The sequence below is a fragment of the Elaeis guineensis genome, chromosome 8 (assembly GCF_000442705.2).
Source record: "Elaeis guineensis isolate ETL-2024a chromosome 8, EG11, whole genome shotgun sequence".
NCBI lineage: Eukaryota > Viridiplantae > Streptophyta > Magnoliopsida > Arecales > Arecaceae > Elaeis > Elaeis guineensis.
In genome coordinates, this window is record NC_026000.2 from 136699877 (window position 1) to 136771965 (window position 72089).

General features: G+C 41.1%; 5 protein-coding genes across 6 annotated transcripts; 1 reads left to right on the forward strand and 4 right to left on the reverse strand.

Annotated features, from left to right (window-relative positions):
* Positions 1–418: 418 nt before the first annotated feature.
* On the reverse strand, positions 419–2552 carry LOC105049414 (protein CHLORORESPIRATORY REDUCTION 6, chloroplastic). The gene is given in 5 exon segments (XM_010929044.4): positions 419–1019; positions 1192–1412; positions 1481–1612; positions 2296–2397; positions 2400–2552. Coding segments are annotated over 5 exon segments (765 nt in total). The 5' UTR covers positions 2503–2552; the 3' UTR covers positions 419–812.
* Positions 2553–10991: 8439 nt separating this feature from the next.
* On the reverse strand, positions 10992–13506 carry LOC105049415 (uncharacterized). 2 transcript variants are annotated; one of them, XM_019852164.3, is made up of 3 exons: positions 12703–13506; positions 12187–12288; positions 10992–12080 (listed from the first exon to the last, which is right to left on the reverse strand). In XM_019852164.3, exon 1 carries the CDS (start codon positions 13394–13396, stop codon positions 12740–12742), a length of 657 nt encoding a protein of 218 aa, XP_019707723.1. In that variant the 5' UTR covers positions 13397–13506; the 3' UTR covers positions 10992–12080; positions 12187–12288; positions 12703–12739. The 2 variants fall into 2 exon arrangements, with proteins under 2 accessions (XP_019707723.1, XP_010927347.1); XM_010929045.4 differs by having other exon boundaries at positions 10992–12110.
* A 23616-nt stretch (positions 13507–37122) lies between these two features.
* LOC105049416 (protein NUCLEAR FUSION DEFECTIVE 4) lies at positions 37123–44391 on the forward strand. The gene is made up of 3 exons (XM_010929046.3): positions 37123–37663; positions 42587–43470; positions 43632–44391. Exons 1-3 carry the CDS (start codon positions 37337–37339, stop codon positions 44116–44118), a joined length of 1698 nt encoding a protein of 565 aa, XP_010927348.1. The 5' UTR covers positions 37123–37336; the 3' UTR covers positions 44119–44391.
* Positions 44392–47278: 2887 nt separating this feature from the next.
* Positions 47279–48231, reverse strand: LOC105049417 (uncharacterized). Its single transcript, XM_010929048.4, is given in 2 exon segments — positions 47279–47842; positions 47845–48231. Coding segments are annotated over 2 exon segments (570 nt in total). The 5' UTR covers positions 48014–48231; the 3' UTR covers positions 47279–47441.
* Positions 48232–50767: 2536 nt separating this feature from the next.
* On the reverse strand, positions 50768–58981 carry LOC105049418 (probable ATP synthase 24 kDa subunit, mitochondrial). The gene is made up of 7 exons (XM_010929049.4): positions 58824–58981; positions 57983–58085; positions 56195–56339; positions 54441–54551; positions 52104–52250; positions 51473–51595; positions 50768–51030 (listed from the first exon to the last, which is right to left on the reverse strand). The coding sequence occupies exons 1-7, from the start codon at positions 58860–58862 to the stop codon at positions 50967–50969; spliced, it is 732 nt and encodes a 243-aa protein (XP_010927351.2). The 5' UTR covers positions 58863–58981; the 3' UTR covers positions 50768–50966.
* Between the last annotated feature and the right edge of the window lie 13108 nt (positions 58982–72089).

The window sequence follows — 72089 nt, forward strand, 5'->3', positions numbered from 1 at the left end:
TTTGACTTTCTTTCTGCTGTTGATCTTCTGTACATATTAGAGACCTAGTCATTGCTGATCTTCCCAGGGTGTTGGCTTTCCTAGGTTCTGAGTCTTCTATTGTTTGGTTTCTATTTTTAGTTTGTTGTTTTTGGGGTCATGCAACCCCACAATGTACCCAAAAAAAAAGAAAAAAAGAAGCATGTCATGCATTCTGTATTTATTAACAACTTAGAATTTATTCATTTTCCTCTCCACTTGGCAAATTGCTCTCCTGGCTAAAGGCAAGTCAAATGATGGTCGGTGGTCAACAAAATTTATTCATGTCCTTTGTTTAGAAGAGAACTTGAGCATTTTTATAGACTGACAAAGAAGGGGAAAAAAAAAATGACAACATACTGTGCATGCTTGGCACATTAAAAACTAACAAAGGCAGGCATCAGTAAAATACTTTGTTCCCCAAGGCAAACTTGATCATTACATACTCTACAGTACCCTTGTTATTGAAAGAATTTCGAGAATTAACATATCTACTTCTGATGTGCATGACATACATCAGGTATTTTATGGAATGAAGTGTAACTCCAATCACCTTGCCAAAGCATTTGATCAGATTCTTCTACCTTTGGAACACCTCACTCTGAAGAATGTAGTGAATAATGTATTCTTCTAGTCTGCCCTGTCCTCAGTTACTTTTTGCTGATTCATTTAGACTTTGAATTGAAATCCATTCTTCATTCAGTGATGCACTTCACAAGAATGAAGATTGTTCATGTAGAACTCCAGTCGTTTCACATAACATTCCACGTTTCAGAGTTGTAAGATTTCAAAATTTAAGATGGACGAAGGGGATGTCGGTCAATCAAGTCGAATAATTCATCTCCTAAACCAAATCCAAGCATTCTGGCCATGTCACATGTCTTCAACTTAGGCTTCGGAATATTTTGCTGCTTCAACCAGGAGTACACAATAAAAGCCTTCTTCATTACAAACAATTCTAGAGCTTCAGGATTGAACACAATGCCAAGTTTCATACTTATCTGCAACATATTTCAATCCAAAGGAGCATATTTAGTTGCATATCCAAAACAAGGAAGAATATATTGAATGCCATGCACAAGCAAGGACTATATTTGTTGAGCCAAAATCATTTTTGGTGTTATAGGAAACATAGCTTTCTGATCACATCTCTTTACAAAACACTGTCATTACCTGATGAGGAACCAGCATTGCTGCATATCTTGCAAGTTCTCCAGCTCTCCAGTCCAGCACCACTGGGAACCATGGATAAGAAGCATCCAGTCTCACAAACCAGAGCCTTATATCAGGGATTTCTGATAGTTCTCGAGTGTCGTAAGGATCTTCTCTTTCATAATTGATGGTAAAGCCAACTGTGTGCTCCAAAAGCTCTCTTGGTTCTGGTGGAGAATCACCTGCAGACATGGCAACAACTTAAGAAATCTTTGTATCAGTAACTTGATACTCCACAAATGTTGCTCACCTGTTGTGTGAAAGTTATTTCCAGCTAATGCTTGAATCGGTAATAGGTCAAGACGTCGTATAACATCATTGTTGATGATGATTTCGAAGCGCCCTTCGGTTGGGGGCAGTGGAGGGGCAACCTGTGGGACTTCTATCAACACAAAAAGCCAACCGCTTGCTCAATGAGTTTGTACTACAGCAGGCTATATATGAACACTCAGTGGTTAGGGACTTCTATCATTAGTATACAAAGTTTAAAGGACAGCCAAATTCTAACATAGATAAGGAATACTGTTTTCGGTAAGGGATGTTCACAAAAATATTGAATATCTTCATGCTAAATTAATTGCATCAAACTCACAGGCAAAAGTGAGTCACTACGTTAAGAAACCACCACCAGTACCAAGACACAGGAAAATCGAACAAAGCACCCTCATACTAAAACAGAACAGAAACCACTTGGAGCTGTGGAACTTGATGGTTAAACTAATCAGAGCGTGATTTCTATCCCTTTTGTTTCAGTGTAAAAGAATTTCACGTCCAACGTGCATTTGCATGTGTGAGTTTTATGAGTAACTACAAAATCATCAATACTCTGGTGATCAAATTTTTAATATTTCAAGCAGTATCATACATCAATACCAAATATATCTTGTACTGATGCAGTACCAAAAAATTCTAATATCTTTCTCTAAATTTAAATACCAGGCTGCAGCTATTGATAGTGGCTAGATACCATTAAACCATACTGTGATTAACTTTTGATCATGATAAAAGAATATAGATAGAAATCATATCAGAAAAGACCAAAGGAGCAGCAGAAAGAGTTCTCACCATCATCTCCAGTAAGAGAAAGATCGAAACTGCCAGAAGGATTGAAGGAAACTGAGGGCGAGACATCTACCCTTGCTCGAATGTTTGGGCTGGGAGGAGAGTAATGGGTCTGAAAGAGAAGAATGGATGGATATTGGAGGATGGATTGCTCCTCAGAACAGGGAGGAGAGGATAACTGGAGGTGGTGGGAGAGGCGAGGGCCATCATAGCTTCTTATTTCCAGCAGGATCTTTAGTTACCACTGGAAGTATTTGAGGCCTCACGTTTCGTATCCATTTTTATCCTGTCCCTGGATGGGAATGAAAATGGGCGGCCTTTATGCTATGAATTTTTAGGCCTTATTCCAGCCTGGCCCAAATTTATCCGTGACAAACTACCAGATCAGAGCTGAGAACTCCATCTACTCGCAGCCTTTCCAACTCGAGTCCTGATGAGATCCTTTCAAAAAAAAAAAAGTGCTGATGAGAGAGATATCAACTAACCAGGATCCTTTGCGGTGCCGAGCATGGCACAGCCATAGATGGCCGTCGTTAGATGATGGATAGCTAACAAACAACGTGTCCTATATATGGCATTAGTAGACTCCTTATTTGATGGCCGTCCATCTACTGATGGTGGCTGTTCATGGCTGCATCACACTCTACCGTGCCGCACACCCTACAAAGAATCTGTGTCCGGTATCAGCTAGTAGAAGGATACTAGCTAGCTTGTATAAGCATGTTGTTGTCCTTTGTTCATGTCATTCAAATCAGCCACCTATGCCTCGTGTTGTCCTTTGTTCATGTCATTTAGGTCAGCCACCTATGCCTCGATAAGAGAAGGCAACATAGGATCATGATGATCTTATGGTAAGCTTAGTAGGTATGATACATTTAAGATGAACCATCTATTGTGACGCTAGTGACCCTATAATAGCTTGGCACATATCCTCAATGAAAGATGCTGAAGCGATGCTCAATCTCTGTTTTGATTCTTTTACGACCGTGCTGGAGTTATTCTAAATCTTCTACCCACTAGATGATAAAAGCTGGCCATCTCGCTAGAAAAAGTTTTTATAATCGGGTCGACCACGAAAAAAATTATAATTGGACCGTTATCGTCTGTTATATGCATATATTGGGACATCCATAAAAAAATAGATGGTCATGTGATGTTTATCTATATTGTTCAAATATCCCTAGGATTTATCCATTCTTCTTTTCTTAGTATTTTAATGCGTACGCGTAAGTACGTGCGGCCACACATCTTTTGATAGACGTTTTCAAAGAATGTCCGATTATAATTCCTTTCACGGTCGGTCCACTATAGAAGTTTTATCCCATCTTGCTGCTTCACTTCCTCCTCCACTCAATGAGATACGTAATCTCGACAAACTCTGAAACATAGGACCATTATTCCCTAACACCGAGGTATATCTCCATGACCTTTGCTTCTAGCAGCAACGTATATTCCCAAAGATGATAGGTACCCACTTTTATCCATAAAATCAACTCCTTGGGACACTTCAAATAACCTAGGTGAATACTTCACATGCCTTTTCTCTTGATTGGTTCCACACAAACTGAAATTTATCTCCTCCATAAAGCTCTGAGCAATTTTGACTTCATCTCTAAATCCCACCTTTGCATGGTATCCTCTGGCTTGACTCTTTATTTTATTACTTCAATCTACCTTACTTCATACTTAGCTCTATTATTTGATTATTTAAGAAAGCTCAAATCTCTTCTACTTGATTTTAACAGAGACAGACTTAAGCATCTAAGGATCCACCGTCAGAAAGCTCCCAACATGAGGACTTTTCTATCTTTAGTGGTCTTGCAGGATCCGACTTATGAGATCGGCAGACAGAAGATCATATGCTAGAATTCAATCCAAAGATCTCACATGGCTGTCCTATGACCGCTTTTGTCTCTCTCCTAGGCTCCAACGCAGCGGCCTGAGCCAGCTTAACTCTTCGACAGCAACAAGTTCCTCATCTAGTCCTTGTGAGTTGTGATGATGTGCGTAGTTAATGATTGACGTAATATTTGCTTAGTTTTCTTGATATAGCGGTCAAGGTTCTCCTGCCCGAGCTGGATAGGGAGCTTATATATCTTGCTACCTTTGGTGAATACTGGAGGGACGAACTTCTCTAATCCGTGGTTTCGATGATTGAAATAAGTGAGAACTAGCCCACAGAATACCTTGGGATCTTCAATTAGTGATCGTGGAGTAATTCTAGTAGCTGACGTTAGGAAAGAATTAGCGAATATCTGACAGGATAAGGTGCTAGTTTAAGTTATGCAACCAAAATACTTTTTTTTTTATTTTTTTTTATTTTTTTGTGGGGGGAGTGCGTGAGCTTAGGAAATTAATTTGGTGATGTTGTGGCGAGAAACGATTCCAGGCCAAAATGCTTAAAATCTGAGCAGCACATGAAGGAAATGCAACGGATGTTTTCTGAGCTTCGTTTTTAAGAGGGAAACTTTAGCCTTTACATTTCACCACTGTAGTAATAGTCTGGGGTACGGTAGGATGGTCAAGTAGGTGTTAGGGAAGAATCAACGACATAGGGGGAAAAAATGAAGAGAAAAAAAGAGAACATTATATTTCATTGTTATCTATTAAGAAATATTTTTTTGATTTGAGCATTGAAGAATTCGATCAAAGCCGATCCAACAAGCTCTCTGACCCTTGGTTGGTATCTTGTAGATCCATGAAGACAGCCGATGTCGGCGTCCCGAGACCGGCAGCAACATAAACACCGGTCAAACTTTCTCATTTCATAATGTTGAGTAAATGCACATGAATATCGAAAATTGAGGTCAGTCTCCACAGTTGACTATTTACACTTGTTAGTTCATACCTGCTATCAGCAAATTGGACACAAAATTGCATCTAAGGTTGAAGGATGTAATATTTGGTATTTTCTGGTGCAGTAGTGATACTTGTATTGGTGAGCGGAATCCATATACTTTTTTCTCTAGTTGACCCAATTCAAGCACAACCCAGTTCTAGCATTTCTGCATAACTCATCTTGAGGAATACTTTGTGCACCTCATGCGGTTCAACAAAATTGAGGAGGAGTGGACCGCACCATCTCATTAGATCACATCGCCCTTGCTTTTCAATGCTCAATAAATGTCTGTAATTTTTTTTTTGATTTAAAATTTTAAATAATAAAAATATCTCTTTATTCTAAAAAAATTATGACATCCCGTGATCTATTATAACTTGAAGATATATTATGATTTTCTAAAAACAGAAAGTCATAAGAGGGGAAGAGCATTTTCATAATTTTCAATGATGAAAATAACCTTCTCTTCTTATAATTTTTTTATTTTCAAAAAATCATAATATATTTTCAGGATGTCATAATAGGCCATGGGATATCATAACGGATCATAAGATACCATAATTTTTTCAGAACAGAAACATTTTCGTCATTCAAAATTTTAAATAGAAAATAAAATTGATGTATTTAATTTATATAATTGATATATTTAATTTACGTTGGAAAGTGTGGCTACATGGTCCAATGAAAAAGAGTAGTATTGCATCGTGCACTGTTGCACAAAAAATTACTCAACTCATCTTTAATCTCAGGGAGAAATGGGACATCTTTTCTACTGCTGGTGATCTCCACTAACCCTATCTTTCATGGGACCTTGCTTGGGGCATTTGCTACATGCAAGCAGCAGTCCAACAAAATATCTAATCCAAACTTGACCCTGACCAAGATATTTTGTAGGAGATACTAGCTAACTACGTATTAAATACCCTCAAAATATCTTGTAGAAGACTCTCATAGGGTGGGAAAGTCCGGCCTTTGATTTGGTGCTTAGCTGCTGCTCCATAGGCTCCAGTTGATGTGGATTTATGAAGCTTTACAGTAGCTAGGCAATGCACCTTTCATGTATTACATCTAATTAAATAGAAATATATATCATGAAAATTTACAAAATCTTCAGTTGTAGTTGTAGACCTCCTGCCAGCCAAATAGATGACAATTTCTTTTTCCATACATGGTGCTTTCAAAGTCCAGGTGTGGAAACAAAAAAAAAAAAAGGGAACAACTTGCGGCAAAAGCCTTTTAAAACCACTCGGTACGCCCACTTCTGCAGCATAGCGTCCATAGGGGATGTTCATGTCTCTCTCCGAGCAAACTCTATTAAAAACTTTTGTTTTACTTCACAGGTGTCTCGCTGCTCATATAATAAATAGCAATTATAACAAAGTGATAGCCTCGACTACTTGCTGCCCCATGCCATCTCTCATTGGATACCTACGAGTCTCCTTACGTGGGTAAAAATATGGTTAGAGAACAAATATACAACTCGGCCCTTGGCCCCACAACATTTAACTGATGGTCCGAGGGGGATGCCAAAAATTCCAAGGTTTTTTTTTTTTTTGGTAAGTAAAAGTTCCAAGGTTTCAGTAATTCTGTGAATACTATATTTTAGTCGATAAATTTGTTAAGAGCCTTGTTCAATCTTAGTCATGCAAGTTGGGTGAGGAAGGCACCCTTCCCTCCGTGACATCCAGCGAAAAATAATATCTTGTTTGCAAATGTTAGAGGTCGTTTGGTTCGCAAAAAAATATAATTATTATCAAAATATATTTTTTAAAAATTGATGCATAGATATATAAAATTTAAAAAAAAATTATATATTTGATTGATTATAAAAAAAATAATATATTTAAATATATATATAATATAAAATAGAGCAATCGCATTTGTGCTTCTTCATTTGACACATGGATAAAGATTGAGTCCTGTTTTAATGCGTGAACTTTTAAGACGAAGGAGAAGAAGCCGGTCGGCCAAAAAAAAAAATCACCCTTCTCCGTTCGGAGAGAAAGAGGAGGAAGAGCGAAGTCGGGTGAGTTGCCTCCTCTCGAGTCCCGATCGCTATCCTAGAGATCGGAACGATGGCATCGCGCACCTCAAGGCTCTTGGTGCGGAGCGGGGCAGCGATCTCGAGGATAGAGGCACTGCTGGTGATGAGATCCTCGACGATGAAGCAATCCTGTCCGAGGGTGAAGATGCCGCACGGCTGGTGCTAACGGTGGGGCATAGCGGTAGAAGAGAACTGGATGTAGGGGCGGCGGAGATAAGGACGGCGGCATGAGGATAATGGGGAAAGGGGAGGAGGCGGAGGGAATGTGTAGGAGGGCGGGGGAGTACAAAGAGAGATGAGGGCTTTAAAAAAAGTTGGAGGGAGCCGCGAGTGAGTGGATCGCGCAGCTCGGTTTGGGGAGAGTGAGTCGGACCCCACTCCGTCTATGAGTGGATTTTTTTTATAAAAAACTAAATGAGGGGATATGCAAGGAGATGATTGAAGAAGAAGAGATGAAAAGATTTTAAAATAATTAAAAAAATAAAAAATAATAAATTTATAAAATGGTTTCATAAAATTGGGATCGTCCATGTTCACAAAGCACAAATCCTATTAAGAGAAATCTGGGTACATGGGATGGGGAGTCTTTTGTTGCATATTCTCTATTTCTCCTCCTCCCTTCTCTATTATTTTTTCTTGCTTTTTTTTTCTTTACTTTTTTTCTTACTTTTGCTTTATCATGGAGTGGGGCAGAAGAGACAGTGGTAGTGTTTTTAAACTTATTTATTGAGAATTTTGATTGAATATATTTATAAATTATTTATTAAAATTTTGATTAAAATTTGATAATAATACTGTACTAATTTCAAACATGCGGTTCATATTGTAGTGTAAATATTTGATAATATATATGATTGATTCAGTTATTATTGTAGTGCAAGTATTATTTATTAAGAAAAATTTATATTTATATTGTTGCAATGTTTGATAATATATGCGATTGATTCAATTGATGAAGTGCTAACTTCGGTCAATGAAAAGAAGTTGATTTTAAAATCCCATGCATTACATGGGGTTCTAAGCAAGTTCTTCTATAGCCACAATACCGTTATATTATTTTGCTATAATACTTTGTTATTATTTTTAATTTTAAAAAAATAATGAACATTAAATCAAAGACATAATACAAGATGATAGCTCGTATCATTAAAGAAAAAAAGATATCCTATCTATTTTAATACTTTGTTTAGTGGTTGTAATGTCCATCCATGACCATGGACTGTCCTGCTATACAGAATCTACATTGAAATAATTTATATTTGATTAAATATTTATTTTTTAAAAAAATTATATAAAATATTTATTATATCGTTAACGAAGAAGAAAAAAAATTTACCTCATTATATATAAAAGCTTAAAAGTATTTTTAATATATATGTATATATCTTAATTTTCAACTAAAAATTAGACTTCGTCATATGTTTTTTTTTCCCAAAAAATGTACAAATCTTATTATCTTGGAAAAGTTATTCTTTCATTTCTCTTTTTTAAAAATTCCAATCAGATATTTCTTCATTTTTTTTTCATTGACCATATTTTTTGCTTCCTCTTTCTGGGAACCAAGTGAGTCCTAAAACTATCGTTGTTGATTGGTGCTTGACTTTTGAAATTTCCTCTCCCCATAGAAGAGGAAAGCGGCCAGAGTGGTGGCCCCTCTAATTTATGAATGTTTCTTCTCCCATTTGAGAAGGAAAAATTTAAATACTAACGGTGCCCAGAAGTTGGATGGAGAAAACTAGTGGGGAGTAATTTGTTCTCGATATGAACAGACCAGGAAAAGGGATTTTAGTACTTAATTTTAGAATTGGGATTAGGGATTTTAGTACTTAATTTTAGAATTGGGATTACCCTCATATTTTATCCCACGGACGGTTACAAAATGTCCAAAATAACTCTCTTTTGTTTGAAAAAAAAGTAAATACAAAGAGAAATGCAATTTCTATTTAACCAGTCAATTAAAATTGTGATGTGGGCTGTGATATATACATGATAAATAGTTTATCTAAGGAAGGACAATTTATGAGTTGACCCTTCAACCCAGACCCCCAACCCGTCTATTTTAGGTGGTTTTTGATTGTAAATGAATTTGGTTCATAAATAGGTGGATGCGATGCATTTATTAGTGGTATTTGAATTCAAATTTGAAGTTCTGACCCATTCAATCCATTTTGGAACATTTAATAGTTGTATGGGATCATAATCTACAATTACGACTCTTTTAATGCTCTTTTAATCTATTTTATCCTTGTAAATTGATTCAACCCATTCATTAAATCAATTATGCAGCTCATTTACGTTTTTTTTCTGGAACAATTAGATAACCATCCTCTCTAGTTTTTAGACCATGCATTTTTTAGATTTAATTACTTGAGTTAGTTTAAATATCATTCACACCTATGCTGCCGTGAATAGGCATGGTGTCGTGTACCCACCCCACTCCATCCCCCTTCGCGCCCATCACCTCCCTCTGTTTTCTTATGTTTTATGACTCTTATGCATCATTTCAAATTCTCGACGAATTCATGGTGATTTTGGAACCATATTTCTCGATAAAATAAAATAAATAAATGGTAGGACAATTTAGGAATGGCAGGAACTTTCTTTTTTATCCAATTCCTCGGGTGCTATTAATGGATTTTTTTTGAAATATTATTTTTTTAATACTTATTTTCTAATTTATCCATCTTTCCAATTTATTTCTTAAAATATGATAATTTGGATAAAATGACGCGGACATGATGAAACCGTATGTTGAACATACCATTTTTGCTTGAAATCTCGTCTTCAACGTGCGGCTTCAAATGAGATAGATAAAAAATTTTAATTTTAATTTTAATTTCAAAATTAAAATCATACATTGAACATACGATTTTGATATTTAAGTTGAAATTACATCTTCAAAATATAATTTTTTATTATTATTATTTTGAAACACCATTTTTTTTTTTTTTTTTGACTTTATACCGGACTGGAGAGCTTCACCAAGATCGGAGAGGGGGGATGGGGGCCCTCGATTGGCTGGGGCAATGGCCAAGCGGCGGGGGCGGTGGTGTGCGGCATTGGAGGGGCACATGGGGTGCAGATGCAACGACCGTGGGAGGGTGGAGGGGGTTCCAAGGGTTGGGGGCAGTTTTTGTGATCGTGGACGGACGCCGGAGCCTGGAAGAAGGAGAGGGGTAGTGGTCACACGGAGTCAGAGGTGAATGGCAATAGGATGGGGCCGCGGCGGATGGTGCAGAGGACGACAGTGGAGTGAATTTACGAGTGGCATGCCAGAGGACTTTCTCTTTTTCTTTTTATCTTTTTCTTTTATTTTTTTTCCTCATTCCTTCTTTCCTTCTTCCCACCCATTGATCGACCTTTTTCTGTTGGTGACTGACCCGCACCCACCCCCCTCCGACATGCCACCTGTGGCCCCACCCCACTGTCGTCCTCAGTGTCGTCTGCCACGAGCCCCATGCCCGTTTTGCCCCTCTACCATGGTCGTCCATGCCGCACTAGCCACGACCCCACCCCACTGCCATCCATCCCGCACTGCCACCTGCCCCTAACTCTATGCGACCACCACCCCCCTCCCCTCCTCTCGAGCCCCGACATCCGTTCGTACGAATACAAATGCTGCCCCCCACCCCTTGGAACCCCCTCTGCCCTCACCCCACCTCCCCTTCCCTCGGTTGCGCCGCATGCCACCGCTCGCACCATCTGACCACTGCCCCAAACAATTGGCAACCTCCCCTCCCTCTTCGGTCCCGATGAAGTCTACGGTCTCATACAAAGTCAAAAATAAAAAAAATAATAATATTTTAAAATAATAAAAAAAATTATATTTTGAAAGTACTATTTTAGCTTGAGAATCAAAATGACATGTTCAATATAAAATTTTAATTTTAAATTTTAAATTTAAATTTTTTATTTATTTTATTTAAAATCAGATGTGGTTTCAATAGAAAATCATACTTCCGATTTTATCATACTTATGTGCTATCGTATTTAAATTAGTATATTTTAAAAAATATATTGAGAAAATGGTTGGGTTGGAAAATAAATATTAAAAAATAATATTTTAAGAATAAGCTCGCTATTAATGGTGATTCAAATCTTTTTAGATTTGGTCAAAAACGGATCGAGACTCCAGTTTGACTCGGGAAGGGAGGGGGCGCGGGAAATTGAGTAACCAGATCCAGAGTTCTCAATCGACCGCCGAATCCAATAAAGCGAGGCATCATAGCTTGCAGTGTCAAGTTCCGCCCGGTCTCTGCTTTCCACTCCCCTCCCTCCAATGGCATCAAACCACCACCTCCACGTCTCAAGCTTTAAGTCATGCGCCCATCTTTGTGATGCACGGGACGTGACACGTGACGTGGACGTCCCAACAACTGCATTCACTAATTTCTTCTTTAAATTATATATATATATATATATATATATATATATATTTTTTTTTTTTTTTTCCTTTTCAATTAAATGGATTCACTACTTTTCTAATTTCTTTTCATTATATACCTTCAAATAATTGGTCGGTGTCCGTACCAACTTTTTTTAATGGTTCGGTAAAACAGTTTCGAGGCCGATGGCGTACAGCTGTCCGCGTTTTGGTCGAGCTGGAGCGCAGCCCGTCCCGATTCGCCAGAATATTCTTCTTTCAAATATCTTCTTCTTCTTTTCCGCTTGTTCAAATAATAATTATTTAATTAAGTAAATATTATAATTTTTAATTATTGAATTAATTAAATATTATAATTTTTATTATTTAATTAATTAAATATTATAATTTTTAATTTCGTATTTTTATGCCCCGGTAAACGTGTCTTGTCCGCCAAGAAAAAGTCTTATCTGACTGGGTCTCCATTTCTTGCCTTCGAAGCACATCCCCCCACCGAGACCGCCGATTCCACCGAACCATTTCTGCTCCCAAACAGGCAATAACCAAATAACCTAAAATCAAATCAACCAAATCTTTAAAAAAAAATAAAATAAAAATAATAAAAATAACAATAATAACAACACGTACCATACGGACTTCGACGACGACGGAGTCCATGCCTACGGCGGTGACGGCAACCGACACGGCGACGGAAAATTACGACGGAAGGGGACGAACGTATTCTCGCAGCTGCACAGGACGACGAATAACGATACATCACTCACAGCGGATTCTGAAATTAATACCATACCGAGTTCAAATTAATATATTAATTAAAGAGTGAGTGAGTTGTTTTAGTGTTAATCGTTGCAGTCCAGTTCAGTTCTGATGCATCATCTCATGTCTCAGAGAAATACTGCTTCAATAGCCATCAATGGCTGTCAAAATTTCTATGTACACATCTCTCTCCGTCCTCTTTATACAAAAGAAGAAAAAAAAAAGGGAAAATTTAAAATAAAATCCCTCTTTTTCCGGTACGAGTTTCCCGAGATCTGGAAACCTTCGATCGGAATCCGATGCCGCCAGCGAAGCTGAGATCGAGAGAAAAAGAGAACATTATAAAATATGATTCTTTTTTTTTTTTTCATTTTCTAATTAACAAACCTGCTTCGAGATCCAGATCTAAAAGAAGGGGTTTAGATCATGGATCATCGGCCTTGGACATGACGGAGAGGCGGCTCCGCCGCGGCTGGAACGCCGCCCGCCGACGCTGCTGGTGGGAGGAGGGGCGGATGAGAGCGGTCAGGGCCCGCTTGACCCACTCCCCCTCCACGGTCCCGATCCGGACGAGCGAGTTGGTCATCGCCGACCGCCGCGCGTTGAGCCGGTTCGACGGCGAGAAGGAGGCGTGGTTCTGGTGGTGGGGGTGGAGGTGAAGACCCTTGTGGAGGCTACACCGGAAGGAGCCCGGGTGGTTGGTGGGAGAGCACATGCACGTCCGGCGCTGGGGGGCGGGAGATGCGATGGGGCGCGGGGAGAGGTGGTGGTCGGCGACGGCGAGGGAGCGGCCGGGGGAGGTGGGGCGGCGGTGCTGGTCGAGGGAGAAGCGAACGGAGGGGACAGGTGCCGGGGAGGCGCCGACGAGGTTGACGCGAGTGGGGGAGGAGGGCCGGTTGTGGTGGAAGAAGGTGGAGGAGCGGGAGGAGAAGCTGGAGGACGAGGAGGCGAAGGCGGAGGAGGAGGCACCGGTGCAAACGGCGTAGGAGGAGGAGAAGCGCCCCGACGGCGAGATCGACCGCCGGAAGGCGCTTGAGATGGGGAGGACCGGTCCACTCGATTTTCTTGAAGAGGTCTCCATTAGATTCCAAGAGAGAAAAAAAAAATTTCCAAAAAAAGGGAACTGGGAGAGGAGAGAGAATGAGAAGGGAGATGGGGGGCTTGGGAGGCTAATTTGGCAAAACCTAGCTCGCCTCGGCCGTGGTATTTATACAGAATTTTCACTCGGCGAAGGGAGGGCGAGGGAGTAAATAAGGGGAAGTGTGGAGGTGATGATTGGTGGGGCCGTGTAAGGTTAGCGTAACTAGACTGGCGGGGCCTGGGTTAGTTAACTAGGGTTAGGGCTAGGGGTTTGGGTCGGGTCGGGTAACCAATATCTGGGGGCTCCACCGGCTGCCGCGTAGTGCCGCACCAGTGCAATGGCCCTTGACCTTGTGTTTAATTACAGGAATGTGCCATCATCTTGACGGAATTACCCTTGCCCTTTATGCTAATGCTATCTACGTCCGGACCTTAGGCATGGTCGCAATGATCTAAGCCAGGATCCATCTCTCAATTAATTACTATCAAAAAAAATTTATGAAAGTTAAAGATTGCTAATTTATGCATTCTATGCTCATATATATATATATATATATATATATATATATATATATATATATATATGCTATTTGTGTTAGTCTATTCATTTTTTTGCCACTAGTTACATAAACTATGTACAACAGGGATCAACTTTTAACAATAAATAATTTAGAGAAAATAGATTATATCTAATGCACAGATTAATAATACCATGGCTCTAATTATTTGTTAGTTCGGTTACTATATGGATGTTTACATACTAATTCTATTTATGCACATATATATTTATCATATGCAATGGACATATGGTTTTAATTTTTAAAAAATAAATGCTAGAATAAGAATTAGAAACTTCCACCTCATAATTAATAGTTAAATACTCTAACAAATATTGCTATAAACTAACAATCATATAATTTAATCAACTTGGGTTGAGAAATATATGAATGGGAAATATGTGGGACCGAGAACTATGAACGGTCAAACCCTCAATCAAGCAGAGGACTTGAGGTCATATGGTAAAATAGATATGGGTAATCCTTACCAAAAAAAAATAGATATAGGTAATGAAAATATAAAAACTAGGTTATCTGACAATTATTTTAGTACCAATTTGACAATTTTGCTATTTAAATAATTGGCATGATTTTTATTAAAAAAACTAGCACCTCTATGTTAAGTAAAAAAATTACAGTGGTAAACAATTGCTCGTTCGTAATTATTGTTATTTGGTGAATGGCGACGTCATTGCGTTACATTTTGGGCCCGGGTGACTGAATCTTTCTAGGTTTAGCTTTATCTAGAAGGGGTTATTTGGGAAGTATCGAGGTATATATAATTCTTGTTTGTGTCCTGATGCAACAAATCCCTTTCTTTGGGCCGGCAAGAAGACGTTGCGTGGAAAGTAAGCAACTGCGATCTCGAGTCTCAACTGCGAGTTTTGGAGCTTTATCATGGCGTTTTCTACCTCGCTCCGCGAGAGGAGGCATAACATGCCAAGGCAACCATGTCACACAGTTGGAAATGCACCAGGATTTGATCAGGATTACTTTTAAAAAAATATTTTTTATGAGATTAAAGATGAAAATAGATCGGATAATATCCAACTAGATCCAACGAGATATGAATAGAAATTTGAATATTCTATTAATATCCATATTTTTATCTATATTCATTAAAAATAAGTACATATGGATATAGATAGATAATTATCCGATCTATATCCAATTCTATTTATAATCTTAGTTAATTCTATATAGTATTTTTGAACTTCTAAGAAAAAATCACTATATTAATATGCTATCAAGTTGATTTATTATTTATTTAATAATATTTTTGATTCTATGATCATAAAATTTAATTATCTAGTTTAAATCTATATTTTGATATTTGATTTATTTTTGTATTCATTAAAAACAAATATAGATATGAATTGTTGCACATGACTAACATCTATATTTATATTTATATTTATCAAATAAAATAAATATGGATATAAATAATGCTAATATCTAATCCAATTTCAGCTCTATATGGACAGCTGGAGGCATATTTGTATACTGCTTTTGTAGGGTGATTAGCTATCAAATCTTAAGCATGAGGCACATTTTGTGGCCAAGTTGCTCTAGTTATTTCTAACCTAAGATCTCAGATGAAACTTGGATTCATGCTGTTGGACTCGGTGCATGTTGGGGAATCTTTTGTTCCATCTTACAAGAGGCTTCCAAATGTATGAGAATTTTAATTTCACTTTTTAAATGGTTCAAAAATCCAAATATTGTTATTAAATAGGTTATCTAATTTGAGGTGCATAACCCGTTTAATAAATTGGTCCAATCAAGTTAAATTGGTAAAATAGATTAAAAGAGCATTAAAAGCGTCTTAAATGGGTCAGATCATGATCCTAATAACTATTAAATGTGTCAAAATGGATTGGATAAGTCAGGACTTTGAATTTGAATTCAACCTGCTAATAAATGCGTTAGGCTGGGTCTACCTTTTCATGATCCAGATTCATTTGCAATCTGAAATCGCGTTTGGGGTCCGAGTTGAAGGGTCAAGTCATAAATTGCTATTCCTAGTTTCAAGACCTAATCTTTAGCTGATGAGTGTCGTGAATGCAAGGGTAACTGGGATAAGATGGGATCTTGTTTTTCTTTCTTTAATAAAGTATTTATCATAATTATATTATCAAAATTTAACATCTCGAGATTTGATCCATACTAAGTCCACAGCGAGGTCCGTGATAATGAACGGAGTCCAACGAGCCCAAGATCAGTTCAAACGGAGATTGGATGAAGGAGATACGCTCGATAGAAGATGGCATAAAATCGAAGCGACAGAGACCGACAGAGGCCGTGGTGGTGTGCGGATCGGTCGCGATCGTGCGGTCCAGTGCTCGGACGTGCGGACGCATGTGGTGCACGGACGCACGCACCGGTGCGGCCCAGGCCCAGGCAGGCACGCACTGTGTGGCCCGCATGATAATCCTCATGTGGTCCACGTGCAGTGCATGGACCGACGGTCCATGGAGACCTACGTAGATCGAGCGAGCATTTCCCTTTGGTTTCATGCAGTCCACAGTAGACTGACGGACATTTCGGGCTGGTTTCTCACGGTCTATAGGGTTTTTCGTGGATCGAGGACTCCTGTTGCATGATCGGATGGTTAGGACGAGAGCTGGTCTTGATCTGGTGACTGGAGAGACAGTTTGACTCAAACAGGAGATAATTTTCGATCCTGTTTGGGTTCAGAGGCCTATAAAATCACCCTATGGCAACAGAGCAATGTACGGTGGCTTTGGTTGTTCGACAGAGGACCGCAACAATAGATTGAGAGGCGCCGACAGAGAGCAGAAGCAGGGTGCTTCAGATAGACTGTCAGGTAGCAGACAATAGTTGCTTCAGAGGTTTAGAGGGGTCTTCTTAGAGAGAGTTTTTGTGAGAGAGAGAGCTTCTTGTGAGGGAGAGATTGAGTGTACCAGAGTTGAGGGTGTAATATCCTCTTGTAATTTTCTCTTTTTCATAGTGAAGCTTGCATGCCCCATGGAGACGAGCCTTTTGACTGATCCACATATTTGATTATGTTTCTATTTTATTTCTTTTTTCTTTCTGCTACGACGCGTGGTATCGAAAAGGTCCTATGGAAGTGATGTCCTGGTCAGACATCTCCAACAAGTGGTATTAGAGTGAGGCGATACTAGGACGCAGATTGCGACAGTGGTGAACAATATTGAAGATGGAGAAGACATGATCAATCAAGATGAAGATCAACAGATTTGATGGAAAGAGCAATTTTTCTTTGTGACAGGCAAGGATGAAGGACATGCTCATCTAGCAAGGATTGATCGATACTCTCTCATGCGAGGAGAAATCGACTATCATGGAGGTATAGGATTGGAGGTGGCTCCAGATACAGGTAGTAAGTATGATCTGCTTGTACCTAGTGGATGAGGTGGTGATTCATGTACTTGGCGAAACTTTTCCGATGGTGCTGTGGTCGAAGCTCGAGGAGTTGTACATGACGAAGTCTCTCACCAACACCTTCTTCCTCTGAAGACAGTTCTACTAGCTGCGGATGATTGAGGGATAGAGCATGCAGGAGCATCTCAGTCACTGTCAGAAGATCTTTACTGACCTTCTCAGTGTTGGCGAGAAAGTTGAAGAGAAGACCAGGGTGCTAGTCTTGCTAGTGTCACTTCTCTCTTTGTATGAGTTCTTGGTGACTGCTCTTCTAGTGAGGAAGAGTACCATCAAAATAGACGAGATCACCACGATGATTATTTAGAATGAGGTTCTCAGAAGGGAGAACCCAGTTTCGAGCTCAGATGACAGCTTAGCTTTGGTGGTTTCTGGAGGAGTAGGAGACAGTAGATGGAGCAACAGAAAATCGCAACTAGGGCAATCCAAGTCCAAGACAAGGGACTTGAGCAAGATCAGATATTATCGGTATGACAAGTTGGGACATTTACTTCTTTTCAGTAGTGAATTTTAGATTCTGCATGCACCTATCATATATGTTGTACAGAGGAGTAGTTTAACTCCCTAGAAAGTAGTGAGGGCACTGTTTATCCGCCGGATGGATCGAGCAATACGATCAGAGGCATCGGGACGGTCAGCTGGAGGATATATAATGGTGCAATGAAGAAATTGGAGAAGATCCGATACATATTTAATTTCAGATAGAATCTTATCTCACTGAGCAGACCGGATTTGAGAGGCTACAGGACGGTAGCTAGTGGAGGAATCCTGAAGGTGTTGCACGACGATAGGATTATTCTGGAGGGAAAGAAGAGGACAAGATGATATTACTATCTGACGAGGAGTCCAGTGCAAGGTGGAGCTTCAAGAGCTAGGAGGAGCCCAGAATGAGGTGGAGCTCCAGGTGGAGGTGGATCGGGCACAAGATGTGAGACTCGGGAGGATGAGAGGCGATATCGTAGAATGAGATTCCTATTACCACAGGATGATACCCCAAGCAGATCTTAGGTCAAGAGGAACACAGCATACGATGGAGATGAAATCAAGCGGCCTAGTTCGACTCCCATGTCTGTCCATCCATGATCAGCAAACGAATACCCTAGGCATGGGGGCGAGGAGATTTAGAAGCTCTCAAAGTTAGGAGGAGACTGAATGTCGAGTCGAAATAGAGATTGTTAGGATTTGATGCCTCAAGATTCGCTCCACACTAAACCTACAACGAGGTCTGCGATGATGAACGGAGTCCAATGAGCCCAAGATTAACCCAAATGAAGATCGGATGAAAAACATACGCTCGATAGAAGATGGCACAAAAATCAAAGTGGTGGAGACCGATGGAGGCCATGGCAGCGCATGGCCCAATATGCGGACGCATGGGCGCGCGCGGTGCGCGGCCCAGGCCTAGGTGGGCACACACTGCGCGGCCCGCATGATATTCCTCACGCGGTCCACGTGCAGTGCATGGATCGGCAGTCCATGGGGACCCGCATGGATTGAGCGGGCATTTTCCCTTGATTTCATATGGTCTACGATGGATCAGCGGGCGTTTCGGACTGGTTTTTCATGGTCTATAAGGGTTTTTGGTGGACCAAGGACTCCTGTTGCATGATCGGACGGTTAGGACGGGAGCCGGTGTTGATCTGGTGGTTGGAGAGACAGTTTGACTCAAACAGGAGTCAGTTTCCAATCCTATTTGAGTTCGGAGGTCTATAAAATTACCTTGTGGCAATAGAGCAACATACGGTGGCTTTGGTTGTTCGGTAGAGGATTGTAGCAGCAGACCGAGAGGCTCCGACAGAAAGTAAGAGCAAGGTGCTTCAGATAGACTGTCAGGCAGCGAACAATGGTCACTTCAGGAGTTTAGAGGAGTCTTCTTAGAGAAAAAATTTTTGTGAGGGAGAGCTTCTTGTGAGAGAGAGATTGAGTGTACGAGAGTTGAGGATATAATCTCTTCTTGTAATTTTTTCTTTTTCATAGTAAAGCTTGCATGTCTTGTGGAGGTGAGTCTTTTAGTTGATTCATGTATTTGACTGTATTTTTGTTTTATTTTTTTTTCTGTGATGATATGTGGTATCAAAAAGATCCTATAAAAATGATGTCCTGGCCAGACATCCTCAATATATACTAGCATATATACCACAGCCCATGACACGATTTTAATTAACTGATTAAATATAACTTGCATTTCTCTTTGCATTAACTTTTTTCAAACAAAAGAATCATCTTACTCATTTTATAACCTTTAACCGTTTAAAAAATAAGGGTAGTCCTTTTTCTTGGTCTTCTCTGCCCATTTTGTTAATGTGCAAATCATCCTGTGTTACCCCCAAGACAAAACCCAATCAAAATTTAGTCTTTGACATAATATCAAGATTGATCATTTTGAAGAGTTAAGAAATGCTAGTTGCATGTCCGATCTATAGGTTGGAGGATGGGACGACAAAGTATGCTCTGCTTTGTTGTCCGCAAGCATGCTTAATCTGAGGTATGGCTGGAGGCTAACCCTGAGGAGCTATGAGTGGCTCCTGGCTCAACTCATTCTTGGATACGCTCCGTCGGAGCATGATAGAGGGCCAAGCCTCCAGTGATACGATGGCATACATCGCATATCAGATCTGGTTATTTAGGAACATCTTAATTTTTGACGTCAAGATTGTACCTACACGTCGGATGTTAAAGAGATCTTATTGTCTTGCGGAGGAGTATTACCATTTCGATGCCGTTGGTCCCTTGTCGCTCCGAGTCTCTGGAGCTTCCCTTCTGTGCATGTAGCGACTCGAAAGGTTCTTTTGATCTCTTGGGAGCCTCCTTTTTTGAGGTTTGTCGAGGTCAACTTAGATGGGAGTATTAAAGATGGTAGAAGTGGTGTAAATACATCATCCAGATTTCGGATGGTAGGCTACTAGGGGCTCACCCTTTTTTGAGCCATCAGTTTCCAAAACTCCGCTCGAGGCCGCTTGGGTAGGCATCATTTGTGCATGATAGGAGCTGCGAGTAAATAGCATTTTCATGGAGGATGACTCTGTCACTGTTATTGGTTGGATCCAGGATGAGACGACGTGGTTGGGAGCTCATCCGCTACTCCATGATATTTGAGAGTCTCTCTGTCATTTTGCTGCGATGGCTGTTCAATATCTATCGGAAGGCGAATGGTGCCACGGACTAAGTTGCTTGGTTTGTAGCCGGCCACATCGAAGATTGATCCTAGTGTCAAGGAGATGCTTGTCCAGGGGCACTGCATGATATTTTGTATTCTAATTTTTTGAGCTGCACTCGTATCATATTGGTGTGACCATTTGTTTGTATCAAAAAAAAAAAAAAAAAAAAAAGCTTCATAGATGACCTTAAAGGAGATAAATTGTGAGTTAGATATTTTTGAAATGTTTGATATTATAATTGGAGTTTTTAAGGAACGCAAGACAACGTACAAGAAATTATGTACCCGAGACTGTTTTTATTTTGTAGATGATAGCAACTTTTTCATTTCCAACAGCTTATGGTGAATGCTTGTGTAACTACTACAAAAGAATACATCAGATATGTAAATACAAGAACGTATAAAATGATCATGACGGGACCACAAGAGTAAGAAAAGCTTCAATGTCCGGTGACTGATGATAAAAACATAATACTTCGTGAATAATAGATTTAGTTTAGCAGTTATATAAACACATAAAAGATATTGCTTAATTATCCAGGAATAATTTAAATAATTACAAGCCAATTACTTGATGCAAGGGTTTTTTTAGCAATTCCAAGTGAAAAATCTACCTGCAAATCTTTGGCATAAACTACTTGTAGTAACGGTTCCCAACAAATCTTCTGTTGACATATGGTTTCACCTACAACCTAACCATTTGAAAAATCATTACATATAGTTTTTAAAACCAAGTCCAACATGCATGCGAGGTTGAATGTCTCCAGCCTTACTTTATGTCCTAGTAGGGCCCTCTCAAGCACTTAATCAGACTAATAATGAAGCACAACAAACTACTAGCTGTCAATTAATATTATTGAGCTTTGTGCAAAACCATGGTTTACAAAAGTAATCTAATTCTCCAATTATATATTTATGGAATCAAAATATGCCATCCACCACCTTGTCTAATTGCAGTGTCTCATTGGCAGGTGGTCCCATCACATGATATTTCTAAATTTTATGGGTCTCACAGCCCATTGGAAATAGAGATGCCTTGGATTCTACTCACCAGGCTCTCATTATAGAGTGCTTAAGAGTTGGGAAGAAAATACTAATCTAATCTACCACCAGAATAGATGAGGTTGATGGTTCCATCAGTTGAGGGCTTGGTGTGAAGAGGATGGCCAATCACATTAAATCTGTGAGGGCTGTGACCAAGAAGATATTGCATCTTTTCCTAAGGGCAGGCCAACAGCTCAGTGAGCTCATATTGCTGACACTAGGGGCCAATGGGATGGAAGGTTGGAGAAGTGGGTTGCAAGCCTAAAACTCCATATCAGTGAGAGAAGATAATTTATAAGTGGGCAAATGGGATGTACTTATGCTTGTTTGGTTTAATTTATCCAGAGAAAAAAAGAAAAAAAAAAAAAGCAATCAATTTTTTTTTGTCAAAATAACCTTATTTTAGGTCATGTTTTTTATTTTTTATTTTTTCTAGAAAAAGGATATCCACATGTTTCTTTATCTGAAAGGGAATGAATCCTCTAAGCCCAATTTATAAGAACTAAAATTGATAATTTTTAATTGGTTGAAAGGTGATAGATAGATCCTCAAGCTACTATTATATTCTACTAAATCTCGGCCGATTCATCCGGCAACCTTAAGCTCAAGAATCACAAATCATAAACCTCCATATAATTAATTATTTAATTAACCTCGGTTTCATTGTCACGGAGTTATTGAGGAGCTGACCCATGTGGTAGATTCGGGTAGAGGAGGCCAAGGGTTGGTAATGGGTGAGGTGGTTGGCCTCCATACTTGTAATTTTCTTATGTCCTAGCTTTCATCACTATTTATTTATTTATTTATTCATTCTAATCTTTTTTTTTTCCTCATACATTGGCCTCATAGTCTTGGCCCATGCCAAGTGTCAATACGACCTTCCATGGTACAAAGAGGCAAAGGAAGAGTCTTCTTGTTGAGAAATTATTGCCCATGCTACATGCATCATATGATTATGCATATAACCAATCATAATTGTTTGTTTCTGCGAATCTCATTTATCAAATGCTCATTTTAGTATATGTTTATAGAAATAAATAGTCGTCATTGGCTGCATGCATGATCATACTGGTGCATATAATGTAGACAATAATCTTTCCTTCTTGGATGGGTCTCCTCGTGGCGAGGAATATAAAATTTTTTTTTAGCCTCTTTGGTCGGCAATATCGAAGGGTCACAAGGCCAGCTGAGCTTCTAGGATTTCTTTCATTTCCACAGCGTGTGCCGCTCGTTAAGAAGGTTGGTTCGCCGCAAGTGGGTGGCCTGCTTGAGGCCATGCACAGTAGAAAGGAGAGTCTCCACCACCCAATTTAAATGTATGGGAGCCATTACCAAGTCCCTTTGGGTGCAGTCTTTGTTCTTTCTTTGACATTTGGTGCCGACTTGTTCATATTTTCCATGACCTCTTTCAAGCCATCACTGGTCCATTTCCTCACTGTCCCTGACCAATGGAAGAGAAATATAGCCCAAATTCCTGGTAAGGCAGCAAGTGGACTGTTCTCCATTTTCTTTCTAGATTTTACTCAATTAAGGAACATTGACAATTCCATAGGGACCTTCCACAATTTTGGATGAGTGCAGGATAAATTAATCTAATGATTGGACTATTTGGTTATCCAATTTAATATCAGCTGTCCATGATGCATTATATGCGCAAGCTGCACAATGAACCACATGGTTTTCAATCATGGAAATTACGGGCTTGTCAATTTTCACATTCCTGCAAGCTGCAATTATTTTGATACTATTGTCATAAGGCTCCGATGGAGTGCTAATATGGCTAGAGCTGGACGTCAGTCAAAATCTGCGATGTCGGAGAGTATCTATAAAGAAAGTTTATAGTACTCATCGGAGATGTTCTGGTGGATGATCTTCCGATACTGAAGTTAGCCGAAGCTTTGAAAATAATGGAGAGAAAAGATAGTCAGAGCGGAGTAAGCTTGCTTCCTTGGGGGTCTTTTTTCTATCTTTTTTATTTGGAAGTTAAGCCTGCAGGCTGCTAGCCGGCATCTATGTTTGTTAGGCCTAGCTTTGCAGGCCGATAGGCTATGTTCTGATCTTCATTGTGGAAGAAAATTTTTACACTTTTTAATATCAAGGTTGTTAGTTATGATTGTCAGGCACCATCTGTGCGATTGGCTACATAGATGGTGTCTGGGTTCACAATTGATATGATCTCATCATATCATCTTGAACGTATCTCTATGGAGAATGAGTCTCGATCGGTGAATCTCTCCTATAATAGATATCATGTTCGATATTCTAAATTTGAAAAAAATAATTTAATGGGATTTCCAGTGAAATGAGTAGAATGGCAGCCTAAAATAATTAATTTTTTAATTATAAAAAATAAAATTAAAACTAGAGTGATAAAATTGTAATGAAAAATTTACAATTTAAAAAAATATATAGATAAAAATTAAATAGGCGATGACTTATCACCGTGACTTTTGCTGAAAAGATATCCAATTGCATACAGGAAATTTAAGATGTGGATTTCTATAAAAGCATCGGTTTTCCACTTGGTAATTTGATTGAAGTTATCATCAAATTATCTATTTAATTTTTGAAATTTTCCGATTGGATTACACTTAAATAGGAGGTTGGAAAGTGCGGCACCAATTCAATGTCATAAGGCATCCTTTTAACATACCTTACGTCTTCAAAATAGCATATCTAGATGATTAGAAAGATACTACACCTTTGGCTTTTATCATTTCTCCTATTAGATTAGAACCTCTTTATGGCAAATTGAACAATTTAGTTCTTATCATATTACATAACAATAATTCGAATAATCCCATGCTACTGAATAAGAACTAAGGTTATGTTTGGTGCATCGTCAGACAATTTTAGTAAGTAATATAGATTGCCTTTGGAATAGATTGCCACCATTAGATTGTTAATAATATTGATTACTGTATTTAATACATACGGATAATATTGCAGTAAAATTATTACAAATTTTGATTGACGTATTTGATGTGACAATCATATTACTGATAATATAAAATTAAAATTTTAAAATAACTTCAATAATTTTGTTCTAATGCTCTTCTTTTTCTTGGTGAGAAATAACGGGAGTGACATGAATGTAGTAGTGATGTGAAGAAGTGGTGGGCTGAGGCATATGGAGAATCGTAGATACTGAGGGGTGGAAAGGGGGTGGGCTCGTATGGAGCCATAGGGGTGGTGGGGATGGGTATGGAGGAGCCATAAGGGGTGGGGGGGGATAAGGATGGAGGAGCCGCAGACAGGCAAAAGAAAATAGAGGAACCGCGAGCAGGAGGTGCACACGGAGGGGGATTGGGGAGAGGGGGAGGATTAGATAATAAATTGTATGATTTTTTTGAGGGATAATTTTATCTAAACTTTTTATTGTAATATTGTCAAAGAAATGATAATTTGAATTACCATCCCTCCTCAAGACAATCTGGATTGCCAAAATAATCTGGATTACCATCCAAAAAAGATAGCAAACGCAGTAAATCAAATTATCATATTAAATTGCTATCAATCTGGACAGATTGTCAGCTACCAAATGCAACCTAAAGATGAACAAGATAATTTCATGACGATAATTCTAGTGATAATTTATTATATTACGATTAAAGGAGTCAAAATTTTGAGTTCCCCCACCACTTGTGTACACGATATCATACAATATACAATGATAAGTTTGTGCACATCTTAGTCGTTAGGGACAGTGATACTTTCGTATACGTGCATTTTAAATGTTCAAGTGGACCCCCGTGTGCTACCTGCTCCGCTCCAGCACATCCATATCCTTATCATCTGCTTACATAACATTTCTTGATAGAAAAAACTATATATGATAAGAGCACAAATATATGAGAGCATGGAAACTTCTATGCATGCATTAAGATTATTTCTATGTTTTCTTTTAAGAACATTATCTCCAAACTCTATTCTTATTCTTATCTCTCTATTTGATCTCTTTTATATTCCGTCTTCCAATTGCCATGTTTGTCCAAAAGCCTCGGCCTGCTCATTGTCAACTTTTGCAGCCCCTAAAGCATTATCCTTTCTTTCCGAAGATCATAACCTTCAATAAGTTTCAAAACATTATCTCTCCAATTGATCCAAGTGATAAGGTTCCCGAGCACCGGTATTTGCGGCAGCAGCGACGGGGATAGCGTGAGGAGCGGATGCCGGGTCCCACGTTGGCGGGGTCAAGGATAAGGCCATGGACAACGATATCCAGGACAACGTCCACTGAATAGTGGGCCCCATCTACGGCAGCTGATGTTGTTCCGCTCGTGATCACATCGCGAGCTACACCGGTGAATAACATATCCAGTAAAATCCAACCAAACCATGACACGTGTGTTGTGATCCCCTCTGGAGCCATCCATCAGAGAATAGGTACGTGTGAGGTGGTGATTCCTCCTGCACTCGTGTTGGTGGAACGCAGAACACAAGTGCACTGTTTTCACTTTGGCTGGATGTCTCTCGGGTGATGTGGAGAGTGCATGTTCTGTTCCTGTGTGTTAGATAGTTAACTTGCTTAATTGCGCGGCTAAACCATGCCTGCTAGATTCGGGATACGTAGGCCACAATTTCACTGTGCTGTTTTGAACTGTACATCCATGTCCGATATCATTTATCTTTGGGTAACAAGATTTGGATTTGTGGTTGGCTTCTATTTCCTCAGCCGATATGTTGAACTAGGGCTTTGGGTCCGAAATTAGGAAGGTGTCATTCTACTAAATTTTTTAGGTAGTATTTGATTGTCCTTATTCTTGATGGAATAATGACTTATTCCTATTTTGTGATAACCCAGCCCATTAAACCAAAAGCCCACTAAGCCCCCCCCCCCCAAAAAAAAAAAAAAAAAACAAGGAGGAAGACTCCCGATCGGAGTCTTCGTCTTCCCCGTTTCCGATCAAAAATCGGAGTCCTAGGGCCATTAAAAGACCCTAGGACGAGCTCTATAAGAACTCCCCTCTTCTCCTCTAAGTGTAGATCCAACAGTCACTGACGATCGCCGGAGTTTTTCTTCGATTTTTCCGATTGAAGCCGCGGCCCCTCGACCTGTGCTCGCCGCGATTTCACGCCGGTGGGGGTCACCGGAGGCTGTGGTAAGGTCTCCTTCCTCTCCCTCTCTTCTCTCCCTTCTTTCCCGTGCCTGTGGGCACGATGGCCGGCGACGGGTGTCGTCGGATTTTGTTGAAAAAGAAAACCCCCTGTTCACGTCGCTTCTTTTCTCTGATTTTCCGACACCGACGGTCACGCCGACCGCCGGCTCTGGCCTCTCCGAACCCGAGAGAGTGGCCCGTTGCCGCTGGCCACCGTCGGGCATGATATGGCCGTGATCGGCCGGTCAAGGCACGGGGACCTCTAGGTCCCCTGTTTCGGCCCAATGAAAGCCCGGGAAGAAGAAGAAGAAAAGAAAAGAAAAAAGAAAAAGAAAAAGAAAAGAAAAAAGAAAAAGAAAAAGAAAAGAAAAGAAAATGTAAAATAGAAAAATAAAAAAAAATAAGAAAAGAGAAAAATTTCTTCTTTCCCCTCTTTCTCTCTCTTTCTCTCTCTATTTTCTCTCTCTAAAAAGAAAAGAAAAAAAAAGAAAAAGAAAAAGAAAATATATATATATATAAGAATAATAATAATAAAAAAAATACATGTGAGAAAAAGTTTCTCTCATTTCTCTCTTAAGTCTTTCTCTCTCTAGAATTGAACTTTCTCTCTCTACCTTCTCTCTCCATTTTCTCTCTCTAGATTTTCTCTCTATTTTCTCTCTCTAGACCTTTTATCTCTTTTTATGGATTTCATCTTTTTAGGGTCATTCTCTCTCTGATTTCATCACAGACCCTAGGATAAACTTGAGATGAAAATATGATAATCTGAGATTGCTCCGAAATTCGTGCAGTAGATTAGATCCTGATCCGATCCTTCTTCGAAATTGATAACATCGATCATGGTTAATCCATATTAAGTCATCCTGATATAATCTCTGATGATCTCAATCATGATTGTCACTTTTGAAGGATACGAAGATTCTCTCTCCACTTTCTCTCTCTACTTTCTCTCTCATGACCGACTTTCTCTCTCTAAAAAAGATCTATGGATCCTGTATCGAGTCATGCCTTCATCTTTTGGGGGTTTATATTGACTCTAACAAGATGATTTGAAATTGCTTTGATATCCGTGTTGCATGTCAACTTCATCTGATCGTATCAAAGATCTTTCAAATTTATTATTAAAGAACCCTATTGATTGATCTTGACTTTAATTCGATCTGTGCTTCATGATTTCTTGATCAAGTCACTTGAATCTGACCCTCAGATCAGAAATCCTGAATTGCTCTGGTATCTGGATGGTCCGACACATCCGGTCAACAGTCCTCTTTCCTTATGATTTAATCTTATTATATGCATGGAATAAAAATTGACGATGATTTGATATTTTAAATAGGATTAGCTGATTCTTCTAACGAAGTCTGAATATCTAAGATGAACGAGGTAAGTGAATTTTATGCTCCTTATTTATTTTTTAAATGATCATACTTTTATATAAAGAATTACTATTGGTGAAATCATAATTTTTCATAAAATAAGGATCGGCATATATGATATGAAAAAGCATGTTTTATTATGAGCATTGATTTCATGAATATGTCTTATAAAAATAGCATGATTATGAAGCATGAATTTTATTATTTTTCTATTTATGTATATGTATGTTTTAAGAAAAAGATAAAATGATTTCAAAGGCTCTCAGATAGCTATGAATGAATTCCTTCGGGAAGGTCGACATCCGGAGCTAGCATCCACATGAAACATGGCCCTGCCAGCGGGTATAAAGTTGGCACATGAATTAAGAACTCTGTCGATTAAGAAACATGGCCCTGTCACGGGTATAATAGTGACCTTAGCACGAATGTCTGTGAGCAATGTTTTGAAACATGACATGAATACATGATGAAAATGATTTATGATTCATAATTGTGAAATATATATGATTTATGCATGCATGATGAACTTATAACTTGATTTATTATATGCTCTATAAAATATTTATTTTTTACAATAATTGTTATTTGCTAAATGATGCATTATCATAGAAAACTTATGCTTGATCCGGTAAGGAAGTGGAAGTCTACTTACTGAGCTAGTGTAGCTCATATTCTTTTTGTTTTCTTTTTATTTGAACAGAGAAATAAGGTTAGGATCGGCAAAAGGAATCCAAGTTTGAAGATCGGCATAGCAAGCTTGAAAATTTTGACAGCAAAAGTTTAATTTATTTTATAATCATGAATTTGTAGTTATTTATGATGATTCGGGTTAGTACTTGCTTTTGGATTTAGATGCTCTAAACCAATATTGGTTCGATTATTTGATGAATAATAGAATTGAATCTTTTTATTTGACGGATTTTAGATGATTATGATGGATTGGCTTCGTGTTATCGTGGGCTCCATCCCTCGGTAGCATGGCCGTGTTATGTTCCGGATTTGGGGCGTGACATATTTATTCTTCAAATACTATATATTTCTGATGGGTCCATAAATTTAACTATTTCGATCAACAAGCATTAATTGCATCTTTTTCTCATCTATCTTGAATAAGCTATTTCATATTGGACTATAGAATAACTTATTCTAGGTTCTTAATGAGAAATAATTGTAGCTTATTTCTGATTAGGGAATAACACTGCCTTATTTTCAGTGGATCCTGCGGATTTCTAACCAAATGCTAATACGAGAAATAGCTATTCCAGAAGAATTTGTATTCCTATTCTAGAATTACCAAAAGGACTGTCAACCATTAACTTAAAGAATATCATTGGTGTTTTATAGGATGTCAAACCAAAAAGAAGTATCTAATCCCATCTAATCTAATTATATAAACAAATCGATATAGGTTCTGCAGTTAGAGTCAATACAATAAGGTAATGGAAGTGACATGGTTTGTCATTTGTGGTTAAGAATGGTATTTATAAGCACTAGCAGAATCCTTACGAACTATTACAATAATTACAAATGTTGTCCTCCCTGCAAAGCTTACATGAAATGGTGTCAGACAACATTAACTGCACCATTTTTTCGTCGGTAGATTGTAATCAGTAACAACAATGAAATTAACAAAGGTGCTTGCAAGTGGATCTTAGCACGTCCTTCACTTTCATATATTTTTCATGTTTATGATGCTTTGATCTCAACCATCATTTGGATTGATTGGTGGTACCAAAGATATGCCAAATGTAAGTTGGATAGCCTTGCATTAATATATATATATAACAAACACCTCCAATTCCTTTTATTTGTCTCAATGATGCAGCTACTCAATCTGCAAAATCTACTGAAGCATTTCTTTGCAGAAAGGCTTTTGCTAATAATAATAAAACTAAGGATATGCGCCCATTTTCCACATATATAAATATGAATTGTTAATTAAGTGAAGCTTAAATGTTAACACTAAGTCGCAATGTTATAAAATCTTGCAAAGTCATCATAAGTTAAAACGGGATCCGATCTTTTTGGCGTGCATGATGTTTTTTTTTTTCTATATAACTTTTTTTCTTGAAGTCCTCCTGGGAGAGGAGGAGCCCATCACCGTACACCCAAAGAAACAGAGAGGAGCCCGTGATCCAATGGAAGATCGCTCGAAGTAGAAAGGGTGCTGTGACCGAAAAGTTTTCCTCTGAAAAATATGAACCTGTCCACCGCAAGTGAAATTCTTTGCGCACCGTGGATGGTATAAAAAATTTGATATAAAATATATTATTTTATATAATTAATTTATATAATCATCATTTTTCAACGTATGTTTAATATTTATGATTTTATTTTTTTATTTAAAAATTTTAAATAATTAAAATATTTTTATTTTTTGAAAAAAATTATGACACCTATCATATATGCAAGAAGTCAAAATTTTGATGCAGAATATCTTAATATGTCATAAGATGTCATAATTTTTTTAAAATGATAGAGATATTTTCGTTATTCAAAATTTTCAAACGAAAAAATGAAATCGTAAACATTAAATACGTATTGAAAAATAATTGAATAAAAATACTCTTTTGTATTATGAAATTTATGACTATATTATGAGATTCTGGATAGTATGATGATATTCTACACGTAAAAAATTATAATTTGATACAGAATATCATAATATAATTTGAGATATTATAATTTTTTTAAATAAAAATAAAATATTAAATATTAAATATATATTAAAAATTAATAATTATATGAATCAACCATATAAAATAGCGCGTCGGATTTTCCACGACGTCCGCGGCGCACAAAGAATTTCTCCCACCACAATTCAACCAGGCGTATGTTGGCCCACTGCTTTCGAATTGACAAGGCTGGATAAGATCAGCTAACCGACCATGTTTTTGTATAGAAATCACTCCCATGACAAGACAAACTGGTGACGTGAAGTGAAAGCTCCCTGTCTCATGGAGGACTTGAGTGCAAGTTTGGTATAGCTTGAGAGTTTCACGAGCTTTCCCACCTTCTCCTCTCCAGGTGGACTGGGGGTTGGAGGTCCCATCGGTCGGGAAAATCAAAAAGATACGGTTTCAGCCAGAGTTCCCAAAGTAAATGCTATTAACTTCCAGCATGAAGAAAAACTATAGTTTTGACTTTAGTAGCCAACCTCAAGTAGTGAAAAAGATCTGTATAAAAGTATCAAGTGAAAACAAGAATATGATCAACACCATTTCTATGGTCTTATAGCAAATCCACAGATGCTTTGATGACATCTTAGCAATGTCGTCACGGTTCTGAATGGCTCATACCCTCTGGGAGCCAAGTGTTGCATCGGCATTAATTTGGGAAGGGAGAAATATTTTGTACACCATGGACGGTGCCGCTCTGCATTTATTATCCATGATGGTTGACTTCCACACGAGATTGATTAAAAAAATAAAATTTTTTCATGCTGCATCCGATCTCATGTATGAACCAATTATTGCAGATGATATACATGAGTTATACCATCTACGGTTGTTCATACGAATTGCACCACCGATGATGCACAAAATATTTTCTTTAGGAGGGTAACTTTATATTGACAACTACAAAGAAAGCCCAAAGGAAATTAGCCGGTAATCATTCCAAAAAAACAAAATGGGGACTTTTAGTGCACATCAAGTTTCTCTTTAAAAATGGAAGGAAGAAGAAATATTTAGGAACTGAACGATATTGCTTCTATTTTTTATTATTATTTTTAAAAATTCAAAAAAATGTGTATCATGAAACTTTTTTAATTTCTAAATTACTTGTAAGCCTTTTTTTTTTTTTTTACAACAAAAGTTATTATTTAAAAAAAATGAAATTAAAAGTAATGCATGGTACAGATTTCGTGCAGATGTTGACTCCAATATCAATGTTCATACGGTATTTTATTAATTTACAGGGAAATGAAAACACCAAATCAACCGCAATACCAAATAGGAAATTAGTTGTTGGGCTGCAGTATCAACAACATACAGTTTGTCTATAGGATATTGACTTGGTAACAATTAGAACTAAAGGTAAAGTTTTCTTTTTATTTGAGTTACTTCTAAAGAAGATGAGAGATCTGGCATCGACTGCTTTCTGTTTATTGTTATTAAAATCCAAGACTTGTGAAAAGGAAAATGGAATTTTCTTCTCCCTTACTTGATCAGTGCTTGTTAAGAACAACAAATTTGTGGGGTCTTCATGTCACATCTTTTACATGAATGGTATGCTTGTATAATTAAAAGAAAAGATGGCTTAGTCTTTCTGCACTACGAGAAGACTAGCACAAACCATCGATATGGACCAAGTCAAACCCAGCCTAGATTCAAACATACCAAATCTTAGGCTGGGTTGGGTCAATATTGGACCCACTGCCCCCTTCACAGCTCTTCTGAGAGCCCATCTGGTGCTCTCCACCTTTAATGTCCTATGAACTTCTATATCTAAAAACATGCAACTCATGAAAGAGAGTTGTTGGTTTTAAATTGGAAGAACAGTTGCCCCAAGTAATTGTAATCCTGGTGAAAAACGGGATGAGTTGATGATGAAGGAACCACATCATGATCGATGAACTGCACATTTATATATATTTTCTTAGCATAAACGCAGTGATAAAGTGGGATGGATGCGAGAAGGATGGATGGTTGTGAACCAACAAACTTATATTTTCTTAGTATCAATACATCTTCCATATTACTTATGCAAGAAGGTATGCTTATAATTAGAATTGGACTGCTTTAAGAACAGAGCCTACAAAAGCTAGGAACGTCTTGCTTAAAGACAAACGCTTAAAACCCATTACTCTGAAACAAACAGTAGAAAGCTGCCTTTAAACGTCACCTCATGGAGCCAACCCTTCACCATCTCAACACCTACCAACTTCCAATCGAGAAGCAGCTAAAAATTTTTTGACCTATTCTCTCCCTTGCCACCACCATTTGTACGTACGCACGTACTGCATGCTCATGTTGGCCACTGCAAACGGTACTGTTAGGAACCACAGCAACAACAAAATGGAATCGGGTTCACTAACATCAGTTATTTGAGATGCATGCAGACACTTGTGTAGGACAGTTGTGAATCAGTTTGTGCATCAAACTTCAGAAGTTGTTTCATGAATGAATACAGAGTCATTCACTGCATGCAAACTGTTGTGTGCATGTATTTGAAAACCTAACTGAAATCTTAAACGTGCCGCCATGTGAGGAGAAGAGAGATGGAGAATGCGTTACATGTGACAAAGCAAAGATCATTGCGATCCATTGATCAAAACAATGGTTATGGCATCTAAGAGGGGGAAGCAAATTCGTTAATTTAATCCTGGCCTAAACATGTCATTGTATTTTCTGAGTGGTTTGGAGAATAAGAAGTGAGGATTTGGGAGGTAATTGTAGCAACCATTAAAGCCTTAATGTTGGGAAACTAAGACTAGAACAAAAAACATATGGGTTGGGAGAATGTTTCTTCTAATACCCATCTTAGAGGAGAAATTAATCTAAATAACACAAAATTTCTTCTACTAATAAAATCATCGGTACATGATTAAAAAATATCATATTTTCTTTCTTTCTCATTTTTAGAATGTACTTTTTACTAGTATATATACATAGCCAGGTGATGTAGACCAAATAAATTAACCATCAAGTAAATCAATGCATACTTTTCAATAAATCGATACATAATTTTCAGAATATAGAATTCACTAATGCACAATATATAATTACATAATACATACTTAGCAAATTAGTCATCTAATAATTAAATACATCTTCAATCAAATTGATATATAGTTTTGAGATAATATATTTACTAATATACACTATATAGTCAGATGATACATATTTATTAACTTTTCGATATATTTCATAAGCTTTTTTTTGAAACATATCCAGCAATGATCTAATACATACCTCCATTAAAAAAGCATGTTTTGAAAATTGTATATCGATTTACTTAGATGTGCTTATTAGATTGTTGCTGGATGTGTATTAGAAAACTTGCGATATATATTAGAAAGTCGATAAATATATATATATTATCTAGTCACGTAATGTGTACTAATAAACATTATGTTCTAAAAACTATGTGTTAATTTATTTAAAATTATATATTGAATTATTAGATAACTAATTTGTTAAGTATATATGAATATGTTTAGAAGCTAAATAAAGAAGAATAAAGTTATTTAACCCACTTATTATACATCTTTTTAACCAACTAGTTATTTGAACATGTGGAATAAATCTCTATTTGAAAAGGGCTTACATTATAAATGCTTTACCTTTTCTCCTCCTGACTTGTTTACCCTATTTAACCTAAGAATAATTTACGCCTATGAAATGGTACAGGAATAATTTCACTTTCTTTCCTCTTAAAATTACTTAATTTAACCTAGCTACTCCGGATTTTTTTTATTCTTCTGCTAAACGCAAGAAAGTGATTTATGTCATGTTTTCTTTCTCATATTTTGAATTATATATCCAGCCAGCCTTGGAATCTCAAGGAATATATTTCCTAGAATTTATATTCCTAATATGCATTTGCTTACCCTATCTTTTCAATATGGATACTTTCCATCTCATGTGGTTTTATGTAAAACGCTCGACTGTTCATCCAAGGGATCACAATGGAGGACAACTCTCATCATATATTACCAGAAGATTGGCCGTCACTACAAAAAAATTATCGGAAGATAAGATTTAAAATGGTGATCAAAATTATTTACTGGGTTAGAACTTAGAAGTTGAATCCATAGTCATCAAAAGCCACCACCCAACAATATTAGTTCTAGCTACTACAGTTTACGTTACACTTTGCAGTACATCCGTGTCATGAGTTATCAATGCTCCACCGGCCAAATGATTGCAAGCACATGAGTTATGTATGCAGCACATGCTAATTACTAGCTAGTTTATTATGGATTATTAATGTATTGTTTTGAAGATATTTGTATTACAAATGTTGTTTATCAAACTTATATATCACACCATGTTACTAAAAGATTTTATAAAAAAATATTTTATTATATATGAAATATGATAAGAAACTTTTGAGGCTAACTGGAATATAGGTAATCTGGCAATTCGATAGCCTAGCAAGGAACCATTAGCATGTTATGGTTTTGAGAGAGCTACTGCTCACAATTTGACCATCCAAAGCCCCACCAGTGAAGCTCCTGGCTTCGCCCTGCCCTTTATCATCTCTACCAAGGACACTGAAGATGGTGCTTTTGCCTCCGCTTGTTAAGAAAAGTAAAACAAAAAGGGAAGAACATTTCTCTTTTTTGATAAAAAAAAAGTGTCCCAAGCTAGGCAAAGGGCCTGACATGTTTGAAGACCACTGAGGTCAGACTCCACCCAATTTTGCACCATAATCATTGCAAAGTGGCTCCTTGTCTACACCTTTCCAGACCTCACTTGCACCAGGTGCGACACACTCATTAACAATATTACTCTAACCCCACCCCATGAACTCTAAATACGGAACCGTTACTTTAGTCCTTGTGGTGCATGCCTCCACGCTTGTCATGTATTGCTGTGTCTATTGCTGACCCAAGGGACCCATACCCCCCCCCCCCCCCCCCCCCCCTTTTTTTTTTTGCCCCAAAGCAGTGCAAAGAATCGTAGATTGAGGGACCTTTGAGGGAGGTTTTCTCTAGCGTTTGGTCGTTTTTTGTGCCGACCAACATAGATGGATCTCCTATTCTGTAGGCTACTTGTATGACTTCACTGAAAGAATCAAGAAGCATGAGACTGTCTCTGAATGCCATAATGTCTCCATGGGGTGAGGATATACTGCGGCATCAGTATATTCTTTTATGTGTCTTGTGGACCACTTATGGCATCCTCATGCATGTTAACATAAACAATTTGATTCCAACATGCATACATTAGCGTAGATCATGTTATCCAAGGAAGAGGGAAACCCATTTATACTATCAAGTATATGAATTCAAGAATTGAAGCCGGAATCTCTAACTGCTAAGTAGAGGGATATGATTTCAGTGCACTTTGCATTAATTAGAATAAGTAACTCTCATTAGTTAGGACTCCGTCTCATAGTTTAATGAGCTAACTAGTGATATATACTCTTCTATGAACATCTTGGATTCCCCTTGGATCTAATCAAAATTCAGCTTTACCAAAAAACGGGACACATGTTAGCTCGAAATCTTTATCAAAATCTTTCGAATCTTCTTTTTTAAATGGGTGTTAAATAACGACAACATGTTTCCTTGAAATCAGGAAAAAGCAACCCCAAATCTAGTCATCTCACTTCCTCTTCCTCGAACGCCTGCTTATCTATTTTTGTCAAAAAATGATTCAGGAATTCTCATCTTCATCTTCAAGTAAAGTTGATAGGACGTTAAACAAACGCACATATATTTCTACCAAAAAAAAAATAAAAAAAACGCACATATATAATTTTACTTTCCATACACTAGTTTCACATACTATCTAATGGTTGGTACTTGTATATGTGTGTGTGTGTGTGTGTGTGTTTCATCTCAGATCTGTGTTTACAATACAAGATATGCTGGTGCTTGACCAATCTCTCAAACCATCAAAGTAAAATTGATAAAAGATTTTTAAAAAAAGTACATTTATATAATTAGTTTATACATAATAGTTGGCACCATATTTCTAGAGTATCAGCAGCAAATCTGTACATGGAATACAAGATATGCTAGTACTCTACCAAACTCTTTAATTCAAACCATCAAAGTGAAGTCATACTTTTAAAATTATATACTTGTTACCAAAATGCTTGTAATGGCATTTGCTTTTCTAAAACATTTAAAGTAAATTAAAAAGTTGATGGATACCATTACTAACCAGTCCTACTCTACTTCATTCCTCAGGTGTGATAAATAAGAATTGGTACAACCTTCAGGGTTAAATGGTTGGTCGGGCCACTGTACAATAATTATCTCAGCATCTACAAACCAAGCCATGTGGGCTGCAGAGTATGGATGTATGATTTGGTGGGGGAAGAAAACACCAAACAGAACAAGATAACCAACATACTGTGCTCTTAGATCCCATCAAAATCTTCTAAACTCCTCACAACTTTGTCGGAGAGAGAGAAGAGAAATATAATAAAATCCCGTTACCTTTCTTGCCGGAGGAACATGGCAACTCCTGTACTGGTTATCAATTCACTCACCTTCGCTCATTCCAGATATATATATGCATAGAGAGGGAAGAAAAAAGCGCAGGAACGCCAGAGAAAGAAGTGAGAGTTGAGGAGAGGAGGTCGGAGAGAAGAGGAAACGAAGAGATGCCGGCGGCGGTGAAGGCCGGGAGCCGGCCGCCGTGGGTGGGGCTGGCGGCGGCGGTGTGGGTGCAGGTGGCGGCGGGCAGCGGCTACAACTTCCCTCTGTATTCCCCCTCGCTGAAGTCGGTGATGGGATACACCCAGCAGCAGCTCACCATGCTCGGCGTCGCCAACGACATCGGCGAGAACTTCGGCATGATCGCCGGCGTCGCCTGCAACCGCTTCCCGCCCTGGCTCGTCCTCCTCATCGGCGCCGCCTCCTGCTTCCTCGGCTTCGGCGTCCTCTGGCTCGCCGTCACCCAGACCGTCTCCGGCTTGTCCTACTGGGTGGTGCGTCGCCTCCCTTCCTTACTCGTGATCTCTTATTGTATTCCCGGACATGGATGCGTGCATGCTTTTTGATGAAATCTCGTTTCAAGATTTGATTTTTGGGGGGTTTACTGTTTTGGTGGTTTCGTTTTTGAGGAATTGCCCTTTTTCTCCTTCTGCGGCTGCTTGATTTGATTTATCCTATTTTTCTTTCAAAAATTTGCTTCTTTGTGCATGGAGAAAGATATGAATGATGTACGCATCTTATTTATTGTAGGCTCCTTCTTGGGTGGTGGGAACTTTCAGTGTAACACACCCTTTAATTTGTATTGTTGAAGCCCACACAAGTAATTGCTTGTTAAATCTGAAAATACTTGCTATAGATTATACTTGGATGCTATACTTTGCATTGTCATCGTAGAGGAGGAAGATGGATAATTGCTTTCTGATTGGAGGGTGTAAGTGACCCTTACATTTATGACAAGCTGGAGATGCATGAGGGCAAAGTTCGATTTCGAGTACTCCATTAAATGCAAGACAAAATGTTGTGATGATTGAACATCCAATATTCTTATTTTTTGGAGTTAACTTTTATGGTGATTTTGAAGGAGTTTTAGAAGTGTTTTATGACTAAGACCATGAGGTAATGGACCAAGGCCTAGTTTTATAAAAATGTCTGTGAAAAAGCAGTGGAGTTTTCTGTTGTTTGGGAGTGGTTTTTTGGTTCAAAGTATATTTCAAAGCCTGGGAAATATGTCAAGTTGAATTTAAGTTAATAAGTCCATGTAGCTGACGAATTTATACTGATTAATGAAGAAGTTATGAGAAATTATTATCTAAACTGTGGTAAATTTTGCTACTGCCTTATGTTTTTAGTGCCAGTCTTTTCCTTTTATTCTGTTGGTCTTCTCGTCATGAATTTTTCTCCATGGAAGACAGGCCAAACTTCTTACAAAAGCTACCTTAAGAGCAAGGTTTTCCATGAGTTTGTATAATTGTATGGAAAAAGGTAACCATCCAAGTCTGCTTATGTTATTGTCGTATCTAGATTCCGAGGGAGGAGACAAATAAATGCATCAGGCCAAACTACAACTTACGAACGAATCGCGCACATGTTTAGTTCCTTCAAAAGCTATATTCAAACTTCAATGGTCTATATTTTCTCTTGTAGGAAAAATTGCCACCAAGCATTTCATTTTTTTTTTTAATCCAGCACTATAGTGCATATATAGCTATCACAGGTAATGAAACATTTATGTGGTAAAACCTAGAAGGCTGATGAAACTGAAATTGTTTGAATAATGCTAAAACTTTCTAATTGGAACAATTTTTTGATCATATTGATTCTTTTCCCTCACAGTTTTGTTCTTTTTGACCTCCATATTCTAATATATGTGGATGTTTATTCATTCTTGTGAGGATCCGTGTGAGCATATATTTAGTCTTATGTCGATTATTCACTGAAAAAATCTTGGATATTTATATAGGGTCAAGGATTCAAATAATATCTTTTGATTAGCCTTTTTGGATGAGATGTTGGGCTGTTATAAATAATATCAGAGCTGATCAACCCATAACTTATGTGGACTAGGGACACTGCACATGGGTTCATTGGGGCTAACCACGGACTGATCGTGATGTTTATGAATGAATTTGCATAGATTTGGACCCTTAGCCTGATGAGAATGTCAAGACTCAAATAAGAAGAGTATATGAGAATTCATATAGACATGTATTTAGTCCCACATCGTTGTTTGCTGGAAGATCTTGGATACTCATACAAGACTAAGAAACCTAGATAATACCTTTTGGCTATCTTTTTTGGTGAGGTCCTAGGTTGTTACAATTCTTATAGGCAAAGCATGTGCTGTCATATGTTTAATCAATGGCACATTCTCTCTCTCCCTCACTCTCTCTCTCCAATGTAGCAAATACAATTTTTCCACCACTATACTCTCCCTGCCCGTCATGTCAATAGATTCAGTGATAACAATTTCTTTAGTCTCTTCCTCAAGTGATGCGATTCAATAGTATCTAGAGAATATTTGGGAAGATGAACTTTACTTCCTAATGTTGATGCATAAGTTCACCATCTGCATCCACAATCTTTTTGTTATTCTTCGTCATTGTGGACCCATGAAAAGTCACAACAATAACAGTAACCTATAGTCCTGCATTCCTTCACTCCATCTTCATAATCTAGAAAAGTGCATTTATATGCTTTAGGAGACAATTTATTATATTCAATATAAATGTGAGTGAGAGAAGCCGAGTTTTAGACCATTACTAATCAACAGGTTGGCTTGAATAAGCTGAGGTGTTAGAGTTTGTTTTGTAAGTCCTCGAAAGATTGGAAGAAATCATCTACCCTGTGCTTCATCTATTAAGGTCTGATTTATGTGATATAAAACATCACTTGAGCATCCCTTGGTGTGCGGTAGTGCAGATGATACGTTCATTGCTATGTACTTCTGGGCTGAAAATTTTTCTCCACTATTACATGATATAAGCTTCTTAATATTTTCATCTTGTCTACTTTTTAATCGCAGCCTTCCCCTGCTCTAGAATAGGAAGCACTTGTGCGTTTCTCTATAAAGTGCAAACTGAAACTTTCGAGGGAAATCATCTGTAGAAGCAACCAGATACATGTTTGCACTCCATAAAGCATTTGCTGCAGGGACTCAAATATCTGAATGGATCTACATTATGCATGTTCAACAAGACAAATTCCATTGCGAATTTGCTTTCCATAAATAATGATTTCAACAAAATTTAATCTGTAAAACTATTGTTCCCAAAGCAAAGTTCTTTCAGTTGAAGGTTTCTAACTAAAAATGGCTTCAGCACAAGTGTCCTAATCTTCTTGAGTCGACAAGACTGTCATGATACTTTGTATACACCATGCTTATGATGATGATCACTATGTCTGTAGAAAACCTTGCTTTTCAGGAAGTGGTCAAATAATCCATTATGACATATCAATTTCTTGGTGATCTGTATTTATTAATTCTGCAATCAATTCCAGGGCTGTCTGTCAACCATATCTGGATCTTTTGAATTTTGCCACAGCAGCCTTATGGCTTGTGATTGCCATTCCAGAGATGCTACGTGTGGGCACGTGAGGCCATCCATTTTTTCCATGGACATTCGAGTGCTTTGATCCTTTCTGAGATAGCTCATCTACCTCACCTATTACTTGTGCCAGAAATGCAGATGATTTCCAGTGTGGTGCAATGAAAATGATGGTTGGTAGATATTGGATACAATTCCCTGAATTAAAAATGTCTATTCCATGGTTCTTTTTTCCCAGCTAAGCACAAAAATATTGTCTGTAACTGAAATAAGACAGATGCATCACAAAGTAGGGTAGCTTTACTTGCAGATATTGAGGAAGCAAGGGTAAAAAACTATGACAATTAACAAGAGAGAGCAATTACTGTGGGTTTCTTTTCTTTTTTTTTGGGGGGGGGGCGGGGGCGGGGGCGCAGGGTTTGGTTAATTCCAGTATAAAAGGTTGGAGTACAGAGCGATCGAACAATTAGACAGCACAAAGTTACATTTTTTATGAAGGAATATTCATGTACGGATCTCATATTCGACAGTTACTAAGAATCATCTCCTACTTGACTAAGATGATTGGGAAGAGTGGAGGCAGATTAAGAGGAAGAAAGCAAGGGAGAATTTTGATTGGAGAAATTACTTGAGAGAAGCTCATGAAAGTAAATAGTAAAGACACATTGGTTAAAGGCTATTCAAAGTTCATTGAGGTTTTGTGAAATTTTGGTCTGTTGTTAGGAGGTGTGGTATTTATGAAGTGTGAGAAGAAAGTATGATGTTTAAAATAATGTGGTCATCAAGATTTTATGTCCCAGTGGGATGGGGGGCGTCCCGGCCATCCCATCCCATTCTTATGAGAAAACGGGATCTGGACGAGATAGGGACTCCAGAACCCATCCACATAGGGAGAGAAGAAGAAAGAGGAAAGAAGGAAAGGAAGGATAGATGAAGAAAAGAAAAAATGAAAGGAAAGAAGAAAAATGAAAAAGAAGAAAGGAAGGGAGAAGAAAAAGAAAGAAAGAGAAAAGGAAAGAAAGGAAGATAGAGAAAAAGAAAGAAAAGAAGGAAGGAAGAAAGAAAGGAAGGAAGAAGGGGAGAAAGATGAAGGATATCCATCAGGATACATGATTGGGACTACTGTTGGGACGGGACGGGACAGGAGGGCATTCCGTTTCATGGAGAATCTAGGACACCTTTGGCCCACACAGGACTTAAAATCTTGGTGGTCATTCTAGTGTGAAACACCTTTTTAGTAAAATACTTTGAGAGTAGTGGTAGAAAGCATAGTAAAAATGGCAGACATTTCCTAAAATTTCCAAAACAATGGTTAAAGGAGGTTATGCAAGGTTCACTATGACATTTTGTGAATTTTTTGTCTGTAGTTTCGTGGCACATTATTCATGAGGTGCGAGAAGAAAGCATGACATTTAGAAATAACATTGACATGGCATTGTGAAATATTTTTTTCAATATAATCCTTAGAAAGTAATTATAAAAAACATAGTAAAAATGGCAAGTGTACTTTCTAAAATTTCCATGCAGTCAATTTTTAGAATATTTATATATTAAAAGTTGAATTATGGAATCTAAAGTTGGAAGTTACCTTAATTTTAGATGATGCTTATTTAATTATTTGTTATGATTCTTTGAATAATTTCTGATAGCTGTTCTGGATTTGGTTCTTCTCTGAGAACAAGAATAAACCTGTAACTTTCTCACAATAAATTTAGGTAGCTGATTTTCTTGCAATGTGCTGATCAACCGTTTGTGACATTGTTCGCAAGCTTGCCTCTTATCTCAGATTCAGACCTTTCCTTACTGGGTTTTTAAACTCTGTTAACACTGCTGCATAACAAGTATTTATGACTGTTTCTGATGTTATGGCAGTTGTGGCTTGCGTTATGTATTGCCACCAATAGTAGTGCATGGTTGGGCACAGGTGTTCTTGTTACCAACATGAGGAACTTCCCTCTTAGCAGGGGCACTGTGGCTGGCATTCTCAAGGGTTATGTTGGGCTTAGTGCTGCAGTGTACACTGAAATATATACTGGAGTGCTGCATGACTCAGCTGCAAAACTGTTACTGTTTCTTACACTAGGACTGCCTGTCATATGCCTTGCAATGATGTATTTTGTCAGGCCATGCACACCATCATTAGAGGAGGACTCATCAGAGTATGGTCATTTTTTGTTTACCCAAATTTCAAGCGTGTTTCTAGGCCTCTATCTCCTGGGTACTACAGTCTTGGATGATGTTACCTCACTAAGTAATGCTGTAACCTATACTTTGTTTGGTATAATGGTTCTCTTACTCCTGGCTCCCCTTGCAATCCCCTTGAAGATGACACTTTATCCAAATAGGCGCAAAAGAACGGGTGCTCTTGGCCCTTCTAGTTCATCAGACAGTCTAACTGCAGATAAATCAGAACCACTACTGGCCGAATCTTCATCAACAATGAATATTCAGGAGGCTGATGACGCTTCTGATGTGGATATGCTTTTGGCTGAGGGAGAGGGAGCTGTGAAAAAGAAGAGAAGACCTAAGAGGGGAGAGGATTTTGAATTCCGTGAAGCTTTAATTAAGGCTGATTTTTGGCTTCTATTTTTTGTTTACTTTGTTGGGGTTGGATCAGGTGTCACTGTGCTCAACAATCTGGCACAAATTGGGATTGCAGCAGGTGTTGATGATACAACTATCTTGCTCAGCCTTTTCAGCTTTTGCAATTTCGTTGGTCGTCTTGGTGGGGGTGCTGTTTCTGAGTACTTCGTCAGGTTGAACCATTTTCATTTTATTGTCTTTCTAAATATTTTTGCAGCTATATGCGATCAGATATGGTCGATGTGTCAAATGATTTATCAAGGTCTTATTGCATGATTTTCGATCGTTTACCATTTAAAAAAAAAGGGGTCAACTGACGTTTTATCTTTTGCAGGTCTAAAATGTTTCCTCGGCCCATTTGGATGACATGCACACAAGTTATCATGATTGTAGCTTACCTTCTGTTTGCTTCTGGTCTAAATGGGACTCTTTATGCTTCAAATGCTTTACTTGGTATCTGCTATGGGGTCCAGTTCTCTGTCATGGTGCCGACTGCATCTGAACTCTTCGGCCTGAAGCACTTTGGGTTGATATATAATTTCATGTTGTTAGGAAATCCCCTTGGGGCTCTCCTCTTCTCAGCTGGTCTTGCGGGGTATGTGTATGATATTGAAGCAGCAAAGCAGAACCCAGGTTTTCTTGATGCTTCAACCAATTCTTGCTTGGGGCCTAATTGCTTTAGGCTCACATTTCTAGTTCTTGCGGGGGTCTGTTGCTTGGGCACATTGTTGAGCATAGTTTTGACCGTGAGAATTAAGCCTGTATACCAAATGCTCTATGCTAGTGGGTCATTTCGGCAGCCTCGGAGCTCGCAGCACTGATAGCAGGTGACCTTTCACGAGCACCATCTGTCTTGGGCCACAGTTTTCTCTTGGTACTTGTTCCTGGTTGTAATAGTTTCATATACCTACATATCATGTAGTTATCAGGAGCCTCATCTGCCTCGAAGGAATGATGTTGTTAATCTTGCGAAAGAAGCTCCTTATAGATTGTTGTACCTACCTAAATGCGTTACATATTTGTACTGGGACCATGATTCATTGATCAAATATTGGAAATGATACAATTAAAATCTTGATTATGTATTAGTGAAATTAATTTTTGAAGCTGGAAGAAAATTGTATGTTTAATCATGATAGGCCTCTTCAAGTTTTTTCTTACCTGAATCAAATTTTTATGCTTTCAATAAGTGCGATGAAACCTTTATTCAATAATCTTGAATTAGGTATTCTAGTATGCATATAGCTTTTAATAAACTGCATTAGTGGCATGTGAATCCTGAAGTTGTTAATCTGCCAGACCTATTTCTATAAATTGATGATCTTTTAGCGAGTCTCAAATGAACATTACTCATGAGTCAACAAATACAAACTTTATGATCCAGGATGTGTAGTCTACCTTACTTTTCCACTACATACATGGGACTCTTTCTTATTAATTTTTTTTATGCAATGTAAGACATATTTGAGGAATTGGGAATTACATTTTGTCTTCTCATCATACTTGGATCAAGTATGTCATCATCTGCTGTCTGAATCAATTTCTTGTGACCTATCTTTTTCCCAGAGTGGAAATTATTGCCATGCAGACTCAACTACCCTTATTGTCATATATTCATGTTTCAGGGCTTGTCCCTGTCATCTTCGGTTGTTATGCTCATGGTTTTGCATTGCTTCTCCTTTAGTCATTGCTAGCCTATCATTTTATTTACCTTCTAACTACGTTTCAGCTTCATCGATCTATTGTTTGATGTTGTCAAGACCACTTTGAGAATGCACTTCATCCATGTTTCCCTTGTAGCAGCATTACTACCTGACCATGGCCTTCTCTCTCTCTCTCTCTGTCACACACACACACATACAGAAAAAAAAAGAAAGAAAGAAAGAAAAAGACCATAGCCTTATTTGGCTTTCAAGATCATATTGTCGAAGTGATGCCTTTGTGCATCTATGCACATGAACAGATACTTTGCTCCTGTACATTCCCGAGCATCTCTCTCTTGAATTGTGCACCATAGACACCTCAGAATTTCTCATATTTTATCTTATGATAAAACCCTCACCACCAAGTTCACTCGTGAAAGAATCCATTCTCTCTTATGAATGACAGGTTGTGAGCCAGGAATCAATGTAGCAAGCTAGTAAACATGTCTCAGCTAATGTTTGCATTTACTCCATAGTTCTTTGAATAATTGAATGAGCTTGGAGACATATTCAATATTGTATATAATCCAGGTGTGCCAACCTAACCTGCAAGGCTAGTCCCTGGTAATTGTATGCGTATATTTGGCTTAATGATCGAATAAGAATTGCTATCACAGTCCACCTAATTCTCAAAATCACAAAGTAGAATGACACAAGGCAGAATTGAATGCATGATCTTGGTAGTTGGCCATGTTCTAAATTTAGTTTTCCGGATTGTTCACAGTCGAATTGATTGCTTCTTTTCTCAGTTAATTAGTCAGTGTTGACCGGTAATTTAAGTGGACTAAACTGCTAGCCTGCTTCCCTAGGTAATGGGTTTAAGGGACTGATGGAGACCTTTCAGATGGTAACTTTTAGAAGAAGCAGTTGGTCTTTGAATTCAATATGGTTCTGTTAGAGCTCTAGTTTGTTAAAGTTTTAGAAACTTCAGAAGGTCTAACCAACAAAATTTTGCAGATGACATTTGATTCAGACTCCCCAACTACATTAGTGAGTGCAGAGTCACATCGAGAGCAGGGCACTTAAGTAACAGACTTCATTCAAGAAATAAAACTTAATTAACAGATAACCCGCATCTCAGGGCAATCTTTCAATTGCTTTTATGATTGCTGACCGGCATGAAGACTTCATCTGGTGCGCTCATGATCTTGTCTAATGGCGATCTGTTGATGTTTGCAGGCACATATAGCCTTTGATTCACTGATTAAAAATTAAATATGGATAGGATCTCCAGGGATTTCACTCCCAATGATCTTGTTATTCATATGGTAAATTGATCAGTGAGTGCTCTATCTACGTAGGATGTATTGTTGCAAGGCTCCGAAAGAAAAACGGTGAAGTTGGTGCTGAATCAAACTGGAGAGCTGAAGAGGTTGGTGCTAAACGTCGGTCTCCTGATGAGTTCAATCTTCTAATAACGTCGGCCTTCTGATAAATTCGATCTTTTGATGAAGTCGGCTTTCTGATGAGCTCGACCTCCTGATGAGCTTTGTCTCTTCATGAGCTCGGCCTCCTGATAAACTCAACTTTATGATGAGGTTGGATTTTTGAAAAGATTCATAATCAAGATTTACATCAGTATTCTTGTCAATTCGAGAGCTTTTGAGCATAAGTATGGAGGATATCGACTGAGATGGTATGACCCTACAACAGGGTGTTTCTCAAATAGCTTGGTTAAATGATGCATAATATGGGAGAATACAAATTGCAAATCAAATGATGTTCAAGAAAAGCTCAACAATACTTTCCCATACGATTGTATGCCTCTGGACCATGTTTAGCAACATTGAAATGGGGAAAAGCTCTTATTGCACCTCTTCCTTCTGAATTCAATGTTGTCCACTGCAATGATATTTTCTAAAGATTCAACATCGAGTGCTCGATGTACATTAATAGGTGTAGTTTTAGATTGATATTCAAGAATTTTTGGGCATTAACATTTTCCCAATGTGCTGCTCATTGGGGTTTCCATTACCATTCTCATCCAAACATGCTTAATTGTGAAAATCTCATAGAATCTTATCATGACCGTAGTGAATTATTAATTATCTTTGAAGCCATTAATTATTTGAATGTGAGACACTAAGTGAAACATTAAAACATACCTAAACTATGGATGGTTGGATGCTCTCATCAGCCATTCCTATCGGTCAACTCTATCTAATGTGTTGATACCCCAGCAATATACATCAAAGAGATCATGACAACAAATTCCCCCCACTATACCCACCCCCACTGCATTACGTACGTACATACATGCATACCTAACTTCTAATCATTTCCACCACAAGTTTTAGATTATGTCGTCGTCCTCTCAAAACAAAAAACCAAAACAGCCACGGTAAAGCAGGGATGCAAAGCGGACAAACCTCCCAATTAAGCACAGCAATCTCTCATGGCTCCTAAAGGAGACAACACGAGGAGAAGCCCTGCTCATGAGCTCAAGTTGGCTTCAAGTCCTGAAACATGGAGTCCCACCTGATCTCCTTAGTGCTGCCACCCCAAAAGCCATCTCCATCGCCACCTTTTTCTCTCTTCCAATTGTTGTGGGCCATCGATCTTGCGCTATATGAGGCAGAATTCCGGCCGGCAACCTCTACACCACCTTCAACGAGCATCAGCCTTCCCTGCTTCAATGGCAGCAGCCTCTTGCTCCTCTTCAGCATGGCTCCCTTCCACCTTGCACCACCATATGAAGGCCTTGGGACAACCACGATCGCCGAATTATCTCGGTGGACCAGCGAGTGGATGTACCTGGCCAGGCAGTTCTTGGTCTTGTCGATCGCAGCGAAGAGCCTTGCGACGGGCCATGGAGACTTGGCCTTCGACTTCTTGGCTAGCTGAGTATCTCCAGCCTATGCTTGGCTATGGAGATGCCCATGCTTTGGAGGAGCTCATGGTTGAAGTGGATGATGTCCTCTTCCTCAAGCTCATTATGGGAGAAGATGAGGGAGTAATCATAGATAAGGCCGTGCTCGAGATTGGATTTGGAGAGCCAAGAGTACCAGTCCATGGCTTTGGGATTCCAGAGGGGAAGGGGAGGGGAGATGATGGATGGGGGTTTCTTAGGAGGGAGGAAGGTCAAGGTGGGCTGATTAGATTTATTTTCTTCTGAGTTGTAGTCTTTGTGGAAATTGAGAGGTCTGTCTCTTGCTGGGACCGATGTTATGGTTGATTTGACGGGAATGAAAAAGAAACCATATTTGAAGATAACGGAAGCAACGGTAATTGACAAGATTGTGGTAAATATTTGAAGGATAAGAAAGCCACTTCCAAAGCATCTACTTTCTTATGATCGTTTCTTGCAGAGCATGGCTACGAGCGGAATGTAAAAGAAGCCATATGTGATTAATATCTTCTGCTGCTTGGTTCCTGTAAAGACCGAATAGGACAGCATTTTGATCACTGAAAGGTTGGGAGCCTCAAGACAATGCCATGAAATTAGCATCAACTTGCTTGGTGTCATAGGGTCATTGGGAATTCATTTTATTTGCTACCATCAGATTTTATTAAGATGAAAGAGACTATTTACATAGAGGAGACAACCAAGGTGTTGCAAGTCAACAGCGGAGCATATTTCATGAGAGGCGATATTTGTCCTTCAACTAAAGAAAGATTCTTCTTCTTACTTCTTCAGCTCATATATGTATAAGGCTATGCTGTCAGGATCCATAGGTTCAACGGGGTGTTGGTGAGAGGATGCTCCACTTTGTCCTGTATATACGTTTTGTGTACTCTCTAAGTTTGTTATATGTGTAATATAATGTTCTGCTTTCCAACCCCACCCCCCCGAAAATAAAAATAAATAATAATAATAATAATAATAATACTTGGGAAAGATTCTTCCCTTCATGATAAAAAAGATATGGCTTGGGAAGTTGGATGGGTGCCAAGGCCATGAATGCTAGGAGTGACTCCCAAGCTGCAATCATGGCACTAACAAAGACCGTTGGGTGTATGGGTCCAAGAGGAATGCCATTTGGATGTAGGCAGGGATTAAAAATTGATTTTTGTTAAGACTTGCCTTTGATCTGGGGAAAGGCAGATTCAAGTTTGATCTGTCCAAAAGTAGCCTCCTGCCCTTCAAAACCACCGAAACAAGAATCCTTCGGTGGGATTTATTTGAACAATAGTTTGGTATATGTATCAGAAAATAACAGTAGTTTGGTATCACTCTAGAAAGAATCCAGATGGCACTAATTCCTCTACGTTGTATGGATGTTACTTTGCTATGGTGAAATTTATCAACTGACAATCTGCAGTACATCAAATCATTCAATCTGGATAGACTGTAACCATATCTTTTGGTACTCGGCCATATGAGTTCTCTTCATTGTTTACTCATGGTCGCCATTTTGGCAATTTCAGGATTTTTAAAACCCTTGGGTTACAACAACCAAATCTATTGCAAGAGCATACATTGCGTTTTATTTGATTCCAAATTGTTGGCAAACTCAATTTTCTAGACCTAAACATGTTTTACATAGATGAACATATATACATGCCTACGTCATCCAGCACCGACTCATAACCAAAATTGCCGTCTTATTCTTTGCTCTTCCATCTCCATTGGAATTGGAAAAGAAAAAGATCAGATAAGGTTTTGCGAAGTCCAAACTGGTCCCACGACCGGGATAGAAACCCATGGTTGGAGACAGATATAGGCCATGCACCGCATAGCCGTGCTCAACAACAATCCTCCACTGTTGTTTAATTTAAACCCTTGGTCCACCAGCTTCCATCTGCTCTCTGATTTATTATTTTGATTCCAACTGCTCTAGAAGAAATGATGTTCTGAGGTTTAGAATGAGGCCACGATGAACTCCTGTCTATATTGAAAATGCCTTGGGAGAGTATCATAATTTCACCAGGTATAAGTGCCACAATATGATAATTTCACTAAGTATAAATACCATTTCTAATATCCAAAAGAAAGCATAGGCCGACAACAAATGACCAAGCAGCCAGTCAAGCAAATCTCTCACCAAGTATCAACGCCACTTCCGAGAATCAAAAAGAGTAGTTTTTGACAGTAAATGACCAGGCAGACAGTGCATCAGCAAGTCTTTTGTTAGGCTCTTGAATGGTGTGTCTCCAAGGTCTCCCTCCTTTATTTGGACAAAAAAAAAAAGGGTGTGTACTTTAGGTGTGAACTAGGTCAAGCAGATGCTGCTGGAGAGATGGAATAACCCTCTCTCGGGGTTATCCCGCAATAACACGGGGCCCCAGTTTCCAGTATCTTTATTTTATCTCCCTATGCATCCAAGCATATCATCAGCATACACACCATCAATACTCGAAGGACTTGATGTCCAGCTGAACAACAATGAGATTATTTACCAGGAAGTTTTACATGAGTCTTGGGCCTAGAAAATTTGATCTTGGATCCCCTCAGAGAATCTGATGTAGGATATGCCTGAAGCAATAGACCTCTTACCTCCTCCACGAAGATTTAGAAATCACTGCATGTAACACCGGAGGAACTAATTGCAATGAAGGAAAAATGTAGGACGATTGCCAACCTTTAGAATCAAAAAAGTTGTTGGTCAGTTACCAAGCACGAGCAACATTTTCAAGTTTCAACAATTGGGCAAGTTGCAGATTGATCAGTAGCTCTTCTGCTGAGGTTAAATTTTGCGATGTTGTCATCCTCTGAGAATTTTTGTTAGATAAAAGGAAGGTCCAGATTTTTATGTATTTTTGGATCACTGGCCCACAAGTCCGGGAAAAAAAAAATCCCAAAATTATGTTTTGAAGGCACCATATCTGAACCAAAAAAACCAATAATCTGGTGCAGAGAGGCACAACAGACGGTTATTTGGCTGCTATATTATTACAAACTAAACAAAGCCAGTTAACAGCATTTCACCAATATCGCTGCTAGTAGCAACACACTCTTTAGAAATATCAGGGAAGACAAAGAAAGATAAAAACCTTGGGATTTGGATTGTAGAAGACATAAAATCTCACAAGAAGTTCCGTATGTCCAGTGATTTCACATCAACCATCTGCTCATCCTTAAATTCCTCCCTGTCGATATAGATTGTAAGAAAATGAGCAAGGTCGGCGTATAAAACACAAAAAGCAAAGTGTACAATGACTGCAGTTGTCATAAACTCATCAAAATATATGATTGTATGCACTGAATTCATATATTTAATAAATACGTTATGTATAAAAAGGGTGTAATCTGTTGGTATCCAAGACTGAATGAGCTTACATATACAAATATGTTTTCCTGTATTCAAGTTTAAATTTAAGCTGATGCAGACAACAAACTAATTACAGCTACAATAGCCAATGCAACAAAATCTCTGATGGCTGTCCATGACTTTGGGACTGAAATATTCCCCACAGCAAGTACCTATCATCTGGAGGAAATTTTGGTCCATCTATCCAAATGCATCATATGCATAAGATCCTCTAATGCAGGCAAACAAAAATGTCTATTAAGATCGCAGACATAACAAACCTCTTCAACTGGGTCTCCATTGCCTCCAGGGCGTCCTTCTTTAGCTCCTGCAACTGCTCTTTAGCGATTTTCAGTTCCAGCTCTTCCTCATACTTGGGAAGGTCTTCCTTTTTAATGCCAAGTCTAATGCAAAGTTGCAAAAACAGAAATCAAGTAAGAAGCATAAAGTCACATCACAAAGTTGTCATGGAACTGCAAATAGGGAAAATAAGAGGAGGTCAGAGTACAAATGAGAATGGTGTGAACTAATTGCAAGTTGCAATATAAGAAATGCCTTGTGCATATTGGATATGAAAAATTATGACCTTCAGATATAAATTTTTAACATTTATAAAGCTTTAATTCTTTGATGATGTAACCAAAGTGGTTATAACATTGATAACAGGATGAAAACAATTTCTACATACATTATCTTCAAATAATAAATATTTTTCTGAGGTCCTGTAGTGTGCATTCATGTAAGTGCATACAAATAACCGATACACCAAATAAAAAAGTGGCATCTACAATATGAACAAGAAACTATAAGCATCAGAACAAGGAAGAGTACAAATTGCTCAAGCAAGAATGAAATGACATCATTGCTGCGCCAGAATAGACCATATACGAGCTTTCCACATGCAGCACTTACTTTTTGTTGATCTTGTCAAACTCAGCTAACAGTAGACCCATGTTCTTCTTGTCAGACCTCATAAGAGGCTTCTTAATCTCTTTCTCAACCTTTTCTAATGCTTCCATCATCATAGCCTCAGCACCTAGGTCATCAATGAGGCCACTCCTGAAAAAATGAACTTTATAAGACTTCATAATAAGAAAAGATGATAGATTTCTTACAGAAGCATCTCAATACAGTTTTATCCCCTTATATTTTTGAAGCACACTAACAAGTAACAAGAAACTCATCACATTGGATCTGACGAAATGAACAAGATTAACAAATGCAGACAAATATACAAAGAGGAATATGACAAATTTTGTTTTGTCAATTTACAAGGCCATGTACTACATTCTTCTCTAAAATACATTAAAAGAAATAAGTGAGATAAAATTTCAACCAGTAAATGAGTGGAATCTGATTATTATATTAGTTATATATCACTAATACTGTAAGTGGACACTTCAAAGGTACCCAAGGCCAACTGCTTAAACATTTCTACATTTTCCCGTGCTTTAGACTACTTTGGATTTATCTCTGCCTTACTAATCAATGTTCAAGTGAATCTGACTTTAACAATGATTATTGGACTAAACTAGATATTACCGGGCTTAAATCTTGCTAAATAAGGTTCATACAAAACATTATCATTGACATATATTTGATATTTTATTGCTGCAACTTGTCACAGTGAAAGCCTATATGCCTTTGTTCCCAAGGAAATCATATTCATAAAAACACTATCTCCTTAACAACCATTTCAAACAAGGCCAAAGAATATCAAACCATTGTTGTGGCAACTAACTTATGATTGCATGCAGATGCTAATGCATGTCCTAGCCTCTACATACTATTCCTTCTTCAAAATATTCTACTTTGTTGAAACTAAATTATTAGACAAATTAAATTCAACCTCTTTAACAATTTAAGAAGTCCTTTTTTTAACCAAAGAAAAGGAATTAACTGTAACCTTTTTTTTCCAATGAACCACTGTTATAACTAGCTTATTATCATTGACATATATTTGATATTTTATTGCTGCAACTTGTCACAGTGAAAGCCTATATGCCTTTGTTCCCAAGGAAATCATATTCATAAAAACACTATCTCCTTAACAACCATTTCAAACAAGGCCAAAGAATATCAAACCATTGTTGTGGCAACTAACTTATGATTGCATGCAGATGCTAATGCATGTCCTAGCCTCTACATACTATTCCTTCTTCAAAATATTCTACTTTGTTGAAACTAAATTATTAGACAAATTAAATTCAACCTCTTTAACAATTTAAGAAGTCCTTTTTTAACCAAAGAAAAGGAATTAACTGTAACCTTTTTTTTCCAGTGAACCACTGTTATAACTAGCTTATTATCATTGACATATATTTGATATTTTATTGCTGCAACTTGTCACAGTGAAAGCCTATATGCCTTTGTTCCCAAGGAAATCATATTCATAAAAACACTATCTCCTTAACAACCATTTCAAACAAGGCCAAAGAATATCAAACCATTGTTGTGGCAACTAACTTATGATTGCATGCAGATGCTAATGCATGTCCTAGCCTCTACATACTATTCCTTCTTCAAAATATTCTACTTTGTTGAAACTAAATTATTAGACAAATTAAATTCAACCTCTTTAACAATTTAAGAAGTCCTTTTTTTAACCAAAGAAAAGGAATTAACTGTAACCTTTTTTTTCCAATGAACCACTGTTATAACTAGCTTATTATCATTGACATATATTTGATATTTTATTGCTGCAACTTGTCACAGTGAAAGCCTATATGCCTTTGTTCCCAAGGAAATCATATTCATAAAAACACTATCTCCTTAACAACCATTTCAAACAAGGCCAAAGAATATCAAACCATTGTTGTGGCAACTAACTTATGATTGCATGCAGATGCTAATGCATGTCCTAGCCTCTACATACTATTCCTTCTTCAAAATATTCTACTTTGTTGAAACTAAATTATTAGACAAATTAAATTCAACCTCTTTAACAATTTAAGAAGTCCTTTTTTTAACCAAAGAAAAGGAATTAACTGTAACCTTTTTTTTCCAGTGAACCACTGTTATAACTAGCTTATATGGAAGCAGACAAACATTACACAATGATATGCAAAAATTGCAATATTTAGTTAATGTATCCATTACTAAAATATACTAATACATGCGAAAATAGTTAGCCAATTAACTTAGGACAGAACTAAGGGTAAGTTATGCACATGGAGAGTCCCACAATCTAAAATAGAAACTAATCAAAAATAATGAAACCAGATCCCAGAAGCAAATAGCACTATATACTTGATTCGTATCTCTTGTAGCGTCAACAAATATGTCCGAGCATCAGGAATGCCTTTTGTCTGTTGTTCAATGGTGTATTTAATTCGTTGAGACTCCGAGAATAAGTCCGCCCTGCATGAAGACCGGATTATAAAAAGATATAAGTCCTTCAAACTTAAAACAAGAGGGCAATAAACCAGTTCTGTGAAGACTATGCACAAAATACAGAAATCAGACAGTAATGGCATGCAATTGTGCCAACATCAACTAAGCAAATACTAGCATGGAAAGGAAAAAGTTCATTAGAAGGAATCTTAGGTGAGAAGTTTCCACTTTTTCTTAATCCAGATTAAACTGTGGGACCAATATAGTTGATATCTTATTTCAACAAGCTAAAGTCCAGTTTTTACCAGAGAAAGTTTATTCCTTCTGAACCTGAAAATTGACTGAAACCAAACTGACTAAATGATTCCAGCCAGTCTAGATTCTAAACATCTCAAACCTGACATCCCCAGACACAATTATCAACTGCTGAAAGAGCTTTTAGGCAGTACTTTGTTCAAATATACTTCTAATAAATCTTCTCATTGTTTTTGCAATGGACAGCAGAACTACAACTGAAGGAATTGCTTTGAGAAAGAGGTTAGAAGCAGGATCAAGGAGATAAGATTAGATATAGAAACTGAAGCCTCCACAGAGGAACTAATTCATTTGATGTAATCTACAAGTCACATAAAGTTCCTCAGTCTTCACCTAATAATACTTACAGGCCCATAAAAAACATATAACAATGTTGTATAATCATAAGAGGACTCTCAAGTTACCTACAATGAGAATAAAACTTCAGCTGATACAACTTGACTCAAAATAAAATTCCTAGACAATCTAAATCCCACTATGTTAACAACTACTCGCTTTTAGACTCCTAAAATCTTACTAAAAACAATTAATCTAAGCCACATGGAAAATAAATCCAGAAACATAACAAAAATATCAAACAGTTCCGTTTTCTGCAGAAAAAACCCCAAGCAAACAATCAAAGACAGAGGTTGCTATACAAATTTCATCTCATAAGCCAAGGGTACCCTTCACAAAAGAATTTTTGGTAAACATAATTTAAGTGATAATTTATCAAAACAAAATTTAGAATAAAATAAGTACTCTATTTTCTTACCGTAGTGTAGGCAGGATATAGTGTAATGATTCACTAATGATATTTGATAAGCTCACAGAAGACAGGTATAATTGCCAGCTACAATTTTTTGATAACATTAACCTACCATTATATGTTTCTGAGTAAAGCAACTTTCAGTATTGAGATTTTGTGTCTAAGCAGTAAAATGACAGCAGTCCCATGACTAAAGGAAATCATTTGACCACGCAATGCATATGGTATGTCGCGAAAGAGGTGACAATTATTAATTAACATTACCATGATTGGTAAGCATCACGGCTAACAGATGGCAATAACTATTTTAACTGGATGATCTTCTCTTAGAATCAAAATAATATGGTCAAACACCAAGCAACATGTTCAGATATAGAAAACTAGTGAAAGTAACTTAAATATTGCATGATTAGAAAATCCAAATAGAAAAGCTTCTGTATACCTCCTAAAGTTGAAGCAAGATCACTACCAAGATGCTTTGACAAATAAATGAACTTCAAATGGAGGAAGATTACAAGTTAGAGCAAGAAGAGTCAACAAGGTGCCGCTATATTAATAACTAAGATTTGTCAATTAATAACTCTTCCATAGCAAAACAAAGTCTTACTTTTCTCTAACAGTCTTCATAACCTTGGCATACTGAGACACTGCTGCAGGATCATCAGGGTCAATTGTGATCTTTTCCTTTCGTAGTATTCCAAGGGCTGTCTCAAATTTGTTCTTCACCTCATAGAAGATGTTCTTCAGCATCTCTTCCAGTAGAAAAATATTTTCCATGGTCAGTAACTAAATAAATGAAGAAAACTAACTGCTCAAAGTATATTTACTAACATCAAATAAAGCAGTTTCCACAACAAAGTTAAAAGAACCAATCACTAATTAAAAACAGCAGTCGGTTATTACACAGAACTTTGGATCTCCATAACTTTCATTAAATAACCAGTCAGAAAAGGGACATATAAAAAAAACTTGCATCCACACTCCCCTTTGGTAGAAGTTCCCTTGACATGATCCATATTCGGGGCAAATGAATGAGATGACTACATATTTGTGGATAACACTCAAGTTTCTTTCAATTCCATTAAGTGGCTACCGAAATGAAAAGAAAAATAATAAATAATAACTTTACTTAAGACTTATAAGAACTTTGTCATGTGCCAAATCAGAGACCATTCTATTAGAGAGAAGGGCGTACCAGAATTTTCATTTGTGGCATAGTTAATCATCCTTTTACTTAGGGATTGAAAATAGCTCACATGTACTTTCACTAAATTAAAATATTAATAAATCCTGTCACATTTGACTCATTGTAGAACATGTTAAAATTAGAAGAAAAGGAGATAAAAACCAATGGACTAAAAAACAAAAAAAAAAAAGTGAAAAAGTAATAGGAGACTTCTGTATGAGTTATATAAAGAAAATGAGGAAAAATAAGAGAGAAAAGGAAAACAAGAAAAAGGATAAGATACCATGTTTATCCATGATCAAATAAATGGAACAAGCCCTCTCCCACAAATTAGGGTCAATAGTCAACATTTGTTCTTCTATATGTATATTAACTATATTGCATTTTAGGAACTTGTGCAGTACCTGATGCACTTAACATGCATATACTAGAGTGACAGGTAGCATAAGCCTCGTTGAAGAATGTGTGAAACACATCTTTATAGCAATTCTTGCTCTAATGGCTGTCATCACTGAGGCCACAACCAAGGCCCAAATCCAAGGCAACTAGGAGGATCACCACAGCAATAATGGTGTCGACAAGAAACATTCAACAAAAACCAAGCAAAATGAGCTGTTACTCAAATAAATTCCAATCACCACCAACATCCTAGTAAAGAAGCATCATTATGGCATGAAAAATAGCAGTCAATGATGCCCTCATAACAGAAAAAGATAACAAATAATCAAGCACCTTAAGTAAAAGAAAAAGAAATGATTAAGATACTTTGACCAGCTTTTCTTTAACAAGCAGGTTTGCTACTCAGTTATGATATTAGAAAGGCGCACCTCAAAAGCATTTTTCAAAAGCCATAGGCACCATCTAAAGATATCTATAGGATAAAATTGCAACCATCCCTAGTGACCTCCTTAAAATGCATTTAGAGGAATCTATTGGATCACAGTGAGCTCCTCAAAATGCATGTTAAGAAGAATGAAAGTCCTCAAGCAATGCCAGGATCTTACTTTGTTAGATTTCCAAACCATAATTATCTCAAAAGCACCTAATCATTGTAGCAATCTGATCAACAAACCATAAAGTAATGCAAATGTATAATGAACTTCTAAATGACAGCTAAATGTAATAAGAAGATTTGAAACTAGTTTTTTTTTTCTCAGCCTTCCCATACAAAATAAATAAAAGAATGCCCAGTCCAATTAATCTGCTTACCATCACCCTTAAGGGGAGGTAGTTTAGGTGGAGCAGCTTCTTTGGCATAGGAGCGTACGGATACAGCGTATTCATGAGACAGGGCAACTTGGCCAGCATACAACTGCAATATCAAAACATGTCAGGAAGATACAACCATAGATAACAGAAGGAGGAACCAGTAGTCCTAATTTATCTTAAAGGAAGTCTTAGAAACTGATTCCAAATCAAAATAAACAATCAGCAAGAAAGGAAAAATATGAAAACATTACTAGCTCAAACATTTCTGGAATCGAGAAAATTTCTACCTACTGTCCGCTTTCGCCTGGTACCATTTGCTATCGTTTTGAGCATCAAGGCATAATGTCAATCTTCAAACAAATCGCTGTCTTAGTTGGTGTGGTCTTGGTTTCATATGAAATAATCAATTAATTGTCTTTCACCAACTAATACAGCTATTGCTATATACATGAAGATCAGATCACAACTTATAGATTCAAAAAAAAAAAAAAAAAAAAGAAAATCATGGCAACCAGTTGCAATCAGCACTCATACACATATCAACATTTCAGACGCAGCACAATAAAAGTAAGAAAAAGGAAAAATCTGGAATCAAGAGATAAAACTAAGAATCAAGCAATACGATTCAGAGAAAAGATCTTCGATTTTCTGAATCATGGGAAGACAAACCAAAACCCAAGGAAAGACTCTCCAGAAGAACAGTTCGGAAGAAACATTGATAACATTGAAAACAGATCGAGAAGAGATCAGAAACGACAAGAATCGAGAAACCACATGGAGACATCATCGCGTTTAGCGGGCAATAACACTTTGTTTCGGAGATCGAGAGAGGGAGACGAACCTGTCTGGATCGAGAGAGAAGGCGAGAAGCCAACGCCATGGCCGCCGGAGCTGTGCGAGTCGCTGCCTTCTATCGCTGGCGTCTGAGCTTCCGTCTCAGCGCTCACGGCTCTGATGATAAGATTTCCCCCTTTTCTTATAGCCGTAGGATCGCCATCGCCGGAATACCGGCGGGGCGTGCAGGAAAATAGTGGGCTAACTCAGATTTCGATTAAGGGTGCACCGGACCCGATTCCTTGCTTGGATCAATAGAAGATTGAATCAGTTCCATGGTTGACCCAATGAGTCATTCGATGGGGGTAGTTCTATGCGGCCTCCATCAAAAAAATTCATATCCAAATCAAGTATGGGTTAAGCTCAGAGAATATACATAATTAATGCAAAAAATTTTATGCTTAATAGTTATCCACATGTCTAATGAAACAGTGAATTGGCATAAAATTATCGTATAATCTTCTGATAATCAAATAATGTTTCAATAATAGCACCTTCGAACTCATATGACTCTTCATAAGACCCATGAGAATAACAAATTCAATCATTTGGGCCGTATACTTGATTTCAATCGGACTGAATCCACTTAGATCGTAGAGTAGAAGATTCAAACAACTCATAAATTAAATAGATCAGATTAGGTTGGATCAAAATTCAGTAAATTCAGATTCAATCCGAAAAATAAAATATGCCTAAATTTAGAACCCGATTCGATCTCATAATTTTTTTGAAATAGTTCGTATTGGATCTAAGTGGATTAGGTCTAATCAGGTTACAAATCAACCTTATCTATTTGCACTTTAATTTTGATATACCAAAATAATAGCGGTCCGTTGCCACTTCAGTCTTAAGATTGTTATGTTTTGTTCCTGGATGATTCTTTCTATGATTTAAAATTATCACTTTATTTATATAAATAATAAAATTATTAAAAAATAAAAACCATCAGCTATTCTAATAAGCTAATGATAAAATAGCATATTCACAATCTTTATTAAAAATTTATATATAACAAAAAAGATATAAAAAAATATTATCAATAATGCTACAAGGGATCTTGTTTCAGATTAGAACTAGAACAATGATCCATCTATACCATATAAATATGCCCTAATTGCAGCGCTTTACTATCAACTAACGAAAACTTCTTCTTTACCCAAATAAAAATAATAATAATAATAATAATAACTTCTTTGGTTCCTTACTTGGAGTAATTTTTTTGCTTATCGCTGTCAAATCATGATTTTATGAGAAGGGACTGGTGTAAGGCTGGAAGCTTTGGGCATTCCAGGAGATATCGGTGGTAAGAGGCAGAAAACTCTAAAAGAGTAGGTGCAAGACTAATTGTAATTCCATATTCAAAAACCAAGAACAGGGAGAGAATAGATTCAAAGCTCTCATTCTTGCAATACTACTAGACCTATAATAACTGCTCTTCTTTCTCTCTCTCTCTCTCTGTGGCACTCTCCCTTTCTCCAGGAGGGTGAGCACTTGTTCAGAAGCTGAGGCCTGATCCAAGTCAGTTAGAATTAGAATTGCTTGGCATATCCATGTGGTCCAATCCTAGATCCAAACTACTTGAGGTTTGGAGCCAAAGAAACTAATTCGGACTCAGTTTTTTGAGTAGGTTAGACTTGCGATTTGTGGGTTGAACCACAGCCAACTTCCAAGGCATCTGGACCACGCACCTATAACAGCCCGTAACCCTACATCTAGAGCCTAGATTTTCCACCATGTATACTTATCGAGGACAATCTTGGTATCAAAACGAAAGGGTCCTTTTGATACTAGAAGAATGCCATTACTTGTTTATTGGCATACATGAAATACTTAAAGCAATGATAGAAAATCTACAACCTCTTGATTACCATCATGGAAGATAAAATTGTGAGTGGATTGGATCACAAGATTTCCAAGACAAATATGCGAGAGCACCAATAACCCCGATATGTAAGATCAGAGTGTCAACAGATCGAGGACTTTGCACAGCACATGTAGAGGACGTCAAGATGGAGAAGACAACATCAATTTCATCATGCAATGAATTCTTTAGTGTAAAAATTAGATCGAGGATGATAAGTGTTGGGGGATACCCACCGACCGACCGCCGGAGGGCCCGACCGACCGCCGGAGGGCCCGACTGACTGCAGGAGGGCCCGACCGACTGCAGGAGGGTCCGACCGACGGGCGGCCCGACCGCCCCCGTTGGACGACTCTGACTGGCCGAAAGGCCGATCGATCGTCGGTCGACCGACTGACGGGAACCATCAGCGACTAACAACCGTCCATCCAACGGCCCATCGCCGACTGGGGGTATGTCGGGCGTATCCATCCCGACCGACCGAACCCCGAGGTTCGATGGCCGACTTACATGACGCTCGCCGACCAATGGAGGGGCCCGACACCACTTCGCTGGCTACCGACGTTGGGTGGTCGGCTCCTCCAACCGCCGTACAGCCGCCAGACGTTGTCAGCTCTGACACGCACATGCGGCACAGTTACCTAGGGGCATTATCCCGCCGAGAGCCGGGTCAACCCTGGTGATTAGACGGCTACACGGCGACATGACGTTTCCACGGCGGCTCTGGCGGCCCACAGTGAGTTGACAGTTCCTCACTTGTCCGCGCCATTAATGACGGCGCCATACCGTGCTCCACTATATAAACCGGGGAAGGCAACCGTGCAAAGGATCGGTCCGCCCGTTTCTTCCACATACGCAGGCTCGCTCCTCTCTCTCTCTCTCCTCTCTCTTTTTCAGAGCTCTCCGTCTGCATTTCACTGTTGCCCAGTCACCTCTCTGACTTGACCGTCGGAGGGTCCCCGCCGGAGCCGCCTCCGGTCAGTGCGGACTTCCTTTTGCAGGTGCACGCTTCCCGGCGATCGGGCGACGAGGCGATTGGCCGCAACAGATTGGCGCGCCAGGAAGGGGTACAGCATGACAAAGACAAGAGCTCAACGATCAAGAGTCACTGGGTCGGCCAGGCGCTCTTCCCGCCGGGAAGAAGCCTCCCCGCCCCCACCGGCGGCGGAGCCTAGCTCTCCGCGCCCTGCAGTGACCACGGAGGCCCAGATTGCGGCCATCGTGCGGCAGATGACCGTACTGACCGACGCAGTCAAAAGCCTCCAGCAACAACCGGCGGCCCGACCTATGCCTTCCAGGAGCAGCCGCCGACGGCCGCGCCGACCCCTGTCGCCTCCATGCGAGCGCTCCCAACAGCGCTCCCACGGAGAGGAGGAGGGGCGATCACGGCGCGACGACCGACGGTCCCAGCGGCCCTCTCCTTCCCCGTTGGAACGGGCGAGGAAGGAAAAGCGGCCGCGCACACCGTCGGCCTCTCTTTCAGAATCCTCCGGAGGCTCCACCCCTGGGGTCTCCCAGCATCGACGAGCGGACGACTACGAGCGACGGTTCGAGGAGATCGACCGCCGACTCGCCCAACTGCAGATGGACGGCCAGAAGTCTTCGAACGACGTCAACTTCCAGACCGCCCAGCCTCTCTCTCAACTGGTCCTCGACGAGCCGATTCCCAGTCGGTTTAAAATGCCGAACGTGGAGCCATACGACGGCTCCACCGACCCAGTCGACCACCTCGAGAGCTACAAAGCTCTCATGATGATTCAAGGGGCAACCGACGCCCTTTTCTGCATCGGCTTCCCCGCGACGCTCTGCAAGGCTGCCAGGGCTTGGTACTCCGGTCTTCGATCAGGCAGTATCCATTCCTTCGCGCAGCTCGAGCACTCGTTCGTGGCCCATTTCAGCACCAGCCGAAAGCCGCCGCGAACGTCGGATAGCCTTTTCTCCCTCAAACAGGGGGAAAATGAGACGCTCCGACACTTCGTGGCGCGATTCAACGTGGCCACGCTCGAGGTCCGGGACCTCAACGAAGACATGGCGGTTTCAGCCATGAAGCGGGGCCTGAGGTCGTCCCGATTTACTTATTCTCTGGACAAGACCCTCCTCCGAACATATGCGGAGCTACTGGAGCGCGCATACAAGTATATGCGCGCGGACGAAGGAGCGTCCGACCGACGCTTGGTCGAGCCCAGAGGTCCGAAGGAGAAGCGGAGAAAAGGTCGGGAGCCCGCCGAACCAAGCAGGCCCCCGGCCAATAGTCGGTTTTCTCCACTCCGACAGATCCAAAAATCACCCCGCCGACAGACCCCGAGGCCGGTGCGTCCCAGGTATGACTCCTACACTCCTCTCTCCGCTCCCCGTGCGCAGATCTTGATGGAGATCGAGGGGGAAGAATACCTGCGACGGCCTCCGCCTCTGAAGGCAAAGGGCCTCGACCATCGGAAGTACTGTCGGTTCCATCGGAGCCACGGCCACGACACCGAGCGATGCATCCAGTTGAAGGATGAGATCGAAAATCTCATCCGCCGGGGGTATCTCGGCAAATTTTGAAAGGGTCCGCCGACCCGACCGACTGTCGATCGACGCCCCCAGCCGACTGAAGAGGCGCCGACTAACCAGCCGACGGCTGGAGTCGTCAACATGATCTCCAAGCGGCTGGGATCGGGGACGTCTACAGGGGGGAGCCGACGAAAAAGTCACGCCCGGACGACGTAATCACCTTCTCAGAAGACGACGTTCGGGGCATCCAGACTCCCCACGACGACGCTGTTGTTGTGTCGGCGACAATAGCCAATTATGATGTAAAACGAATTTTTGTTGATAATGGAAGTTCGACAAATGTTTTGTTTTACTCGACCTTCTCCCGAATGTGACTGTCAACTGACCGACTTAGGAGGGTCTCCACGCCCTTGATCGGCTTTGCCGGAGACACCGTCACGACAGAAGGAGAAATCACCCTGCCCGTGACGGTCGGTATCGAACCACAGCAAAGCACGGTCTCCCTCATTTTCGCGGTCGTCCAAGTTCCTTCGGCCTACAACGCCATACTCGGGCGACCCGGATTGAACGCCCTCAGAGCGATCGTCTCGACGTACCATCTCCTTGTTCGATTCCCGACCAAAAATGGAGTCGGGGAGATGCGCGGAGATCAACAGCTCGCCCGACGATGCTTCCAAATCTCCGCTCAAAACGATGAGACAAAGGACCCCCTGACAATCGACAAACTGGATCAACGGGAGGAGGAAGAACGGGGTTCGCCGGCCGAGCAGCTCGAGGCGATCCCGATAGGAGAAAATCCCGACAGAAAAGTTTGGGTCGGGTCTCAATTGCCCGACACAGAATGCCACCGACTGGCGGAACTGCTGACGGCCAACGCCGACATATTCGCTTGGTCGGCAGCAGATATGTCGGGCATCCCTCCAGAAATAATTACTCACCGACTCAACATCGACCCGACAATGAAGCCGGTGAGGCAGAAGAAAAGGTCCTTCGCCCCAGAAAGGCAGAAGGCCATCGACGAAGAATGGACAAGCTGCTCGAAGCAGGCTTCATTCGGGAATCCACGTATCCCGACTGGCTCGCCAATGTCGTCATGGTCAAGAAAGCCAACGAGAAATGGAGGATCTGCATCGACTATACCGACCTCAACCGAGCCTGCCCGAAGGATAGCTTTTCACTCCCGAAGATCGACCAGCTGGTGGATGCGACGTCCGGATTTCGACTGCTCAGCTTCATGGACACCTTCGCTGGGTACAATCAGATCCGAATGGCGCCTGAAGACGAGGAGCACACCGCGTTCGTGACTCCCAAGGGCCTCTACTGTTATCGGGTGATGCCCTTTGGATTGAAGAATGCCGGCGCCACCTACCAGCGACTCGTCAATAAGGTCTTCAAAGATCAGATCGGGCGTAACATGGAGGTGTACGTGGACGACATGCTGGTAAAGAGCACGCAGATCCCAGATCATGTTCAGGATCTCGAGGAGACCTTCCGCACCCTTCGACGACACCGAATGAAGCTCAACCCGACCAAATGCGCTTTCGGGGTGACCTCAGGGAAGTTCCTCGGATTCCTCGTTTCTCAGAGAGGGATCGAGGCCAACCCTGAGAAGATAAAGGCAATCCTCGACATGCGTCATCCGAACACCAAGAAGGAGGTCCAACAGCTGAACGGAAGAATCGTCGCTCTTAGCCGATTCATTTCCCGATCAGCTGAAAGGTGCCTCCCGTTCTTCAAGACCCTGCGCCGGGCGAACGGTTTTTCTTGGTCGGATGAGTGTGAACAGGCCTTCGAAGACCTGAAAAGGTACTTGGCTTCCCCGCCGCTGCTCGTAAAGCCGCAAGTCGGGGAGACTTTGTATCTCTACTTGGCCACATCTTCTGAGGCGATCAGCTCGGTGCTCGTTCGGGAAAACGAGTGTCGGACTCATCAGCCCATCTACTATGCCAGCAAAGTGCTCCACGGCGCCGAAGCCAGATACTCGGAGACGGAAAAGATGGTTTTCGCCCTGACCGTCTCCGTGCAACGGCTCCGACCATACTTCCAGGCCCACGCCATCGTGGTACTCACCAACCAGCCCCTGAGGGCCGTACTGCGCCGACCCGACACATCCGGACGACTCGCTAAGTGGGCGATGAAGCTTAGCGAGTTCGACATTCAGTACCGGCCAAGGCCTGCCTTGAAGGCCCAGGTCTTGGCCGACTTCATCGCCGAATGCCCGACGACCGACCGAAGGTCGGGAGCTGAAGGCCCGGGACGAGATTCGGTCTCTGAGCCAGACCCGATCTCCACCTGGGTACTCCACATCGACGGAGCCTCGAACGCTCAGGGAAGCGGGGCCGGGCTCCTGCTCACGAATTCGGATGGGGTAGTCACCGAATACGCCCTCCGGTTCGACTTCAAGGCCTCCAACAATCAAGCCGAATACGAGGCACTCCTCTCGGGCTTGAGGATGGCGAAGGAGCTGGGCATCGACAGCCTCCGGGCATTCTCCGACTCCCAACTGATCGTGGGGCAGGTCAAGGACGACTTCGAGGCGCGAGATCCGACCATGATCAAGTATCTTCAGAAGGTAAAAGATCTCGTGGCCCGCCTCGAGTATTTCGAGATCTCCCACATCCCCAGGACGGAGAACGCCCGTGCCGATGCTCTCTCCAGGTTGGCAACGTCGGCCTATGATTCTTTGGGTCGGACGTTCGTCGAAAACCTCCAGCAGCCGAGCATCGATCGGGTCGAAGAAGTGCAGCAGCTAACGTCCGAACCAAGTTGGATGGACCCGATCGTCCGGTACCTGTCCAACGGGACCAGTCCCGAAGATCCCGCGGAGGCCAAGCGACTCCGATGGTCGGCGTCGCAATATGTGATCATGGACGGCCGACTCTACAAGAGGTCGTTCTCCCTCCCTCTGCTCAGGTGCTTGGGACCGACCGACGCCGACTACGCTCTCCGAGAGGTTCACGAAGGAATTTGTGGGAATCACTTGGGGGGCAAGTCCTTAGCCTTCAAGGTCTTGCGACAGGGCTACTACTGGCCGACCATGAGGAAGGATGCGGCGGAGTTGGTCCGAAGGTGCGAGCCATGCCAGAAGTATGCCAATATTCAGCACCAACCGGCCAGCCAAATCGCTCCCATTGTCGCTCCGTGGCCCTTCGCTCAGTGGGGAGTCGATATTCTCGGCCCCTTCCCACCGACGTCGGGCCAGAAGAAGTTCATCGTTGTCGCCATCGACTACTTCACGAAGTGGGTCGAGGCCGAGCCCTTGGCACAGATCACCGAGCGGAAGATGGAGGACTTCGTCCAAAAGTCCATCATCTTCAGGTTCGGATTGCCGCACACCATCATCACCGACAACGGACGGCAATTCGACAACCAAGACTTCAAAGACTTCTGCGCCAGGTTCCACATCCGTCACCGACTAACTTCAGTCGGGCACCCACAGTCCAACGGTGAGGTTGAGGTGACCAACCGAACCTTGCTCCATGGACTCAAGACCCGACTGAACGAGGCCAAAGGCCTTTGGGTCGATGAGCTGGGCTCCGTTCTGTGGGCTTACCGAACGACCCCCGTGTCCCAACCGGGGAGTCGCCGTTCAGTTTGGCTTACGGGACAGAAGCTATGATCCCGCTCGAGATTGGCCTGCCATCTTCAAGGGTCGAGCAGTACCAAGAGCCGGACAACTCCGAAAGTCGGAGGGCCGACCTAGACCTTCTTCCCGAATTGCGAGATGAGGCTCAGATCCGAATGGCTTCATACCGACAGAGGGTCGCCCGGTACTACAACGCCAAGGTCAGACCAAAGCTCTTCAGGCCTGGCGACCTAGTCTTGAGGAAGGCAGAAGTGTCGAAGCCCTTGGACCAAGGGAAGCTGGCTCCCAACTGGGAAGGACCCTACAAGGTTGCTGACACCTTCGGGCCGAGAGCCTATCGGCTGGAGACCCTTGAGGGAAAACCCATTCTCCGGACTTGGAACGCCGACAACTTGAAGCTGTATTACCAGTAAATTCTGTAATTCAATTGTCGGAATACAAGTTCAATTTGAAAAATCGGAGTTCTAACTCTTCGACTACTGATCGGCGCTCAGCCCCGACGCATCGACGCGGATCTGGCACCGACGACACATCGGCCCCTTACACGAGCCGATGCATCTACAACGACGGGAGTTCATGTTCCCTCTACGGTCGAATTTTCGGGCAGAATCCATCGGCCGACAGGCCGATCGGGCCCCGACCGAAGAAAGGCTAAAAGCCCACCGGCTATTGCCGCGACTTTCGACCAGGCTACGGCCGGTCGAGGGATATTCGGCTTACCACCGTCTATCACATGACGCGACCTTAGTCGCACCCACTACTCGCCGACCGACCTACGGCCGGCTGAACGACATTCGGCTTGCCACCGTCTGTCAAAAGACATGGAACCCGACGCAGAGCATGGGGACCCGACTTACTATCGTACCCCCGACACTGCGCCGGACGATGATCGACTAAGTGCATCTACGGAAGTCCGGCTGCCGAACCTTGGCAGGTTCGGTTGGCTCCCGACTCAACAGGTGGACCCGACTGACAACTTCGACTACCCGAAGCCGACCTAAAGTCAGGACGCATTCTACCTTCGGGGTTGCATAAATTGTCGAAGTCCTATCGACTTACCTAAGTTGGCGACTTGCTTAAGTTAGTGGCTATGGTTCCACATTGCAGCAATGGTCGGCATTACAAACAAGAAGGAAAAGAAGAAAATTTCATTCATTGATGGAAGGAAATTACAAAGTCGGGGCCGAAGCCCGATTACATGTATTTTCGAAAAGAAACAAAGAGGGAAGACGGTCGGCTGGGCCGATCATTCGTCCTAGTCGATCTCTTCAACCGACGGAGGATCGGGAATGATCGGCGTCTCGACTGAGAGCAGCGCTGGGTCAACGGCAGAAGGATGTCCTTCAGTCGGCGAAGAGTAGGCTTCAGTCGGCAAAGGAGCTTCGGTCGGCCCCTGCTCTGGGACAGCTTCCTCCGCCAGGATGACGCCTCCCGACGGCCGGTCGGCTTCTTCTTCGGCTCCTTCTTCTTCGGCTCCTTCCTCGGCGAACGGCGGGACGACGCGGCTGACGTCCACCTCCGGGTACAAGGCATGGACGGCATCCCGACCATCCTCGAACCCGACCCGGTATGAGGCGAAGCCCGATTCGAGCATCTCCTCCCGGTATCGGTCGGAGGACCGGAAGTCCTCCACCGCCCGTTCGGCCGACTCCCTCGCCGACACCGCCTCGTCCTCGGCTCGGGCGAGCTCCTCCCTCGCCGACTCCGCCTCGGCCTTCGCCATTTCGGCGTCGATCTGGGCGATGGACAGCTCCTCTTCGGCTTCCGCAAGCTTCTCCAGGCTGGCCCGGAGTTGCTCGCGTTCCCCTTTGAGTTCGGCAGTTGCACCATCCCGTTCGCGTCGAAGGCGGCGTACGGCCCGACCTTTGTGCTTGGCCTCCTTCTTGGCCGACTGCAGTTCGGACCCAAGCCGGGAGACCTCGTCGACTAACTTGGCCTCCCGGTCGGCCGACTGCAGGAGTTGTTCGGCCAACATCGCCCTCTCAGCTTCGGCCGCCGCCGACCTCTCCTTGAAGGCTGCCCGAACGTTGCCGAACCTTCGGTACCCGGCCTCAAGTTCGGACATTGTGAAAATCAGCTGCCGATCAAAAAGCTTCGTCAGAATTGCATGATAAGCAAAAATTCTAAAAAAATCTCTAAGGAAGAGAGGACCCGAAGCTTACCTCGATCATCGTCGGGTAGAACCGAGACAACATCTCGGACACCTGCCAAGTTCGCAGCAACCCCACATCGGTTGGGAGGAGGATTCCTTGGCACAACCTCCTCGCAAGATCGTGGTCGGCCAACGCCGACGCACCCTCGGGGTAGTAGGTGCTTGGAGGCATCGACCGGCCCCCCGACCTATCCTCCTCTGCGGGCTCCATCAGGGCTTTCCCCCGATCAGCTGCCCCGACCGACGGGACTGGCAGCGACGGGACGCTGGAGTTTGATCCGGCGCCCCCCGTTGCGCCAACGGACGCCGCCGGACGATGTTCGGTTTCCCGAACGTCATCCGGCTCCACCCGCATAGGCGAAGACACCGATACTCCTTCGGCCGCCTCTTCAGTCGGCCTCTCCTCGACTTGGACCGTCGGAGCCGCAAGAGCTATGACCGGCTCCGACTGGTCGGTAGCCGACGACTCGACGATCGGCGGGCTGGGGTTGGCTTCTTTACAGGACGCGAAGGGCCGGCCCCCGATGCAGGCCTCTTCCTCTTGGCGAACTGCCGAATCTCGGCATCAGTCGGCCTCATCCTCGGTGGTGTCCCTGCAATACCGACAAAAGAGTTAATGGCTGGACCAAAAGCCGACCAAAAGATGGATAAAAAAGAAAAGCCGGAGGATCGGGCGATACCTATTCGGGGGACCAGACTCAAGCCGGCGTCATAGAGAGCTTGTTCGGTAACAAGCTCCCTCTGCTTCGGTACCGACATGTCCTTCAGTCGGTGGAAGTCCTCCCGGTCGTCCGCATCCACCCGACTGTTTTCGTTGGCCTCGGTTCGGGGTGTACCCCAACGAGAAGGAAAGCCCCAAGAAGAGGAGGAGGAAACAAAGAAAAACTGGTTCTTCCATCCGTGAATGGACGATGGAAGACCAGTTATGAAAGCAAGACCCTTCCGGGGGTTGAAGAGCCACCACCCTCGGGCTTTAGGGTGGGGTCGGAGCACAAAGAAGGCCCGGAAGAGGGAAACGCGGGGGTTGGTCGGCAAGAGCTGACACAACAGCGCGAAGGAAATGATTAGCCGAACAGAGTTCGGCGCCAGTTGCGCCGGACAGAGTCCGTAGTAATCAAGCAGATTCCGGACGAACTCCAGAATCGAAAGTCGAAGACCCGCGCGAAGGTCTTCAACGTACAGCGCCAGATCGCCAGGCGGAGGGTTGTTGACCCGACCGTCGGCCCTGGAGCGGAGAGCCGAAACTGCTCCGGGACGCGATAGTGCTCCCGAAGCTGATCGACGTTCGGCCCCAAAAGCGAGGAGGCCTCATCTTTCGGAGCCGATCGGGAGTCGTCGGTCGGGTTCCCCGACCGAGCTCCCTGAGTCGGTTTCCTGGTCATGGTGCCGGAACCGAATAAAGAAGAAAGAGAAGAGAATGAAGAAGAAGAAGAGGATGGGACCACGAACCAGGTGGACCCTCCGGAAGCAAAGAAGAGCTCTGCCCGCGACGACTGAAAAATCGCCCGGACAGAGTTTCCCCAGCGAGATGTGGCAAATGTGGGTCAGGGTCCGGGAGGTCCTATATATATAGGGCCGACCGACGGCCGAGATCTTTCCGCGCCGACCGAAGACCTGCAGATGCGCGACGCGTGGCGACCGCCGGTTGGCGGAGGATTCGGCGCGCCCCGTTCCGGGACGGCCGCACCGCCCGCATTAAATGACAGAGGGGGCGCCGGCCAACCACCTTGACACGCGGCAAGCGGGGCGCGGCTCCGCATTCATGCGCCCCACGCCGGTTCGCGTTCCCGATGGGACGCCGGACGGCGGCCCGCTCTCCCGCGATCGACGCCGAATATCTAGTCGTCTGACGCCGTATCGTCCGGCGCCCGATCTTCTGACGCCGACGCGACGTCTGACGACGACAAGACGTGACGTCTGACACCTGACGCCGACGTGACTCCTGATACCGACTAGACGTCCGATCGCTGGACATCATGACGCTGACATCGGATCATCCGTACGTGAATCTACGCATGCGACAATCCACTCCCAGTCACCGAATGCTACCCGAAGACGCTGGCTAGCCGACTTAGGAGTGGAGGGGGAACTGTGGGGATACCCCGACGACCGGGAGGGCCGACGACGTCGGAGGCCCGACTGACTGCAGAGCCGACCGACTGCAGGAGGGCGACCGTCGGGCGCCGACCGCCCCGTTGGACGACTCTGACTGCGAGGCCGATCGGTCGACATGACGGAACCATCAGCGATAACAACGCCATCACGGCCCATCGCCACTGGGGTATGTCGGCTATCCTCCGACCGACCGAACCCAGTTCGATGCGACTACATGACTCCCGACCAATGAGGGCCCCACCCCGCTGCTACCGCTTTCGGTCGCTCCTCCCGCCGTACAGCCGCCAGACGTTGTCAGCTCTGACACGGACATGCGGCACAGTTACCTAGGGGCATTATCCCGCCGAGAGCCGGGTCAACCCTGGTGATTAGACGGCTACACGGCGACATGACGTTTCCACGGCGGCTCTGGCGGCCCACAGTGAGTTGACAGTTCCTCACTTGTCCGCGCCATTAATGACGGCGCCATACCGTGCTCCACTATATAAACCGGGGAAGGCAACCGTGCAAAGGATCGGTCCGCCCGTTTCTTCCACATACGCAGGCTCGCTTCTCTCTCTCTCTCTCCCTCTCTCTTTTTCAGAGCTCTCCGTCTGCATTTCACTGTTGCCCAGTCACCTCTCTGACTTGACCGTCGGAGGGTCCCGCCGGAGCCACCTCCGGTCAGTGCGGACTTCCTTTTGCAGGTGCACGCTTCCCGGCGATCGGGCGACGAGGCGATTGGCCGCAACACATCTGTAGCAATTTGATGAAAGAATTGATGTAACCAACACGAAGGTTAGGGAACCGGGAGGTTGATATACATTCACATTCCTATAGAAAGAACTCGGTTGCCAACGGCACCACCAGGATGGAAACGATGCTTTTTGACATAAAGGAGTTCGGTGTACGACACCTTAAGATTGTGTTGAAGAGTAAAAGAGTATTTTGGTCTCTCTGAGATTGCAATACCGAACGGTGAGAGATCGGAGGGACCAGAAGGAAATCTCAGATCTAGTTTCTTATTTATTTTCTCCCCTTGTGATCTCCAGCATTCTCGAAGTTCATGTGCCTAAGTAATCATTCC

What these genes read in the sequence shown, in the direction of transcription:
- LOC105049416 (XM_010929046.3), top strand. Translation starts at nt 37,337, where the DNA reads ATGCCGGCGGCGGTGAAGGCCGGGAGCCGGCCGCCGTGGGTGGGGCTG. An exon ending in CCGGCTTGTCCTACTGGGTG is followed by an intron (nt 37,664 to 42,586) that starts GTGCGTCGCCTC and finishes ATGTTATGGCAG; the next exon opens with TTGTGGCTTGCGTTATGTAT. An exon ending in GTTTCTGAGTACTTCGTCAG is followed by an intron (nt 43,471 to 43,631) that starts GTTGAACCATTT and finishes TATCTTTTGCAG; the next exon opens with GTCTAAAATGTTTCCTCGGC.
- LOC105049418 (XM_010929049.4), bottom strand. Translation starts at nt 58,862, where the DNA reads ATGGCGTTGGCTTCTCGCCTTCTCTCTCGATCCAGACAG. An exon ending in TTCTCTCTCGATCCAGACAG is followed by an intron (nt 58,086 to 58,823) that starts GTTCGTCTCCCT and finishes TTGATATTGCAG; the next exon opens with TTGTATGCTGGCCAAGTTGC. An exon ending in ATGGAGACCCAGTTGAAGAG is followed by an intron (nt 51,031 to 51,472) that starts GTTTGTTATGTC and finishes CTATATCGACAG; the next exon opens with GGAGGAATTTAAGGATGAGC.
- LOC105049415 (XM_019852164.3), bottom strand. Translation starts at nt 13,396, where the DNA reads ATGGAGACCTCTTCAAGAAAATCGAGTGGACCGGTCCTCCCCATCTCA.